This window comes from Mchenga conophoros, linkage group LG2, assembly GCF_057382185.1.
Source record: "Mchenga conophoros isolate Kocher_MC1m ecotype Shallow Benthic linkage group LG2, M_conophoros_male_GT1.1, whole genome shotgun sequence".
Lineage (NCBI taxonomy): Eukaryota > Metazoa > Chordata > Actinopteri > Cichliformes > Cichlidae > Mchenga > Mchenga conophoros.
The window spans coordinates 36,959,088-37,031,176 of NC_140527.1; the positions used below are offsets into that span (position 1 = coordinate 36,959,088).

Sequence of the window (72,089 nt, forward strand, 5' to 3'; positions counted from 1 at the left end):
AAAGTCAAAAACAAGAGCGAGTATTCTCCTGTTGAAGATCTGTATAGTAAAATATGACTTGTTACATTTAATGGAGCACAACAGTAGAAATGAACGCAGGGGCAAATCTGTGAAAACTTATCCGTGGGTTCGCTTCTCCGCTTCTGCTGGAAGAAATTAGTCTGTTACTCTTGTCTGTGGCATTCGTGGGAGTCTTTTCAAAGACCCCCATGGGTCCCCAGACCCTACATTTGGAACCGCATTCTAACGATCATCTAATACTCAGCTTCGTGTTTCGGCGTGTACGACGTAATTGCCCGTCAAGTCGTCCATCTGCAGGAGAACAGGTAGTTGGCCGCGTTTCATTGCTGTACTTTGCCCCACCCACCAGCAGCTCCAGCCCTCCTGTGTAACCCCTGATTGGCTGAGGGGATTGCGGGTCCTCAGACCGAGCGCTCGCCTCGGAGCTGAGAGTTCGCCAGTGTGCACCAGTGAAGCGAGAGGAGCGCTTGTTGGAGTCAACTAGACATCCTTCTGGCAACGAGTAGTGATTTCTTTTTTTCTGCCTCAACCAGGCTGGATATAGGCGACTGTGCTTCAGTTTGCTGCAGCTAAACATGAAATGCGTTTTGAACATACAGTAGTGCTCTGACAAGGTTTCCTCCCACAGGCTTTTGGCTACATTTTCATCGGATTTTTTTTTTCTTTTTTTCTGTGTTGCATGGACTAATAATCGGGATATGTGAAGCCTTTTCCAACTGACACAGAAGGAAATCAATTAGTAAGTAAAAGCTTGAAGACTTACGGAGGGGACGAAAGACTAAATCTGCTGGAAATAAAAAGGTAATCGGGACTTGAGTGATGTGATGAGACATTCCTGCAATTGCACCCTCTTTTTTTAAGCAAAGCTATCCGGACTTAGGCTGTTGAATAATTTTGCGACTGCTGATTCTTTATTTTATTTTATTTTTTTCATCAATTGTGCAGTTTAAAAGCCTATAGCTGTCTATCGATAAGGAAATTTGACCACTGCCTGTATTAAATTGCACAAAACAAGATGTTTATTCAAAATGCGACTTAAATATTGACTGGGATAAAGGCTGAAAATCTAACACGGACTTTTAAGCTCCTTTACTTTATCAACAAAGAAGTTTTTTTTTTTAAATTGTGGACTTACTCAAAGGAATTTTGTGTCTATGCAGTCCGAACATTTATTTCTAGTTCCAGCCCACTTGAAAATGGACGATTCATCGCACGAGTTCTGTGTAAGACCACTTTGCCGCTTGATAAGAGCAGCACGGATTTATTCGACTAAATCAGTACTGTGAGAAGATTCAGCATGTTTTCACAGATCTGTCGTCCCCAGTGTTTCGTCCGCTGCAGTAGACCAGAGGATGTTCCCTGCCTGTGGAGAGTGAAATAGGCTAAGGCACTTGTTAGAATTTTAGCTTTCACACCTAGATATAATTTTCATACATACGAGATTTTCATCACTCAGATACTTTTTGGACATTTTAATGAGATGGTTAATTTGCATAATTTTTCCAGTTGTCTCTGACATGTACCTCTGTGCGTAATTATCAAGGTCTTTGTTAGGCACAGGAAAAGTCAACAGGTACAATGCAAACGAAGGAGATGGAATTAATACAATTAACTGCTGTGTTCCTCCTTTTTTGGGTCGGGACTGAAGCTGTTATCAATTTAAAGTATGGAATAAACGAGGAAATGAGGGCCGGGTCAGTGATAGGAAACGTGACAAACGACGCACTAAAGCAAGGATTTCAGATTGCACCGCAGCCCCCGTACTTGAGGGTCATATCCAATTCACATCCTGGATATGTTGAACTGAGTCCAGCAGGAATTCTTACAGCCCAACAGAAAATAGATCGGGACGTATTTTGTCGACAAAACCCAAAGTGCATTATATCCCTAGAAGTGATGTCAAACTCTATGGAGATCTGTGTCATCAAAGTTGAAATTGAGGATTTGAACGATAACGCACCCAGATTCCCTACGAGCCACATTGACATAGAAATTTCTGAGAATGCTTCCCCTGGTACCAGGTTTCCCCTAGAGGGGGCAAGCGATCCGGACTCGGGGATCTTTGGAGTGCAATCATATTCTATCACTCCAAATGAGCTTTTCGGACTAGAAATAAAGACCAGAGGGGATGGGTCGAAAATTGCTGAGCTTGTTGTGCAAAAATCGTTAGACAGGGAAACTCAGTCCCACTATACATATGAAATCAGCGCAGAAGATGGAGGAGACCCACCAAAGATAGGTGCGGTCCAGTTAAATATTAAAGTAATTGATTCTAATGATAACAACCCCGTTTTTGACGAGCCAGTGTATACAGTTAATGTGATGGAGAATTCCCCCCGTAATTCATTAGTCATAGACTTGAATGCAACGGATCCCGACGAAGGCACTAATGGAGAGGTCTTGTACTCGTTCAACAGTTACGTCACCGAGAAAACGAGGGATGCTTTCAAAATTGACCCCAGAACCGGGGTTATCACTGTCATTGGTGATTTGGATTATGAAACGACGCAAATATATGAAATCGACGTCCAAGCCAAAGATCTAGGTCCAAACTCTATCCCAGCTCACTGCAAAGTCACCGTGAATGTGATGGATACTAACGATAACCCACCTGTCATCAGTTTACTCTCACTGAACACAGAGATGGTGGAAGTTAGTGAAAACGCGCAGCGTGGATATGTCATTGCGCTGGTGAGGGTGTCAGATAAGGATTCTGGGGCAAACGGCAAAGTGCAGTGCAGGCTGCAGGGTAATGTTCCGTTCAGACTACAAGAATATGAGAGCTTTTCCACTATACTTGTTGATGGCAGGCTGGACAGAGAGCAAAAGGACACATACAACCTGACCATCCAAGCAGAGGACAGTGGCATCCCCCCTTTACGCGCCACAAAGTCGTTGGTAGTAAAAGTCACAGATGAAAACGACAACCCTCCCCACTTTCTTAAGCCACACTATCAAGAGATGGTGATGGAAAACAACCTCCCTGGCTCATGCCTGCTAACAGTATCAGCTGAAGACCCTGATCTGGGGATGAATGGCACCGTTTCATACTCAATAGTCCCTGGTGAGATTAAGCACATGGATGTAAACACATATGTCAGCATAAACCCATCAGGCCGCATTTATTCAATGAGGTCGTTTGATCATGAATACACTAGGACTTTTGATTTCAAAGTGCTGGCCAGAGACAACGGCAATCCGTCTTTATCAAGTAACGCAACAGTGCGCATCGTCGTGTTGGATGTCAACGACAACACACCTGTTATGACAAACCCTCCGCTGGTTAATGGCACAGCGGAAGTTTCTATCCCAAGAAACGCTGCGAAGGGTTACATGGTGACCCAAATTAAAGCTGACGACTATGATGAGGGGGAGAACGGGCGGCTGACCTACACTATCTCAGAGGGAGACAGGACTTTCTTTGAAATCGACCAGGTGAACGGAGAGATACGCTCCACCAAAATGTTTGGGGAAAACGCCAAATCCACCTACGAAATCACAGTTGTGGCGAGGGATCACGGCAAGCCCTCCCTGTCCTCTTCGGCCTATATAGTGGTGTACCTCTCTCCAGACCTCAGCGCGCAGGAGTCTATAGGACCTGTCAACTTGTCTCTCATCTTCATCATCGCCTTGGGCTCTATCGCAGCTATCCTGTTTATCACCATGATTTTTGTGGCGGTCAAGTGCAAGAGGGATAACAAGGAGATCCGGACGTACAACTGCAGGTACTGACTAAAGCCCGTGCGTGCTTGTGTGTATGGATGTATAGATTTGTGTATGCAAGAGGGAGAGAGAGAGAGAGAGAGAGACATTTTGTGTGTTCGCAGTCACGCTTGAACCTGTCAGTTGTCAGTGCATTGCTTTTGTTATGCAGCATGTAAAGGCTTCTAATCTGAGGACAGCAGATTTCTTTCCACAGCTGAAATTGAGTTATATCTAAATAATCTCTACTGCATTAAATCAGAAACATTCGCTAAGGCCCACTGTTCCGTGTTAGCGGAACATGATTGATGGATTTAATTCTTTCATTGTAACCAATTGACTCATAAATATGACGGTTCAACTGTCATGTTCAATTTGCGGATGTGTTGCCGGACAATTAACGCCCCACTGGCTCAATAGCAGAACCAGACATTTATTATTTAACCTCCACCGTGGCTGATTGGCTGTTATCAGCTTTAATCTAGTGTGATTATGGATAGTCCTCAAGGATCATTCAGGCTCCCCTCTGCCTTTCTCTACAAAAAGTATAATAATGTAAATATAAATATAACATAAAAAGAAAAAGAGTTTAGATTCTATGAGAGTATGTAAGTCATATCCCACTCATTAACTATGAAGACTGCTTCATGGAAAGGAGCAGATTATTGTGTTCCTCAACTTGCATAGCGGATATTCTGTTGTGTTCATCAGTCTGAACATCAGTTCTGGCTTTGATTTCCCCGTGCCACATTACCACTAAATTTACATATAGATTGGATTTGAGAATTTAACCTGAAGCTATAATCATATTTTGCTCCAAACATTATTTTGTTGATTTAAAGTTACTTAATTTTTTTTAAGCAGTGGTGGTCATGAAAACGTGAGAACTGACTTAAGAATAATTGTTGTTGTTTTTTTCACCATTAATTACAAATGATGTACATATATGTATAAAAAATGTTCCCTTGAAATTATCACAGGCGTGTTTCAACACTCTTAATTGCAAAGATTGGACTTGGACTAGAGAGTTCTAAGAGGAAAACATAATCACAAACTATGTCTCCATCACAGTCGACCCCTTTTTTTAATTGTTAACAAGAGACACTAATATCTCCTGGAAAAATGTTATAAACGTGTTTTTATTTGAGCCTGTTTGGAAATACAGGGAAATCTATTTATTGACATCTCGACAGAAACATTTCTCACATTTTTTTTAATGTCAGTTGTGCATTTTCTTCAGAGAAAAAAACCCCAATGATAGACAACAACAAATTCAAAATTCAGAACTGCTCCCAGTACTTTGCTCTCCGAGTGTGCGACACTATCCCTGCTGGGTGCTTTAATCAGCACTGATGTGCTCTGCTTCTCAGTCGCCACCTCGAATATGAGGAGCAGTTGTCTCCAATTTATTGCTTGTCCTCTGTCAGTCTTTCTGACTCTGAAGATTTTCCCTCCCAGATTTCATTGTGGGCACAAAGTAGAAAGAAAACATGTTAAAATGATAAATGAAACAGCGATGAAGCATTTTCTACCCTTGCAGCTGCCCATTTTCTTTCCTCTGAATCAAGGAGGAGCAGAATGGGGGTTGTTTCAAGATGCAATCTGAAAGACAAAAAGGAAAAAAGGAAAAAGACAAACTACAGTGGTGCACCTTCTTAGTCAGTGTGATTTTAGGAATGATAGAGGATAAGCGCTGCCTTTCAGAGAAGAACAGAGGTCAGTGAGGCCTAGTAAAGCAGAGACATGTTTAACATCAGAAAGGATCGGATACATTCAGGTAATTCAATTTCCTTGGCAGCTATAGTTTTGTTATCAAATTATTGTGGGAAACAAACCATATCCCCCATGCCATAAGGTTAAAAATGACCCTTTCCAGTCTTTGAGGTAATGCAGGTGGTAAAAAGGATCACATATTTTCTTGAATATGTCTAGTGAGGGTTGCACTGATCACTGCAGAGTATTTAGCATCTGTTCTCCTGTGGAAAACTGCAGGGCTGTGTGAAGAATGGATATTTCCCCCAGTCTGAGAATCCTTTGATAAAACATGGCTGTGTTGCTCATTTGCTCTCGTTAAAGTCAAAATACTCAGTTCAAGTTTGCAGCAGCCACTGAGAGCAGCTAAATGAATTTGAATCTGCAGTTCTCCTGCACTCCGTGTTGCTAGTGGGCTCCCTTGATAATGAAAGAAAAAATGGAATTAGTGTGGGATGTGTGCTTTGAATGTGATTGCATATACTGCCGATGCTGCTCGGTATCAGTGTGCTCTTTTTGCTGTGCTTCTGTGGTTTTGGCATGTTTGCATATTGTCTGCCTGTTTGTGACATGTCAATTGTTGAGCATGCAAATGCAAACAAACAAGGGATAACAGCTCCACTGCAAGCTTCGAGTGGAAGGTCACTTACGTGCGCTGCTCCACCTTTGGAAAAGGGCAATTATCCCATGGTTGAACAGTGTCCTAGCTGGCATGGTGGGGAAACTTTTTGACCATATGGGCAGGGGAGGGGGAAGGCAGAACACTGCTTTATTGAGTCTGTTCAGTTTCTTCTACTTGCGCAGGGTCGCGGAGTACTCATACGGCAACCAGAAGAAGTCCAGCAAAAAGAAGAAGCTGAGCAAGAACGACATCCGCCTGGTGCCCCGAGACGTTGAAGAGACAGACAAGATGAATGTGGTGAGTTGCTCATCTCTCACCTCCTCGCTCAACTACTTCGACTACCACCAGCAGACCCTGCCGCTGGGCTGCAGGCGCTCTGAGAGCACCTTCCTCAACGTGGAGAACCAGAACTCACGCAATGCAGCTCCCAACCATGGCTATCAGCACCCGTTCACAGGGCAGGGTCACCAGCAGCAGCCAGACCTCATCATCAACGGCATGCCACTGCCAGAGGTGAGATAAAATCCACTGTGCTCTGTCCTTGATCCTTGGCTGGGCTGCTTTGGCTTTAGAATACATTTTAAATTTGAAACTGATTCCTGTGATTAAATGCAATGGTTTAGGAGAAACAAAGAAATTGTTACTTTTGTAATTTTAGCATTTAGTTTGCTTGATAATAAATAACAGGTATATGTGGGCAAAAATATCTAAAAAAAAAAAGGGTCCAGGGATATGTAGCATTCCACTGTACCAAAGAACACAGTGCCAGTGAAATGTTGGTCTATTATTGATGGAAAAGCTGAGCCACTGAAATGGCAATATGTCAGTCGATCTGAGAGGAATCCTTCAAGGCATTTTAAGGTGCTGAGGCACTGAAGCTGTCCTTTGATGAGAGTGCTTTGCCAAGCAGAAGTTGGAGGCCTAACAAAGTGGATTATTTGGCATCTCTTACTCCACTTGTTTTTTTTATTTCTATGTGCTGAGCAATTGCAAAAAAAAAACAGGAGTTTGTCCACCTGCCAGATGTATTGACCTGGCTAATCACCTCTACCTCACAGCATTTCAGGTGCTAACAGAAAGAATAATCATTGCTTAAATCAGTATGTCGTCCATTTGGCTACAGCATTACCGCATGGCTGCTCTGCACAGCCAGCCATTGAATTACCCTGACACACCATGCATGGCTCCAGCAGAGCAGTGAAGGTCTGACTTGAAAGGCTATTCAAGCTGACAGGTGTATGCCGACCAGCTGATCCTTAGTTTATAGATCTTTTTGTATGTATGAACTCATCTATTGGATTCTGTCGTCAACCTTTCTTTTTTTCTTCATGACCCACTTCTCCTCAATCCCATGGGAGAGGGGGACATTTAGATTTGTATGTGTGTGTACTTGTATCAGAGTATTTACCACACCCACTCATATTAGTGGCAAGCTCCACATATACACACACACCCTTGTAAAGGATGGTTACAGTCTCCATTTGACATTCCAGTGAGGAGAAGGTGGGGGTAGGGGGTCTTAAAACAAGGAACACAAGATGGATATTGATATATTGACTGGATGATCCTGAAAGATCCAGGCACCAATGGATTGTGAGAGGTCAATGAGACCTACTTACAGGCATGCTGATTTACTGAGCCTGTCTGAGCTGGTTCCAAGTGACTGTGTGTGAATAACACAGGTGGAAAAAATGAAAAATGTAGTTGTGTCAGTGGAGGCAGAGGTGTGGGATTCAGCAGGTACATGAAGTGACCAGTTTTCTGTGATTGTGGCAGCTGGTAGGCAGTGCTATGCAGGTCAACACAACCCTCTCTCTCTCTCTCTCTCTCTCAAAAAAAAATCTACAAGATATCCACTAACCTGGTAAAAAAACAAAAACTTGAACAGCATCCTGTCTCTTTGGCTGAAGCATCCAATAAAAGCCCGTTTGCCGCAGGATCAGGACACCCTTTATTTGTTTCACCTAATGAAAAAGGGGAGAGGGAGCAAGTAAGGAGAAAGATTGATTTTGATGATTCCATATGCAAAGCTTAGAGTTGTCTTGATAGAGCTGTGTGAGGCCAGATAAAGAGATAAGGAGTGAGCCAGGGTGAATATTGAGTCTTAGTGCCAGGTGTCTGAGCCTCGACCACGTTTTCTCATTTTCTTGGAGGCAGTTAGTTGGCCTAATAGAGGCTGGGGCTGTTTAGCATGCAGCTTCCCTCTCTCTCCTTCTTCCACTAGATGTTGACAAACATCTCTTTGACCCGACATTTGCACATTTTCTGGACCGAGAAAAGAGAGTGTGTGTGTGTGAGATTCACTAAGTAAAGAAAACAGTATCAAGAGCATGCCTTGTCCCCCAGCAGATAACCCAGCACAATGACATTGTCACTGTTTTCTTGGCTCCCCATTGTGACACTTGCAAGAGACAGAGGCTATACAGGATGTACAAATGTTACTCTTAAATTAAAAAAAGAATGTTTTGGTATAATTACAATGCCATTTATAGCACAAACAAACAGCAGTGGGATGACTGTTAATTGCTTTGTTACAATGAGAAAGCTTGGGCTTGAAACCACTTGACTCCACAAGTCCTCAACCCATATCCCATTGACTGGCTAGGACACACGAGTGGCTGCACTGTTGTGATTACTAAGGCTGCTTTGTCCCCAAAAATTGTTTTCATCCTGAGGGCAACCTCGTAATTATCCATGATTCATTTATCCTTTGTTTTTACACCACGGCACAGTGATGTCGCTGCATTTGTTTATTTTCCAAACGTGTAGTTTAAAATTATCAGCCATCAGAACCTTGTCAGATTTGGTTTGTTAATGGAGGGAAACAGGATATGGGCTTGTATCTGTTTGTAATTTATGCTTTTGATCAATAGAAAGTTCTCCTCTATTGTTAGTTCATGTGGGGCAGCGAGAATCCTGCTTATGTCAGAGCAGCTGGAGTCGAGCTTTTCCTGCGTTAGACAAAGCATGCTGGCACACACACACACACACACACACACACACACACACACACACACACACACCTACAGCAGTCTTTGCCAAGATAACAGTGACAGGTCTCCCCAAAGGCCTCATACCTGTAGTTGCATTGTGTATATTGCATTCTCCCTCGTGAGAATGTGGACCAGTATATCATCCATATACATCCCTAAACATTACTGTCCATTGTTTGGAAAAGCATCAGCTGTGAGATGTTTGTTAGACCTGCCTGTAGTAGCACTAATATGAATGCTCACAAGAGAATAGAGCTGTCTTCCATGGCTTAATTATAGTGAATCACTTGGTGGGGGAGACAATTATACAGTAAAGAAATAGCCTTTGGCTAGAATGTGTTTTTGAATTTGTAATGTGTACTAAGGCTCCTCACACCTGTGATTCCAGATAATGAGTATAGCAGGAAAATGAGTTGTCTTACTTCATCGATTAGCCTTATTCAGGTAAGAGATCTTTTTTTTTTGTAGGGAGGATTTATCAGAACAAGGTGATGTGTAAAATTGAAGAAAAAAGCGATTTGACATTGTGTTACACAGTGTAAAATGCATTCGGTCAAAAGTATGTTTTACAGGATAAATTGATTGATAACAGAAGCAGTCATCCAACAACCCAGCAATCCATATGCCCACCACACCCCTTCAAATACACTGTCCAAGTTTTAGTTATATAACAAGAAAAAAAAGTACCTTTTGTGTTTGCACTCGCAGTCAATCAAAGTATGCTAAATAAGAAAAAAAAAGAAAGAGATCTGCGTATCTGTCTTGCTGTTTTTCCCGTTAGTAACGAAGACATTTTGATATTGATGTAGGAAAGACAACAGGGAGTGGTTCCAGCGAGGATGCACATCCCTTGCTATCACTTCACATCGGGACAATATGCATGGGAGCATTCAGACGTGTCATATTGAGCATGCAAAATAGATGTCATGCTGTCAGTGCATACTACACATCTGTTGAAACTGCCAATCTCCCCCCACACATGTACTCGTGAATACACAGGCACACACAATATTTCTTATGGAGTGTCACATTTATTTGAAATATGGGCTGTGACATTATCATTTACATCATTATGACTGACTCAGAAATCTCAGAGAAGGAGGAGTGAGAAGCATATTTCATATTTTCAATAATCAAACAATGCTGTGAATTTTGCATTTAAAGTACACTTTTAGTGTCGTGTACTGCGTGGAAATGTTGCTAAAATGTTTTTATTTTAGTGTCATGTTTAGTGTTTGATCTCACAGGACAGTTCTGGTGTCACAAATTTACTGGTGTCTAGTTCTGGTCACAGATATACCTCTGCAACTCTGAATAGTTTGTCAAAGACTAATCGTGTTAGGAAAGAGAAAATGACAGTTATACAGATGTCGTGCAATAAGGGGAGGGATACATAACACCTTGATCTTGCATTTTATTTCATTTATTTATTTATTTTTTGATGCGTTGGAAGACTTGGGTGGGGTATGTTACATTCTTTAACGTCTCCTATTTTCAGACCGTTTGAAAAAGAATCGTTTCATCTACAAAAGCCTCAGAAGCTCACTGATTGAGTGGCAGTTGAACCTGTTAATTATTTAGAGAGGTTATTTGTAAGGTAGAGACTTCAGAAATCTTGTGCTTTTCAAGTGTCAGTGTTTATAAAGTGAAATAAAGCAGCATCTGTCAAAGAAAATTAAAAGTGTGATGTGATGTGCTTAGTGGCCTCTTATATCTGATTGTAATTAATTCGCCAAACTGGTCAAGCTGTAGCTGACAGAGCAGCGTTACTCAGCAAGATGGTTTTCAGTTCATGTACAACTAGTGCTAGTTTTACGCTTGGTTAGGTTTTTATAGCCTTGACCCTAACCCGCAACACCCCATCACCGCGTGTCATTCTCGATGTCGCAAAGCTACAATGAAATGACATAACAACCCCAGGCAGCCAGTCAGAAGCATCCAGCCCCGCCGGGTTGCCGCCCTATCGTCAGGATCAGAGCATCCAGCCCCGCCGGGTTGCCGCCCTATCGTCAGGATCAGAGCATCCAGCCAAAAGAGTTTAAGAGTCAAAACACACAAGTGACAGCATCTGATGTACACATGTCACTGCATGTATCCTTAACCACATGTGACTTGCAAAGATTGTACAGAGGGAGTTATGCTGCAGAAAAATGGCAAGGCCTGAAAAATCGAGTCGAGACAGAGTGGGAGGGAAAAGGGGGTGATATCTATTTATAGGATGTCAATGATTTTCTTCAACCTGTACTGCTGCAGCCTGAAACATGTTATTTTTCTGTCTAAAATACTGCATTGGGATGAGGAAGAGATTTTATTGCCCAAATCGTATTAACCGCGATACAGATAGCAATCATGTCGCTTCTTTATTGCATGTACAAGATGCTCTTCCCCCTTGAAAACACAAATATTATGATTACATTTGTGGACTCGTGAATGTGCTCCGTGGCACAGACGAACGACGGTGTTTTGAGTTTTGCACCACTCGATATCTTTCCTTTAAATCTCGACGGTCTTTTAAAATCAATCCTTTGAGGCGTGTCAGATTCGTTCAGCAGTTAAAAATCTCGAGTCAAATAACCGCGTACCGCAAGAGGCACGTGTCAGAAGATTGCACGCACACAGTTACTCTGAGCTAGAAAAGTAAAAGCATATCTACGTAATTGTTCCTCAATCTTTTGAGATGATTTTACTTAATCAGCTAAAAAAAATTAAAACCATGTCGACATAATCATTCCTCAATCTTTTGAGATAATTTTACTTAATTTGAGGAAGATACACTTTAATTTAGCTTTTTTCCCCCTAAATCCTTTAACCAAAGGGGTTTTTGTGAAACAAAAATATTTAGGTAATGGTTGTAGTCATATGCTAATTTCAGTCAGCTAAAAGAGGTATGACAGCACTGGGTTCGTACATTGATGGGTCCACCCCTAAATGAGAAATGGCAAAATGAAGAAAATGGACAAGGCGATGACGTTTATCGCTGGGGAAGGGGACCCTCATTACGCACCTTGTTAAGTCCTGCAAGCGATGCTTCGTGGACGTAATTACCCATTTAAATGAGTTTCCTCTGGTGTTGTTGTTTTTTTGTATTTTTCAAATTATGCTCTCTGACACAAATATGCCACATTTTGTTTTCTCAAGTGGAAATCCTGCAACACGAGGAGGACAACAGAGGTGTGCAAATGTACCATCACCAGTGATTTACTGAGACGTTTAAAGTGGTCATTCCAGCAGGTCACACTTTAAAAAAATTTTTTTTTAGCAAAGTTTATGTGCCAAGTCTGGCTGTTCTCGAGTGTGAAACAAAGCGGGGGTGAGGTTTTTCAGAAATAAACATGGAAATCAAGTAATACAAGTCTGAGGTAACTTTTCACACAGCTTCGGGAGCACAAGAATAATAAAAAAATATTATTAAAAAAAAAAACTTTCTCTCGTTAATTCAGATTTTGCTGCCTTTTGTGGAAATGTCTGTATTTACATTAATATAGGATAGGAAAGGTCAGCTTACATATTTAAAAAAATACAAACCCTAAGACTTGTTATGGCCAGAAGTGAAATCTATTTGCTCACAATATTATTTTCTTTGTTGCATTCAGTGTGTGTCAAGAGGAATGTGCCGATTGCCATCCCTGTGGCTTAAGAATATTAAAACAGAAGCATATTTACAATGTCTACTGGCATGCACTGGAAGAAAACATAGACACTGCTTCAATATATTTGCTCCCTCTTGCAGATAAGAATAGCAAAGGGCTTGCCATCCATATTTGGAAAAATAATTGTTTTCTTTCCAGATGTGTTATTGAACAACAAAAGCACAATGTTTTTGGGAAAGTAAACGAAGTGAGAAAAAAGTAATTACAATTCTCCTGTAATGACCGTTACGTGTGCCAAAAACTAATTTTATCCAAATGCACAGAGAAAAGGTATTAATTAAAATTCATAGATATCGGGCTTCTAATTTTCCCCTTGTCCTGTTTTAGTTGAACTGTGGGTTGTCAGACTTGTTACCACATTGTTAAAAGAGTTCCCAGGGCTTTCTCTTGAGTGCTGATGTTGTGCCTTTTGAATGACAGGGAAATGGGGGAGGGATTCTGTGAAACATAACAATAGTCGCTGTGAACAGAAACTTTTCCAAGCAGCCAGCTCTGACACCAGGGAAGAATGACCTTTCCAAGTGTCCTGTTTTTTGCCTAAAACAAAGAGGGAGCAGGAGGATCTTATGTAGCATTTCCCCCATCAGATTAAATGTCAACTTCTGCATGCATAATTGTAGAGTGGAAAGGAGCAAGACTTGAAGTGAACCAATTTGCTGGTGGATAGATGAATCCTGGGCTCACTTATTCACTGCATTGCAGATATTGTCACAGCAGTTTCAGGGACTCTAGTTTTCTTACACTTGGATCTATATTTTCAGACTGCACCTGGATTCGCGATAAGTCTTACACTTTGTGAAAAGAAAAGAAAAGAATTATCCATTTGTCGCTTGTCTGGCATTTAATACAATTTAAGGAAGGTGGATTAGACATTAGTCATTATATTACTCACACAAATGCTGCATTGTGCCATTGTTTTGTGCACACCGATGGTGAGTAGACCTTCCTGCTTCTCCCCTTTTTATTTTAGCACATTCAAACAGCACTTTTGTTTCTACACATAAACCTGAATTTGCGTTAGGGAGTCCATGTATGGGATGTTTGATGAGCACGGGGGCTGTTGGCAAGCGAGCCGCTATAGCAGCAATATCAGCCGCCTCAGAGGCATGCAGCAGTATGGCTAGAGAAGCAGCAGGGTAGCGTAATTGTGCATTGTTCATCCACACAACAGAGGCAGAGCATGTAATGAGCTGTAGCATTTTCACCCAACCGGGCTAATGGGCTATGACCGAGTGTAGGCCTCTCAAAGCCCCCCATTCCCTCATGCCCTGTGTGGCCAGTGTCTTGGGCCTCCTCTTTTCTTTTCTCCCACTCTGCCCTTCTTCTCTGCCTGATCAACGTCAGCAATTCATTCACCCCTGTTATCCCCTTCCTTTATCTCGCCTCCCTTACCCATTGTACCTCTGTCTAAGGCGATGGTAGGACCCCTAATGTGTTCAGTGTGTGGGTCCTTTTCTCATTCATGATGTCTGCAGACCTCTAAGCAGTTAGTGTGATTCAGCCTGACGCAAATCAGAATAGCTCATTGATGGAGCCCCGAATGCACTGTGATTACATTAAAAACCCAAACACTGAATACAAATAAAAGTTCAGGAGGCGAATATGCTGATGTTGTTTGTAGGGGATTTGATGTTAGAACTTGGCTAATTTTTCTATCAAAGGCTGTTTTGCATTTTGATTATCTAGTTTTCCTGAACGCAAATCAGGTGGGCCTGCTTCAATCAGGTTTGTTTTCTTGGGATTAAGGCTTTTCAGAAAGTGTCCAGGCATATTATTTACACCCATATCCATTTTCTAGAGAAGATGGGAATCCATTTCTTTGCTTGAGTGAGATTAGGTCAAGTTATGAAGGCAAAAATGCTTGGGAATAAATTAGATATCTACTCTGGGCTGAGTGTGGAAGATGAAAACAGTAACACTGATATTTATTATTGTCTTCCATGGGAGTTGGTAACAACTTTACCCCCATCTCGGGTCTCTCTTTTGGCATTATAAAACAATGTTCAGGGTTCAGCCGTCTGGCCGTGGAGCACAATAGGACAACAGTTTTGACTTTCCCCTCACGTCCATGATTTGACATACCACAGCACAGGCAGCCAAGTAGATGAATGAAAAGCACTTGGCCTCTGTCAGACTGCTCCGAGAGCAGCGCGTTCCCCAGTAACCTCCTTAGTTCAAGATTAGCTGTTCCTAGTTCAGTTTTATGGGAAGCTAGTGAACGGAGAAGCCAGCATGTCTGCACTTGTTAAATTAAAGATTGTTTATAATTTCTGTGCTTTAATGACAGACTGACTCCTCCTTGGGGGAATAAAGCAGGAAGGTCACCGTGGAGGTAAATTCAAGTGCTCTTATCAAGTTTGGGGACTATTACATCAAAGCAGACTCTGATGTATCAACACAATGCATGTACGTGCATGCACAGAGATGAACACAACATGTTCGCTCTGTAAACAGAGGGAAACATTTGTCCTCCCAGTTTGGTGAAATAGTCTCCTTAAAAGAATCAGTTTGCAAAATCTTTTGACAAAATTGACTGTTGGATCTTTGAAAATAAAGAAAAACTACTCTAATATATATTTGCTCCATGTTAAGATTTAGCCAAAGGCAGATTACGACTGTCATTTTACCACTGCTTGCATTTTTTCCTTCAGTAAATGGACCTAACAAGATATAACACATTGCTTTCTGAGGTTTGTCATTGGTGGCATACACATTTTATTACATTTGCATAGAACTAGGCTCCCTGTTTCCAGGTAGCATATCAGTTGCTTGCTTTAACTTCATCTGGGAAGCACTAGCATGAGAATGGTATCGATGATCTTGAGTCCCAGTAAAAAAAACATATGAGCATATTTCCCAACATGTTAAAATATTCCTATAAATTACTGCAGCATGAATTTGTATATCTGACAAAAATCAATCCAAAAGAATGTCAGAGGGAGGCAGACATGGGAGTAGTGTTCTGACTTTTCATTTGTTTGCAACCCAGTAATGATTATTTTAGCCTCTAAGCCTCAGATTTGGCCTTGTTTTGCTGTGGGAAGTGGCATCAATGGGGACGTAACAGCCCTGCCCTGGTTGAGAAGCTTGTCTGTAGTTAAGCTGGCCGGCAACCAGAGTCAGGTACGAGTCAAATCACAGGAGGTCAGAGACAGAAAGATAGAATAGTCACTTTAGTGGGGAATGGGTCAGGCTTTGTTGCTGTGCTACTTTTGTTAGTTTATCTGGTGGCTAAGTGAGAAAATGTTCTAATTATAGACCTTCATCATTTGCCATGTTTGTAGAGCTGGTAACAAGCCAGTTGCCAGCTTGCATGAGCAACTGCAGAAAGCTGACTTTTGGTTTAATTTGGAGGACTAGCTATAATCCAGACTAAGTCCCTTAAAGCTGAAGCCTCCCCCCCCCCCCCCCTCCTCCCACCGCTGATGGATTACGGGAGTGTCTTTAAAAGGATAAGGCCCCGCTTATCGCTGCTTTCCTCAACACTTTTTTTTTTGGACTTCAGATGTGGGGGTGGACAGTTCATCGTCACCCAGTGGGGCCAGTGTGGATGTGAGTCATAGAGATTAGGCATCTGATGAATGAGATCAATGATAATCACAATTTACAGTTTTTAAATCCCTGCTGTCACAAAGACATATGGATCCTGGTGTATGCCTCTTCTTCCACTGCATGAATTCCATTAGTGTGTGGACTCTAATTTAAAAAAATATATAAAAAACTAAAAATAATAATAATAATTAATTCGACATCCAACAACAGTTGATGAGTGCAGTTTGTATTGCAGTCAAGTACTTTTACACACACATTTATTAACTATATGACACAATGGCTTCAGTCGCTGTTGCTGAAAAATGTGGATTCAAGACTGCCTCAGAAATCATCCGAACGTATATCAGGATAAAATGATCGAGGTGACAAATAAAAGGATTGTGTGAGTTTTCCTGTAGTTTCACTATTAATTTAAAATGGTACTTGATTGCAGAAAGCTTTAATTCTCCCACCTGGTGTATAGTGTTTAATATTTGCTCCTGTAATAATATTTATTGATGGATTAGTTTTTTTTCTGCATTTATTATTAATTAAATTATTTGTTTTGATATCACTATATATCTGATTGGCATACATAGAGGAAAGCTAGGAAGTAAGGCAATGTGTGAAGGAAAAATATGAGCTCACAACTTCCTGTAGAAGCAAACACTAAGATGTTGATTTGTATGTTTTCGAAGCGTGTGTGGCTTCCCTTTGGACAGATCCTATTGTTTGCAGTCTTAATGGCAAGCTTAGCTACCTGTCTTCTACTTGAGCTTCATGCTTATCGAGCGAGTGTAGTTTTCAAATCATCTAATTTATCTAGAAAGCAAATTAGGGTAATTTTCAAAATTCTGAACTATTAGCTAAGTGCTGTGTGCAAATTAATGCAAATCACGAGCTCTTAAAAAGCTAGGTAAAGCATGCCAAAATTTAAAAACATCCCAGTTTTGTCGACAGTAATGTGAGGCACTTTGCTGTAATAAATCAACTTCAACATGCAAAACAGTGATAGTTCAGGTGACAGACAGTAGCTGCAGCAAAAGTCTTATACTACCACTTTAGGGCTGTTTTGCATCCCTCTTTGCTAAAGAAGTGTTGTTGAGACTTGTGGGAGTACGAGGAGGTGTGTGTTTTGCAACAGGGGATGGAGACCAATCTAGCACACATAAGCATATGTGTTGTTTGAGATGCTATTTTTGAGTACGAGGCTGTTACTTATCTCATCGGGGTGTGATGGTGGCGAGGTGAGGGAGCAGAGTGAATTCCTGATGGATCAAGACTGAGAACCCTGAGCTCTCAGCTTAGGAGCAATCTGGGAATTGCAGAGAGAGCCAAGCCACATGGGGGGAGCATAGAAATAGAAGAACCTTCGGTGTGAGTACTTGTTTACCTCTGTGTCAACATTTTTGACTCAGCTCATTAACCTGTGCACTTGGGTAGATCAGAACATCTCTCGCCGTCTCCCTCTCTTCCACAATTAATAGTGATAACTAAGGGTAAGCATAAACACATTAAACTCAAACTAATGAACAGATGCAACAACAGTGCGATGGGGCGGCTATCACACCTCTAAGGCAGCGAATCGATTTCCGCTGATACCAGTTAACAGATACACCCTGTAGCACTTTCCTCGAATCTAATCATGGATCCATTTAAACTGTGTTAGCTGGAAGTCTACTTGCCATTAAAATGGGGTTTCAATTTTTATTATTTTGAGAGCATTGGTTAAAAACGGAGCAAATGCAGAGGTAAAGTAACAGCTATACGTTTTCGATCTCTGAAAGACAGAATAGGAGCTCCGCCTTCCTCCTCCCATTACACAAGCAGCCAGCATCCTCTCTAAATTGTTTTGCATGACCTTTGCTACAGTAGCTCTAATTATTACCATCACACAGGCCCTGTAAGGCACACAGCTAATTATACTGGATTTATCTGAAGGGGCATTGGTGCCATTCTTCATAGGCATGTCTTGGCTAGCGTCAGCGCGGGTGATCTAAACCCAGAATAAGGTTAATTTGGGTAATACAGTAATAGTAATTAGAGTCACGATAATTACAAGCATAGTTGTAATAACAATGAAGACCAGCCTATCAGTTATAGGGATACATATGGAATAACTTATGTAATTGAGAAGAACAGCACTGCCAAAAAAAAAGGGTAATGGTGAGAAGTGCTGTGCAATATGCATAATGACATTATTACAGAGCCAGATTGTTGCTGTTTCCCTCCCATTGCTCAGAATTGATGTTTGACAGTAGAAGTTGAAAGATATATTTTCAAAGGCATTGTGGGATTATTCGTTAATGTAGGTACCAGGACCTCTAGTCATTGCATCTCATAAAGAGTTGTTACTAGAGGAAGCAATATTTTTCAAAGCTCTAACATGAATGAAGAGGGGCAGTTGGAGCCGTCTTTTGGCTGGCGGGCAACTCTTGTAATGAGCCTAAGAGGGTTCCAATTATTCCACTTGCGATCAAAAAGGAGAAGGAGATTACTTCTCTTGCTTCTTTTTTCTTTGACATTTTACACAGTAACATCTTTTGATAGGGGCTGGGGGAGAGAGGAAAAACGAGTGCCTGATAGTCTTGAACAGGCTCCAGCAGTACAGTCCTTTCTGTCTCACACAGACAAGGCGATATACTTTCTTTCTTTCTTTTGACGGTGTTTGTAATAAAATTTCTTCTCCCAGTGCATGGTACATTAGCTTTTTCTCTGACTACATCACCTGCGCAAGACTGAGAGGAAGCTTTTGCATGACCGCAGGCTTTGGCTACAGCAGACTTGATAGCTGATCGGTGCCATATTTTTCCACAGAGCTAGTGTAAATTGTAAGGAGGAATCTTGGGTACTCACTCACTTACTGGATTTGTTTTCCTCTTCTACTTTGCATTGTAAGTCATGTTGCACTGAATACAAAAGGGAGTTAAATTATTTGATTGTGCACAGATTTTCCCCCTCAGCCTTTCCCAGATTACAAGTAAAAGCACATTAGATGCCTGGGGGTAACTAAAAGGATTTCTCCACTATAGGACATCAAACTATATCAGCCTTGGAGAAATAAACGATGAAAAAACAAAAGACAAATAATATTATGTACCACTGCACTGAGACAAAGAGAACTCCTCCAATCTGCATCAGCACAGATAAACATCCACCCCTAAGATATGTTCTTGGTAGATAACAGCTTAGTGTTTGCAACACACACAAACACAAGCACAGAACTGCACAGAGCGGAGCTTTGATAAGCAACGAAAATTACTACATGTTGTTCATGGTGGCAGAACAAAAGGATTAAAGGCCTTCATTTCAAGAAATTGAGCTATGGAAAGGTTGATGCAAGGTTTAAGATGCATGTCAGTTTGAGAGATTTGACTTGATAATATAGTCATAATTTGAGGGAAACAAGTCATTTGCTCAGGTGTATTTATTTGTGCATGTGTGTGTAATCGTGTGTACGCGTGTGTGTGTGTGTGTGTGTGTGTGTACGTCTGAGAATACAGTGCGTCCCGTTCCCCTGTTGATGCACTGCGGGGGTAGGAGGCAGAGATCCACCGTCTGTTGCTGTTTTCCATGACCCCTTATGTCCCCTCGCAGTTAAAAACGATGTTTGCCCCCAAAGACGGCCCTAATACAAATTAAATTAAATGAAGTCACTGTGGCTAATCCCTGTGTGTTTCAGCTGCTGAAATACCCCCCATCCTAACTCTACCCCTCCCTTACAAATGAGTGGGTCAAGGCTGCTACATCTGGACTCCTATCCACTGGCCCTGCTCTCAAGCTGCTGCGCTCCCAGTCCCCGGTGGAGCAGACATCAGGCCCCGCTCAGACTTTCTGCCCCACTGCGACTCTGTGTGCGTGTGAGTGTGTGTGTTTCTGCATGAAAAACAAAGTGTTTTAATGTAAATCCGTGTCGTGCAATTCTCTTTCTGACTCACATAGTATTTATTCCCCTTTGCCTGCTTTCCCTGTGCGCCTGTGTGTTTCTTCAAAAAAAGGTTTATTTTAGTTACTAGCTTATGCGTTTCACACGCGCTCCTTGTTTACTCCTTTTTAAACTTTTTTCATAAATTTATATTCAAATATAAAAGACAAAGAATTCACATTTAGACATTGTACTGAACATTAGTGGTGAAATGGAAAACAAGCACTGGTGTCGTCACAAAGCATTAGTTGTTGTTTTTGTTCCGTCTCCGTCCTGATGGCAGTCTGTCACAGTCCTGTTAACAAGCTGGATTTACAGATGCAGCGGAGATGTGCGTGCGGCTAATACTCTGCTGTCAATCCCAGCACCGATAGCTGTCTAGAAGGATTCATCCCAAATATTATCACCAGATGTGAGTCACACTGGAGCACCAGCAAATAGGATCAAAATGCTAACTAGGCCTCCGTGGCCGAATCGCTGATAGGAGTGGCCCATCTCTGACAAAAGCTAAAAGATCCGTTAAATAAAAGCCCCTTTTTGCTCTACATACTTTGGCATCAAGCCCAATCAGTAACCCCTGATCTGAGCGCCAGCTCTGATGTGCGAGACAAAGTGCATCAAGTGAGTTTTAGCAGCTGGTCTACACAGATAATGTGTTTGGGGGCTTGTGGGTTAAGAGGGCGGGAACGTTTTTCATGAGCTTGAGGCTAGAGTACCTGTTTGTACGTGTGTTTGTGCATATGTGTACGTGTAGCAACAGTATGCGCATTTGTGTGTGCAGTTCTCAGCACCTGCACACATGCCCTTTGAAAAGCTCCATCACCCCTCCATCCAGCCAACATGCAGTGTAAACATGGTTTGTTTGAGCGAGTGGCCTGGGGTTGTTGGATTAATGAGCACTGATGAAGTTCCACTTGTATCCTAGGTGCTGCCTCCCTATTTGCTGGAGTGGCTGTGATGTGGTAGTGTGTCTGGAGGCGGTGACTCATTCCCTTTACCCAGTGTCAGATTAAGGCATGTCAATAAACAGACCCACTCAATCCATCTCCGAGTGACTGCATCCGCTCACAGAGCCTCCCAGTCTGTAATGAGCTGCTGCAAATCTCCATCCAACTAAAATGTCTGCAAAGATGCCTTGTCACAGTGAGCAAGACAAAAAAAAGAGAGAGCGAGAACACGAACAAGAGAGGCTACAGCAGCACCGATGTGACTGGCAGCCGCCTTTATGCCGCTAAGTGAGATTGTACAAGAGTTCAAGTTGATCCGCTCGCCACGCACATTGATAGACTTCTGTCGTCATGTGCATCAAGTTATTCAAAAATGAATTCCAAGTTTACTGATTTTGAAAGTGACTGAAAGTTATGCTGTTTATTCAGTCACTGCTCTCACGTAAGCATTTAAGCAGAATGTGTTTACATAATCTGCAGTGTTTCTGAGTGTTTATTTTTAAGGCCCAGCCCAGGGGAGGTGGGGAGAACCTTTGGGGATATCTTGTGCTCTAATTCAGCCGCCTCCCCTCCACCCAAACTAACTCAACACTGGCTAATGTAGGCCACAACTGAGCAGTGAAATTGCTATCTAGTAATTCTCTCAGAGAAACTAAATGACTGCTTAAAACATGTGTTTGTAATGCTTATTCCTAGAGGGCCGGAAACCATAAAGTCTACCTGGATTAGATGTTCTCATTGATGTTCGCGGAGTCTATTCAGAAAATCACCACCTACCTTTCTCATGCGGCGCCATACACACATTAACGGATTTTGGGATGAGAGGAGTGAGAAAACTTTTCAGTCTGACATCCAAATTAAAGAAAATCCCTCAAGACTTGCCTAAAGGGGAAGTTCCTGCCATTTGAGTTTGATTGGGCTCCACAGGCTTTAAGAAAAGTAAGCCGATTTCTTTGAGGAAACAGCATTGATAGTCGAGGCTTTTTCTTTCCTCCCCCTTATTTACTATGTAAAACCATGGATCCTAATGTCATGGAGAAGCACAGGTTTTCTTTGTGACATGCACGTAGCTTGAACAGCCCTGAACGCTGAACAGGTGTTGAATGAAACCTTATCCACTTTTATGTGGCTGGTTGAGGCAGTAGACACCTATTCGCTCTAATTGGAAGCTATAATTCCATCGGAAAGCCTTAAAAGCAGCAGACAAAAGCAAAACAAAAGCACCCCCCCAGGAAACCAAACAGCCACCAACAGTTTGAAACATGTTGGGCCCAAGCAGTGATTCCCTGTAAGACAACAGCTCTGACTTAAGCCTCTTTAGCGTCAGCCGACTCCGCTGGAATGCAGACATCTGCAAATGGGGGCTATTATTTAAAATCTTTTCATCATGCTGAAAGGGAGGGAAATATCTTTGACGTTGAGCAGCTCATGAATAATGAATGCTGTTTCTATCAATGTATGTATAATTAATCACATCTCTACTAACTGGACTTGTGTGGAGCCTGTAGTCCTGAGTGACATGGAGACTGGTCTGGGCTATTGTCTCTGTTTCAGAATAGAAGACGGCCACGCGGTCTGCAGTTTTCTTTAGATGTTATATACACAGGTGGAGGAAGCAATAGAATTGGACTCTGGCCGTTTTCCCCGTCCTTTACGCGGACGGGTTGACGGGGATTGTGTTGTTTTGAATGGGCAAATATTTGCTCAATTTCACACGGGAAGACGAGGAAACACAGGCAGGAAGGGCTGTCGTAGTTACGTATCTGTGTCATTGTTTTTCAGAAAAGCTGTTAGTTAGTTTGCTGTGACAATAATGAACACTTAACAAATGTGTTGATGGATACAAGTGACCTCGCAACAGCATTTATTTCACCCTTTTTTTTCCAGTTACAGAGAGTGTAGACATGCACGAACTACAGCTGGGCGAGAGGAAGTCTTAAAAACCTTTCTCCACAGAATCACTCAGTTTCGTGACATGATTGATTTTCAAATGGGCTTCTGGGTTTGGGGTGAATTGATGGCTGATGAAGTGAAATGATGCAGACAATGTGGCAGGTTATTTGTCACACGTGCTCCCCTCTATCACAATTGATTGTGTATAATTTGAGTTTACAGGAGAGTCAGTTAATATTAAATAGTAACAACTCTCTGTATTCATCACAGCAGACCCCTTTAAGCAGGCAGAAATAGAAAACGTAATCTCATCCAGGACCACGGCTGTGCCTCAGGCACTCTTTCACCCTTTTTACCGCTGATCCTCCCTCAGGGGCCGGGGCCTCTCTAAAGGAAGAGGGAAATCTATAATCTAGCAGATGGCAGAGGGTCTATGGGAAATTTTATAATCAGGAAGAAAGTGGTGATGGTGGTCACTGGGTTAGAGGGCAAAGGTTTGGAAGCTAGTGAGGGTTATTGCATCTCAGGAGCCGAAAAACTTTCCTTTTTTTTCTTACACGGTAAACAATATAAGAAGCAGACTGAGTCTGAGCTGCTTAGAGACGTTCCTGGGTGCAGACCTAAAGACGAGGACAGCGGGCGCCAGCACAGACCTGCAAGTCAGGGATTGCTGGAGCAGTGCTTTTGTAGGGAAGTGCAGATAGAGGGTGTGTATGTGCGAGAGGATGAAAGCTCATATTCGCAGTGTACATTTAGAAAAGAGTATTAAGAAATAAAAAAGGAATATGAAACTGTCGGTGTCAATATGAAATATATGGGGTTTTATAAATAAACTTAAAAAACCCCAAATTTATATATGTGTTAACAGTCACTTTCATAAACTTTTATTCTTTTCTTTAATTTCCTCGCTTTCTTACTTTTTTCAACTCTTTTAGTTGAACCTAGAGGGATAATGAACCCATTCTTTCTTCCCTAATTGCAGCTGGTTTTTCCTTTAACCTGCCCGGATTGCTTCCCTCTCATCCCTTGCTTTAGCAATGGGATATCAATAACAGGGAACATTATGTTTAACATTTCCTTGTGAGGCCAAAGGGAGTCCTTGATAAACAAAGACTGAGGCACAACCACAGACTGCTCAAACACAAAGTGGAGGTCTGCTCAAATGCAAAATTTAATCTGACAGTTGTAATAGATTCTCTCTGGTCTGTTTTTCTTTATCTTTAAACTGTGCATTTCAGTGTGGCAGTAAGAGCATTTTGTGTCCACATGGAGTACGGCTGGATGTTTTTTGTCAGCTAAATTGATGACATTTTAGAGTTGCATCCATGACAGATGCGAATCGCTCATATCTGTAACCATGTTGTCTTACTTTTAGATGCGTAGCCTTTTTAAAGCCCCCGTCACCCAAATGTCTTCAAGGACATGTGTCATTCTTGCTGTATTTCAGAAAAAGGTTGATTGCTCTGGTATTAAAGTGAAACTTAATCTTTTGCATTTTTAATTTTTAACACACACACATATATATATGATATGTATATATATATGATATATATCATGTTTCATTCCACTTGTTTTCTTTAGATTGTAATGGAAAACCAATTTAAGTATAAAGCAAATAGCTGTTAGCAGCATCTTTTTTAAATAGCATGTCATTAGTGCATGATGTTTTTTCCTTGTTTAAATGTTACTCTGTGCCATATCAGCCTCAATAATACATACAGTAGGGCAGCTGTGTGACATTTTTTTTCTCTCTTTTTCTCTCCTATCTGTGTGACATCTGCTGAACTTGTCGGGTGTTTACTGGTGTAACAACTGGTGTCTTCACTCCCCCACTCCTCCTCTTCTCTCTGGTGCTTCCCATGCCCCCACACAATGAATACACTTGCATCCAGACTGCAGAACCAATTGTCACGCTGGGAGGAAGGCAAATCAAATCTTACGGCAGCAACTAGGCGAGGAGATTGCTTTTCCTCTCAGCTGCAGAGAAGCAAGTCCACCGTCCCTGTGCTTCGGGTTTTGCTGGAGAGAAAGAAGCAAGGGGTGAAAAGGGGAAAGCTATTGGGCTGCAGCAACTGGACAGCAAGTCTCCCAGAGGTCAAGTCTCACCCATTTCCTCCCATCTCTACTCTCTTTTCACTCCGCTCCCCACTCATGCTGACACTACCTATCAGTCACCCGGCGACACCAGGGACTACATTCCTGCCTCCAGCCCTCCAGATGAAACGGAACAATAATTATGGGGATAGAGTGGCTCTGGCCGCCAAACTGGGGCCGCTCAAATCACAACAACACATTGTCCAACCTGATTAAGTAGCCATTTGTGGCATCCTCGCTGTAGTTAAGCAGTCCTCATCCTCTTGCCTGAAACCTGACCTCCCAGCAAGATATATTGACATGTCCTCCAATTTGAGGTTGGTTAGAAATGTGGGGGAAGACATTACATTTCTTTACAGGAAGTTCAAGCTATTATTCCTCAGAATAGGCACTACCGACTGACTCATCAGTGGACAAGAATAAGCCTTCACATGATAGGCGTTCGCCTAATTCCACTAACAATTTGATAAGTGGAGAAAATAAACCACATTCTTGGTTAATGGGGAGCTGTAAAGTGGATGAAGAGCTGATGTGGAAGAGATGGTGATGCAACACTATCGACTAGAAAATTATGAGGAATCTCTTTGCGTTGTACACTCTTGAAAGAGCTTGATGTAAAATCATTATCTGATATTTGCATTATCAAAAATACAGTTCATTTTCAGTACAGGGACAGCGCGAGAGCAGCGGCATACACTCCTCTCTAAGGCATGCTCACATAGAACATGTTAACCACACCAATTACAGGCGGCAGCCAGGGTGACATTTACAAGAAAATTTTCTATCTTGTCGTTTAAATTAAGTTTTCTCCTTGTTACTCACGCCTTGCATTTTCATTTCTGTTTTCCTGGATGCACAGCCGCTATAGCAGATGAAGCAGTTTAATGCGTGTACACTGCGATCAAAATGCAGCGTAGGTAATAATGTAACGCAGTAGCAGATCAAGTATCTGCACTGGAATCGTTACAGCAATGCGCAGAGACAATCTGATAGAGCACTACGCAGATATCCGTGAAAAATAGCATACTTTAAAATCTTTAATTATTGATTTATTTGGTTTACAGGTTACCTTTGATATAAAAAAGACTCAAGCTGATCAGGAACAAAAGGAGTCAGGGGTAATACAAAGGAACAAACACTGCGTGCTTCAAATTATGGGATAATAATAAAATGTTAATTAAATTCCTTTTTTTAATGAATTATCTTCCCCATTTTAATGAGTTAAAGTTTAATTAGGGGTAAATGGTAAAAGGGAAAAGGAATGATGTTAACCTTCAGTGCATAAATATATTGCATCATAATTTAACAAACCCCAATCAGAAGCCCACGTTGCACTGTTGCTTATTATCATGCATTTTTCCTGCAAAAAAAAATAATGAGGCATAAAGGAGGTGAGAAGGCAAGCAGGAGCTCTTGTGCTTATTTAAGACAGACGTAGTGCACGTCAGACTATTTAAAGATAAACAGGCTTGTGCTATAGAAACGTTTTTATCCACTGTAGGGACACGACGTGTGTCAGACTCTGACAAATAACGACGGCACACTTTGTTATTAAAGCCAGGTGAGAATGGCATCAATCTGAACAAATTAACATTAACTGCAAATAGGTCACAGGAGCCGTTCGCCAGGGGTAAACGCTGTGATCTTCCAGCATCGCTTTTATTTATTTATTTTTATTTATTTATTGGGAGAAAAAAAAAATCCAAGAAAACTGGGACTGATGTTTGACATTTCCTCTGCCCCTCCCAACCTCACCGCACAGACTCATCTGCATTGGGGTTTCACTTCCACTCAGACGTTGAAAAAGTTCAAAATGTTCAACCCCATTAACATCTAATAAGGAGAGTGTTCGCACAGTTGCACACTGAGTTTTAATCCAAATCTGTCTGGTCACCACGTATGACAGCTGCAGGGCCACTGCTACCTCAACAGCAGGCTTCTGTCAAATGTGCAGCTCACTTGATAATAAGCAACTCCGCTCCGGTGCCAGCATTAACCTTTCTTACCATCAGGGTGACTTTTTTCAACGGGGCTTTGATATCGGTACACTGTAGACTTTCCTCGGAAGCCAGCCATGGACTCAGCTGTTATCAGGATACAGTATCTGCACAATGGAATTTTAAGTGAAGGGCCTCGCTTTCTTTTAGGAGAAAATACCTGCATCTTATCAAACCTTGTCAAAAGGGTCACGTCCCGGCTTTTTGCAGGACTGAGCGTGTCCTTTGAGAGGATTTGATATCCTATGGCCTTCTGGCATCTTACCTTGTGTAAGTAGACGCTTGGCAGATGCAGGGAGGGTCTACTTGCTTAGTTTACACTAGTTTCTCTGCCCGTGTGCTCTTCTCGTCAGACATTATCCTTGCTAAATAAATGTTGGGAAGAAAAAAAATGAATGTAAGATCTCTTTGAACTGCATTCTCTAATGTGGGTCAGAGATCTATCGCATGCATATTCTGAAAGCCTTTTCATCTGCAATTGCAAAGTTAAGATTCCCCTGGTACATTCTTAATTTCATCTACTTCTCTCGCAGTTATTTATTTAATATATCCACATTAATGTCTTCTCAAACATGGTAAAAGTGAAGAGTTCAGAGGGAAACTTTTCTTCTCCCTCTGTCTGCATGATAGTCTGTCCTCCCTTATGACTCCATTTTAAAGACAGTGGGCTGACCGGCAGTGGAGGGAGGGAGCAAGGGATCGAGAGCAGGGAGGGTGAACAGGAGAAGAGAGGCTGCGCTCACTGCAGCACTCTCCTCAGCTCTCAACTCCCAGTCAGCCCCTCTGTGTGTGTGCTTTGAAAGAGAATAGGATTCAGCCCTTTGAAAGCCGAGGCTGCTCACCAGGGCCTTTGTGTAAAATAACATCTCTACTGAAAGCCAATTACTGGTAACATTATTTTGGTTGCTTCCATTATTAAAAGTACCTCTCTCTGTTGCCCCCATCATCCCTCCACCACAACCCCCACCCCACCTGCTCCGCCATCACTCTCTTACAGACGGAGAATTATTCCATTGACTCCAGTTACGTGAACAGCAGAGCCCACCTCATTAAAAGGTATGTCTTGATTAGGAATTGTTACCAGCACCTCATTACCATTGTTATCTGTAATTGTTTTATCTAATGAGTGCACAGCTACTGTTGCAGTAGTTTTCATGTGTTCCTGCATGTTCTTCATTCTGTATAATTGCAAGGGGAGGATAAGATTTTAGGATAAATAGTATTACTCTAAAATAATGCGTTTAGTAGACACTTGTTGGGATGAGGCACAAAGTCATACTTTCGGATTATTAAATTACACAGGGCAGCAGAATCTGCAAGTAATGATTTTCATATTTGCAGATAAGTGTGATACACTTATGCACTTTGCTTCATTAATTACACATAAACTTGAATTTTATCAGGTAAACGGAAAAAAGAAACAACTACCTAATCGTCATATTATGTTTAAAATATTTTTTTTTAAAGAAAACAGTCACGAATGGACCATAATTGCCTCCTTTTTTCCCGTTTGTCAGGGAAAGAAGGATAAATGTTTTCATTGTGCATTGTTATTCAGCTCACCCAAACCAAGATCTTGGCTAGGGTTTGAGGAATTCAGGACTGGAGACTGGGATGGGTTTCACAATTCCCTCAAGCCAAAGAGGGTTTTGTAAGCAGTCTCACTTTGTAAACTATAGTTCTCCCTTCTTACCTGCAGCTATAGAACATTCCAGGCTTCCTTTTGTTTGAGGCCATCCCAGCCTTTTGAAAACCCATTATGGCAATTTCTCCCCAAAAGAATCCCTGCATTAATGTAAACAAAGAGCATTCAAGTGTGGGCCTCTGCAGCATACTACAAAGAAATCCCCTCAGGAGCCAGGGAGCCTCTGGTCTGGGACAGGTGCAATTACAGTGATAACATCAGAGAGCCAGCATTACCTCCACTGCAGTCCTCTCTCCCACACTGGAGAATGTGAGGCTCGCACTATGGAATGCAGCTACCTTGCACTGTCCTTTGCTTCCTTTACACTTTTTGTGCACACTTGTTTACTTTCATTTTCTCCTCAGTCTGTCTTCTTCCTCCCCTCTAACCTCTAACACCCTCGTCTGTCTTTACATAAACTCATTCATGTTTTTTCCCCTCTGTCTCTCTCTCGTGCATGAACACGTGTTCATATATTCACCCCTATTTAGTGTTGTTTGTAAAGCAGAATTTGTTCCAGTGGGATGGAAATCAAGTGAAGGGAAATCACGCTGTTACTGTGCAGCTGTTGATTGTGCCCCCACCCTCTTTATTGACTGTGAGCCCCAAACAAGGCAGATGCTCAGTTTGTATGCTTCCAGCACTTTCTACATCCATCTTCCTTCCAGGAATTCCTGATTACTGCAGTATTTGTTTGATTGTAGTGAGTGAGTGCCTCCTGTTTGTTCAATGCGATGTCCTTGAAGTCAGTGCATCCATCCAAAATGTCCCTGGCTGAAACATCCTGTGGCTGGTTTGCTATCTATGAAGTTGAAAAATGTCCACTTAATCCAAGAAGGCTGTCAGGAGATTTAAACGCCCTTCTTATTACATGGAAGTGCAAACAGAAGCTGGAAAGAGGTTTTGTTCTTTGAAAAGGTGTGGTGCTTAACTTAGACTTAGAGCCAGTGTAAATTAGTATTCATCCACTTTAAATTGATGGAAATGCACCAGGTTAAAGAAAGCAACAAAAAGCACAAAAAGGGACACGAAGCGAAAGATAGACAAGTCGTCACAAACCATCACATTAGAGATGGATGAAAAAGAGCATGTTTTTAGGTGAGGTGACAGTTAATCAACATTTCCCTTTCCTCCCTCCTGGCCCCCATGTAGCACATCGACATTCAAGGACCTGGAGGGGAACAGTCTGAAGGACAGCGGCCATGAGGAGAGCGACCAGACCGACAGCGAACATGATGTCCAGAGGGGACACTATGTTGACACGGCTGTCAATGACGTGCTGAACATGACTGTTCCTCCTAATGTTTGCCAGCTGCCAGACCAAGGTAAGAAAATCTGTGTCTGTTTGTGTTTATGTGTGTGCGCACTGTGTGTGTTTAGAGGATCGCTACATCGTTTGGGATGTGTTTCAAGTTTCAAGATAAGACCAATGTGTATTTTTGTGTGCCACTGAGACTGTTTTTATGCTACCGGAGCATCTTTTAAGATGCATTTACCCATTGGAAGTCCCAAATGTGCAAGTATATGAATAACATCACAGGTTTTTTTTTGTCTTTGATGTTAGTACAGCTAATATGAGGGATCTGTGACGGCGAAGGCTACCCTTTGATACAGGCTTAGCCAACGTTATTGACTGATAGTAGCCATGTCTGCTGTTGAGGATGAGCTGACTTCAGATGTGCTTGAATGGCAGCAATTAGGCTCATAAAGGTAGAAGGTGGAAATCTACATATCTCCATGTGCCCTCATCCATTATTCAATTGGATCATTTAGCAGGGAATTAATGTTGATGTTTCATTTCTGACTCCCCATTTAAAAAGACATCCGCTTGGTTGGCAGAAGTCAGTGTAAGGGTCATGTTCATTCTTAACTACTGCCAGTCAGACTGAAGTAGAGAGTGGGTCAGTTAGAGGGAGATAGAGGGGAAAAAAGCAGGATATAGCTGTCTGGGAGTCCAGGATGTTACTATATGCACCTGAGGGTATTTAAGTCCTAAAGGAAGCACTACACGCACAGGTGCAATGGCAGCGCAAGAGTCAGTGTGTGAAACGCTGCAGATATTTTAGGATAGCCCCATTAGGAATTTCATTCATAGTGAGGAGGAAAGCGTGGACGTTTGAGGACACTCTTATGGATATCCTTTGCATCGGAACTTTACGTTTGCCCCAATTTGGAAACTGATGCCAAATTTAGGTTTTCCTTCCTCATTTAACGTTGACATATTTTTAGTTCCTTTTTTTTCTAACACTGTCCTACTAAGGCTGTGTACTTTCTCACTACTCTACTTTCTTCTTTCGTAGCTTCATATAGTGAAAAAATTTTAATGAGCAAGAGATAACGAAAAGGAATACGACTTTATAAAAAAAAAAAAAGCGCAAAGAAATGAAGATTATGTGATTTTTTTAATAAATTATTTATCTATTCTGTCTATTTTTGTCAGTGGACTGTGAAGTGTGTGGGTGTGGTTGAAAAGGCGGCAATGGATATCTGTAGGCTCTTTCCTGTCGGTTCCTGGCATATCTAACTAACGAGTTTCACTGTTGATATTGTTCGACTGGGTAATAATAACATTAGTCAGCCCACATTTTACGTTGTTCAAGAATGGAGTCGTGCATGTGGATATGCCTTCCTGGCTGGTAGTTCACACCTTGTAATGACTTAGCCGAGAAATACATAGGGTCAGGAAGTATGACGACCAGAGAATCAGCTTGTGCTGGGTGTTACCCTGGTGGCATCAGACGATAATGAACAGTGAAAAGCGAATCTGCTGACTAGTGGTTGTCAGCTGTAATTACTTCAGAACCTGCAAAAAATTCCTGGGTCTCTAAAAAATGCTTCTAGTAGTGGGATCTCATTATTGGAGACAATTAGAAGTAATGTACATGAAGAATATTACGAGTGGGGAGAGCTCTCTGAGGCAGATCTTTTTTCATTAACACCACCAATGATTGTATCTGTTTCAGCCAAATGGATGCATGCCTCCTGAATTTGTAATGCAGCACCACATAGCCGGTAAACAGAACAACAGGCTATTTCACAGTGTCTGTCCTTTCCTTTGACCAGAACAAATAGATGATAATGAGGTTGCTGTTTGGAATTACAATTTGATGGTTTGGTTTTTCTTTATTTTATTATTAATTTAATCGCTTTTAGCTCCAGACTCACGTTTGGTCTCTGATTTTTCTTTAGCGACAACAAAATACCTCAGTGGAATCTATTTTCCCATTGCTTTTGGTAGTCATTCTGCAGCAGTGGTCACACCACAAAGTAATGAGAGGGCGGTTATAACTATTAAATAAATTGGGCAAAGATCGCATGCGGAAATGTAATGACATTCCAAATGAAATCATCTTTCTATTGCAATCTCAACGGTCTAATTACACGGGTAAAGGGCATGGTAGGATGACATTATGGGCTGGTTCGCCATGATGCATGGTCCTGTCTCCTGGCGTATCAGGATTTGACAATATCCTCTTCTTTTTTGTTGTTGTTGTTTCTCAGGAGAAGGCCAGCTTTTTCGTTTTCACGCTTTTTTTCTCCCCTTCTGCTTAAAGTGTCTTGAGTACAAAGGCAGAAAGGTTTCTACAATATAGAAGTAGTTGAGCTCAAAAATGGACACTATCTGCCAGTTCTGGTGAGTGAGTGGAGGGAATTTTCAGAAAACAAATAGGCATGTTCACTAAACACCCCGCTGTTTAGATGTCTTCTGGGAGTAACTGTGTTGTATAGTGCACCTCTCCTGCCAGCAAAAGCACAAAACATGTTGAGAGACTACAATTGCCAAAGGACAACAACACGCACAAGCTGAGGAAAGAAGAAGCTTGTTTTTTGTGTGTTTTTTATTGTTCTGTTTTCTTGTGTTGATAAGCGCTGAGAACAAAAGGAAGCTGAAACGGGAAGGGAGGTAGGGTTAAACTCTCGGGCTTTTACAGTGCAAATGTTTACTATTCCCAGTGTCATGTAAAGATGTTGTTTGCCCAGGAGACAATCTGTTACGGTTACACAACGGCCCTGCATCCATGTCATCTTGTTGACTTTCATGCGGGAATCCATTCGCGTGATGAGATTCAGCTGCTAACTAGCCCGGCACCATATCAACGCGGGCATTTTCCCCACCTAAAGCAATTTAGGAGTTTCATATTTGGCTTTTGTCCATCTGTTGTATGCCTTTTTTGTCAGTAATGCCTTTTCAACAACATTATTCATTGTTCCTGCACGAGCAAATACCAAGGTAACTTTGAGCAAAGTGCTTGTGAAGAGACTTTCGACTTAAATCTGAGTGAATTTGCTGAATCGCTGCCAAGAATCTAAAAAGACGTGTGTATGTACTCTTTTTGAAAACCTGACCTTAACTATCCTCGCCCAGTGGATTAGATTAAGGAAGTATCTGAAGAACAAATTACATTAAATCTCTTAAAATCTATAAAGGAAGAGATATCTTTAACATGTAATGGCCCCCCTCGTATCTGCCAACAGAATAGAAATGAATGATATCGCTGCAACTATAAATTGAGAAGAGCAGCTATATAAAATGAATTCTTCGTTATCTTTATAGGCATGTCTGTGAAGTTGGGGGGATTTGGTTGAAATGTGCGACATGCTAGCTTTAGCTCTGTAGAACTATTAGTGTCAAGGGAGAAGCAAAGGAGACGACTCTAAAGGAGCTGTGACAAAGGGGGCTTAATCTATTTTTTTGACATCCTTTGATTGTCATAGCTCACATTTTAATTCACATGGATATGGATGAGCCGTGGATTTCAAGGATTAAGATTCATGTAACGCTAAATCGCTCGAGTTATCTCTGCGGGGGGGAATGGTGGGGGCACGATGTCATTTTACAGTGTCCGATCTGTGGCTTTAGATTTTTGTGATCTCACTTTTGGAATTGTATCCAGGTCAACGTGTAAGTGTTCTTCAAATAAAATCACTTTCTCTTGGCTTATTAAACTCAAAGGGATCTAAGACTGCTCAATTAGCCAGAGCAGGGAACAGGCCTCTTTTATTTCTGACATATTCCTTGGCCTCCACCTCCAGAGAATATCTCTCATCTATCTGTTAGCTCCCTGTGGGGGTGTGCCTGAAGCTGGAACCCAGGAATGGAAGCCCCCTCCGTGGGCTGCAAAATTCTCCGTATTCCCTTCTTCCATCAGCAGATCCACAGGGTTTCACTGTTCCTAATTGATTTTCTTTCGCTTTTTCTCTCTCCCTCCATATGTCTCTCCATCTTTATTTTCTCTTCTGTTTCCATCTACTGACTGCAAACATCTCCAGCCCACATCTCCCAACTTTGTGCCAGTCAAGCAGTTCCCTTTCCCTGTTGAATTAAAGAAAGAGTAAAGGCATCTCACATGTTCCTGCTGCAAACTTGCCCTAAATTCACCACGGGAACATTTCTAGTTTGCAGTTCTCTGATCTACTAACGAAAATGCTGACAGGTGTCAGAATCAGGAAGGCAACAGGAACAGGGCTGTGCTGACAACACGAGAAGGGGAGAGCGAGCCAGAGTCTGTGTGTGAGGGAGACAGAGATTGAGAGATGAGCTGAGAGTCTAGTAAGCAGTCTTAGCGAGAGAAAATAAAAAGAGGAAAAGAAGAAACAATCTCTGTGACAGGTGGGAATGATTTTTTTCCCTTTCTCTCACTCAGAGGTAACGTGCTAGAGGGTTTGACTGATTCTCAAACAACATTTGATTGAATTAAGCATCAAAATCCTTGTTGTAATTCAGGCTGTCAATGACACGTGTTGCGTTATGATACTTTACGATCAGATTAACATATAAACTCTATGCTGGGACCATCCATTTTGATTTTGATTTGTCTAATCTAATGTGGAACCAGTGGAGGTAAAATGGCTGACAGTGACAAAGAGCTCAGAGCATTACAAGCATTAAGGAAGATAGAGTACAAACACACTGCATGCTCAAGCACACCAGAGAGTGCTTGCAAGCAGGTGTAGTGAACTCTGTAATGAACAACCTGGATGTAGATTTTTGCCTCCGAGCTGCGGAGAATTAAAGAAAAAAGATGTAATTTCATGCTGTGTCCGTCTGGGCTTAAATTTCTTTCTATTTTTTTTTTATCTTGTTTACGTCGCTGAATAAAATTCGGTGACTGTGAAGTCTTGGCTCTGTCACATTGAAATTACACCTAATAATGTAAAACAGCTGCCTAATTTTTGCGTGTTGTTAAAAAAAGGTCTGAGGATTTTCTTTCTGTGTCACACTGTGAAGAAGAGTCTAAATCTGTACTGAAAACACTGCTCTTATTTGTCCTCTAATTTAAAAGAAATCCCGAGGCCTAAACCACTCCAACAATTTATATACAAACAGCAAAGACACCCAAAGAGGAATTTAAGAAAACGTGGTGCTTTTTGTTAAATTTCTGCGAGCAACATTACCTCTAGCTGCTCTTTCTCAGCTACTGCAGACACACACAAAAAGGGCATGCAAAGGATCTTAATTTCCACCATCAACTGCAAACATATAGTAATGTTATAATTCTATAATGGCATCCCCTGAACCTACACTCTGCCAAAGCTCTCCTGAATATACCCAGTGTATTTAATCAGCTCAAGAGGGGACTGCTTATCTCTTTGCACTTGTCATGGATAGCGTATTGAACATATCAGAGAGAGAAATGGGAATAGTTCATTATTTTCTAGGGCTCACAATGAGCCTGATGTATCTCATTGCAGGCCCTCCACTGACAGCTCATTTTCTAGACAATCCTGGCATTCAGTTCACAACGCGGCAGGGCAAGAGAGAGAGGGGGGAGAGAGAGGGAGGAAACACAGAGGCAGAGAGAAAATAGGGCTCCGGATCTCCATTGCTTATTCATGATGCTGTGGCATGCTAGGTGTGTTAATAATCTCCGCAGAAACCAAGTTTGTTGAACACCTAGCAAAGCTGGGCCCCAATCGACAGCAGATGGGAAAACAGGGGGATCAGGATGATCCCAGACAGAGGGAGGGAGATTAAGAACAGGTAATGTGCAGAAGTTGATGGGGGCCGAGTGTGTAATAAAGAGAGAGGAGAGAGTACCTGAATTTTAAACCTGTTCGAGAGTGTGTGCACAGCGTGTTGAGTGTGTGTGAGGCTGCAAGTGTGTGTCTTTAAAGGTTAATCAGGGAAAGAATGGGAACGAGAGAGAGGGAGAGGAGGGAGAAAGATAAAGAGATGGCACAAGAGTGAAATACTAGAAGTTTGGGGGAAATAGAGTGAATTGCAAGATGCCGAGCTGTGGTGTGCGTGTCTCCAGTCTACCTGCTTTTTTGTGGCTCTGACTGATTCTGGTCCTCGTTTGAGGAACCGAGGCAGCAGCCATTTTTACAGCCGCGATATTGTCCTTATAATTCTCTGAGATCACCACATGCCATAACCTCTCCTGCACCGCAAGCCATTTTAAACACGGTGTTAAAACAGGGGCTGTATGACTAAACAACTGCAGCCTCATTTGTGCTAAAATGAAATTGTAAAAAATCAATTGCCAATTGATCGATTTGATGTTATTAAGTACGATGAATCATTTTGTAATTATATAACTAGAATTAAAACATTTTACACCTTCGATCTTTCTGGAGGGTGACATCAGCACGCCGCTCATTACTTCACTTTTTGTTGTTTCTACGATGTAATAATGATATTAAAAATTAAGATAACACCCTTTTTTTCATTTATCTTTTTCAGTATCTTCAGAATTGAATTGAATCCTTCCTGGATTTAAAAAACATCCATTTGTGGTGCTCTTTGTAAGGGGCACATGAGCTAAAATAAAAAAACCCTCTAAGGCCTTGAGAATAAAGGCATTTAATTTTTACATAAAAACAGAGGGCTTTGGAGCTTTTTTGATGTTTTAGCTTATTGTTGTATCTTTATTTTGACACGTTTTTGTGATTTTCTCCCGAGGGGTTACGAGATCACTATCTCACCTTATTTTCACGTAAAGTCGACTCAGCAAAACAAAGAGCCCTATTTGCACGTTTCACCCACAACCCCCGCCACAGTATAATGCAGCAAATGCAAAATGTAATTTCTCCTTGAAATGCACTCATTTACATCTCCTTTAAATGTACTCAGTTTCCAATTTCCATGGTTGCTGCGTGTTTTTGTTACCTGCAAAGTAAAAGTTATTGTCACTTCTTCACAAGGGCGACGGTGACATTTCAACAACTGACCGCGGACAAAGCTCTCGAGATGTTATGGAAATTTGTCAGGAAAATAAGCGATTTTATTTAGAGCAGCAAAATCTGTAGAGAGTAGAGCTGTTAATATCAATATTTAACAAAGAGGCCTTTTTTTTAAAAAATTCCAAAAGATTGTTGTGGTACACATAAAGACATTACGACAAAGTGCCCCCCAGGGATTTCATGACTAAACTTCCCCTAGTAAAGTAAAGTAAAAGTTTATTTCTACAGCACCTTTCAAGACAAAGATCACAAAGAGCATCACAAAGAAATACCAAGGCATTTGTCACAAGTCACATTTTTGATTAACCAAGTCTTAATCATGGCGCTGTCATGTCATAAAATAGAAGTGGACCTCCGTTTATACCACTCATAGTATTACAGAGTATGTTTTATACTTAAGGGACTTTAAGCATTTATAGTCTTTTGTTGTGATCACTGATGTTTTTTTCATTTACTTAAATGTAAGGACCTGTTGCACCGTGCTGTCCCACCTGCAACGATAAATTAATGGGACTAGCATACCATGTTTTAACACTTGATGCCCAGCACTGCGGTAAATATCCTTATTGTGAAATTTAGTGGAAATAAGGGCGGGGGATTACTGTGTTAACCCTACTGGCTGCTGGTCAGCTGAAAGGTTTATGTTGGGGGGGGATGCATTCCCAGCTGATTAGCCATTGTTGTGTGTTGTGTCGGGAATGCAGTTTGTTTGAGTAAGTTCGCCACCAGAAGCATTCTACACTTTGTTTAGAAAACAGCTGATACTATAATTCTGCAGCAGAGCCTGATCCTCTGTTGACAACATGAGGTCCTATCATGAGCCCACAAAAGTCCTTTGAAAGCATGACTTACCACAGCTTTGCTGCTGAAATTGTACGACTCCAGTCTGATACTTTGTTGAGTAAACAGCCTGATGAGGACATACTATACACATAGACAAACTCAAAGGAGCCTTGATGTGTGGCTGGAAGTGGGCAGGATAGTCACAGAGTGACTGCCAAAGCAAGGCTTGTATTACAGGGATCCCAGGATATCAGACACCAGGCGGCCTGTGCTCCCTCCAGGCAGGGCAGAGTCTGGCAGCTGGCCCACAGCCCAGATAGCTATAATCAGCTCCATTACCTGTAGCACTGACTTCCATTTAGGAGCCCTCATAGTGGAACTATGGCTTCACTGCGGGGATTAAGGATGCTGAGAAATTTAGGAAAAGTACAAACAGCATGCAGTTGCACATGCTATATCTACACCTGCTGCTGCAAACACGTATATTGTACACACAGGAACACATTCATAACTGCGCGCCACACAAACGTGTAGTGAATGGAGGGAGATTTCCTGGGCTTTAAGTGTCTTGGCACGAGGCCTTTCTTTTATCTTCTCCCCGTGTGAAAGGAAAGATTAAGAATATATTCTGCTCTGTTTAAGGGGAAAATCAGCTGTCTTTTGACAAGTACATTGTAGCCTGCAGTTTTCTGTCCAGAATACAAAGAGACATTTATCACTGCAGCTGGGGTAAGGGAGGAAGAGAGAGAGGGGGGGGTCTCCTGTGCTGCAGCGATGTGCATTTCTTTTTTTAACCCCTATTACTTCCTTTCTGTGGGAAAAAAACACAGCACTCCCATCCTCCTTAATCCATTTGAGATTTCATCTGTTTTATTTTTCCTTTCATTTCACTGTCTACCCCCGATGCCTTTGTCTTCTCCATCCTGATTTTTATCTTAGTTCTCATCACCTTCTTTCTCCTGACAACATTATAGCTCAGATGGAATATGTAGCGGTAATATGTAAAGTTATGTCGTCCTTCTCCGTCGTGGCAACAAAAAGGTTACTACCTCAGGCAGAGTGCCATAATATTTCCATAGTTTGCTCTCCTCATGTATATTCAGCGAGAATGATTTATTCTGTAACATTTTACTTTTAGAAATGCAGGATTTCTCTTCTCGAGACTTTGCATATACTGTAAAACGACACGGAAGCTTGTGCGCACTGGATTTGTACTCTAAAAGTAGTTAAGCAGAGGTTAAAGGGAAGTCATAGAAAACCAGCACTATCATTACTATCTTTCATTTACCAATTAGTGTCAGTGTTCCCCTCTCTGTCCCCGAGATGACCTTGCAGAGATGAGCTCAGTGTGTTGTAATTGAACATTTTGAGTCAGCCTCAACAGTGGTAGGTACTGTGCGGCTGCTAGTAGCCCAGAATATAAACTATTGATGAAAGAGGGAGATCAGAGTAATGGAGAGGGGGAAGCTGCTGAGATATGTGTGGATGCAGATAGCATCCCCCAGCCCGTTCTTGGCCACCAGGTTCCACAATGCCTTGCAGGCATTTTGTCTTTCGACACGTCTTCATAATCCTCTGTGCTCTGTTTATTTCTGACTTAGTGAATTAATGCGCACCTTAGTAATTTTAGTCGTTCAGATTAAAAAAGCATATATTACTGCTTATCTTAAAGGGGTCTTCTGCGCTGAGTGAGGATCAGATTTTAGAGCACATAACCTGAACATCACATTGAATTTAATCTGAGCTACTCTGGCATGCACACCCTGGATTCACTCTGCTTGGACTTAGTTCACTGGTGAGAAAGGTCAAGAACTGAACTGACTCAGAGCGGTGTTTCTCCGTTGTGGTGTATCTGGCGGTGGTGGATAATCAAATTAAGTAAATTTATCAGCATTAAAAAAAGAATATTCACAAAGGCCCTCTATTTTTGTATTATGCCGCTAATAAGATATTTGCTTAAGGCTACCACATATCTTTCTGGGCATTAACCTAATTATCATTTCACATTAGTATATTATGTAAAATCAGGTTAGCGCGAAACATGTAAATACTGGAGTAACTGTTAACATTAATCTGCTTAGTTTCAGACATAGGGTTTATAATATAAAGAAAAATGCTTGTGATAAATTCCAGGAGGTTTTTTTATGTTGTTCCTTTTATGTATAATTGAACGAGAGAGAGAATTCGCTGCATCTTGGCAGCCAAATTTGAGTTTTTATACCACTCTGTACCCCACCTCTTTAAAGGGGAGGATAAAAGATAATGAGAGAGGTCGGTTGTTACGTTTAATGGCGGACAGGAATGTCCCAGAATGGCTTTTTTTAATGATGTGCCTCTTCTCGTGCAGTCCTCGTTAAGGATGAGTTCCAAATGCACGGAGAGGACAGCGAGGGGACCGCGGCCGTATCCTGCACGACCCCCCGAGATGCAGCGGGGGGTCTCAGGCTCCTTTGTGTGTTCTCCAGCTCATCTTAGAAATCCAGTGCTCGTCTGTATTCAGCTCACATCAGCATCAGAAAATAAATAAAGCAAGCAATCAGGCCATGACCTCTTATACCCACAGTGCTTAGAGACCCCCCACTAATACCACCCTTCCTCCCCCTCCTCCCCCTCTGTTCCACTTTACATAGGTTTAACTACCTTGGATTTGCAACTGAATGTCAAGCTTGTGTTTGGCTTTACCACAGGGCAAGTTGTTCCTCAGCTGTCTCTAGAGAAAAGGAACTCAAAGATGGAGAGGAGCAGGGGAATTGGATCTTTGACACCTGTCACTTCCACTCTGCTGCACCTTGCTCTCTTGCCACACATAAGGACTTTTCATGTCACAGCTCAGCATGTTATCACGAGTGGGCACAGGGGCTGAGAAATCCAATTACTAGCACTGTGTCAGGCCCCTGCTATCATCCTTATGTATGCTATAGTCATGTTCCTTAAATCAGAAAAGATGTGCTTATTAGCTCTTTCTCTTTTCTTCAGGCCAGTCTTCCACCTCCATTTCGATCTGTGTCTTAGATACAAGCTGTAGCCTCACCAGTGTCACTCCTCTATACAGTGTAGCACTGGGTGGGTGGCTAATGCTACAGACATTGGTTCTGACTGTCTTATATTAAGTGGTATCATGGTGCAAAGCTCACTGCGGTGGATAATGGAGAACCTGGGAGAGGATCAGAATGCCTCCCAGATGCCAAACAGATTGGCCTTTGTGACAGAGAAATGGAAGAGCATTAGAAAGTGTTGGAAGGCCTCCTTCGTGCGTTTCTTCTACCCAGTAGGTGGAAATCTAATGCATCTCAACACAGTGGAGACCTTGCTGTGTTTGTCTGATTTCTTTTATTTGCTGCTAAGTGATGTTGACTATTCAGGTGGAGAAAACTGTGTAATTATTTTTTTCATTTGTTTTTTTTCCCAAGCCGTGACCCGCTTTTCTCCGTGGTGACCCACCTCCTCTTACTGTGTTAATAACCTGCCCATAACACATACTGTCCTATTTTGCAAAATGTGTTTCTTTTCTTTCTTCCTTTTTTTTTTTAAAGGAAGGAAAAATTTGAAAACACAAGAACACGAGAGAGCAGGAGTCATGCTGGTACTTCTATGACAAGATAAAATGGAATATAAAACAGTCCTGGCTAGCATAATGTGGCTTCACATTCAGTCAAGTTCACTTTATATTAATTATGTAAGGCCAGTCTTTTGAGGCAAAGCAGAAGCTCACAGAGGGAGAGGAAATCCAAGATATTGGTTTTCTGCCCGGTGTGCCATCCCCAGTTGTTTGGATACAAGTGGGCATTTCAGATGGCTAAAAGAAATAACACTTAAGAGGTGAAAAAGTAATCTTTTCTCACTGTGAGAAATGTTTGCACCAAGAATAAGAATAATAAATAAATAAAAATAGAGTTAGAATCCTTGATATTTGTGAATAAAGCAATGAATTGGACTTCCTATTCACTAAAAGCCCCATAGCACACAAAGCAATATTTTCTGTGTTGCAGTGTGCTATTACCTTGACATTAGCGCTTTATCTTTTCTCTTATGTGGAACCATTACTTTTTTATTAGACTTATATTTTGGTTTCCTTGAAGAATATTTAATTGTCAGCCATAGATCGCAGTGATATCTGTTTTTACCTTACAGATTGGACAAAATATAACAATAGTCCATAGTGCTTCTATCCTTAAGCCGACTCTCCGGCTCTTTTTCTCTCCATCCCCACTCACCACGTACAGTAGCTTTCATCTATGCTCCAACCCCATTCATTGATGTAATTTAAGAGTGTGCCCCTTTGCTTCTCCCAGACTCAAGGGTTTAGGAGCAAATTAGCTCGCTAGCTCGGTCAAGCTTAAACACAGAAATGCTGCATTTGTTCCAGTGTATTTAAAGATGTCCTCTGCAGATGCATTGTAGGGGAAACGAGCCAAGCAGACAGAGGCAGGCAGGCAGGCGGTCTGGCTGGCTGGCATTGTGGAGTGGGCAGTTTGCAACAGGGACGCCGGCAGCCTGCTGTGCTGAGTTTGAGGGGCGTATTATATTGTTGTTGGGGGCATTCAGCGCCTGAGTACAGGTTAATTTGAAGCTCGTCATTAGAAGGGCAATTTAGCTGCTCAGACTTTACAAGGCCAAAATTCACCGTGCGATTTTTGCAAAGTGCATCACGTCATGGTAAAACACTCTATTTAAATGCATACACTTGCCGATGCAGTCGCTTTACAAAGAGATCTTTAAATCACTCATTGGGATTGTGTTGCTTCTTGTTTGTAGGTTAAAAAAAACCAAACGCAAATATTGTAATTCTGAAACATGCTACCTGCTTTTTGAAAGTCGGGATCCAAGAGAACTGAGAATAGTACACACTAACAATTCTTACAATTTGTCTTGATAATAGAAAAATATGGTAATAATAAAGCAAAGCTTTTTAAATGCTTTACAGTGCTTTTCCAATTAGGAAAACTGCAGTTTTGTTGCTGGCACCTTTGAAAGATTCCTTCATGCATGAGCTCCCCCCTGCCACCAAATGCTTTTTCAATTGGAAATACATCAAATTATGTGAATGAGATGAGCCCAAGTTTAAGATTAATTTCGACTTTAATTGCATATTATATATTTTAAAATAATCATCCATTTAAAACACTTCCAATCCAGAGATGAAATTTATCTGATGAAATTCATCACCAAATCATATCCCTGATTAGTTTTTCTGTTTTTTTTCCTCGGGAAAGTTATATGTCCACAAAATTATCCAATTTAGTTCAGTAAAGTTATTAAGCTGATTTCTTTTTTCCTATGACAGTGTTGCGGTTGGCATCATTATCTCGCAGAAGAAGAACCACGTGTACAGTACAGATTTTTTTATCGTCTATTCACTGTACAGAATTAGGGAAATATATAATTAAAATCCAATCTGCTTTCAGTAACCTTTCAGTATCTGAAATGCAACTGGAATTTTAAAGTCCAAGTGCTGTATTTATTTATTTATTTATTTATTTATTTATATAGTTCTTTAACAATAATGCCAATTAGCCCTAAGGATGGTGGTTTGATTACAACAGCAAAACCTGAACAGAATAATTGTGGGATATGGATATCATAATGATATGAATTTTAGTGTCCACTTAGTGTCATCACATGTTGTATGAATTGGCACTGTGGCTGAAGCGTGGGGTACTTTTCTGCCAGACACGATCCTGGCCTTATTTTTATGGAATTCTGTGAACATGTAAGTGTATTGTTCTGGTGATGGAGCCTGTGTTAAGAACCTTTTTACTGCCTCTTTAACACAGTACAGCTGTGTACAACTGGGCTTAGCTCTTTATGCGCTTCTGTCTGGGTTAAATCTAGTCCAGAGTGCCTGTGGAGAGAGTTAAATGGTCACTGGCTGATGTACTATATGAAAACCAGGGCATAAATTCTGATGTCTGTTCAAACAAGACCTGAACACTGTAAATCATGCCCCTTCAAATGTTCTTTATGTCATGACCCGAGCCGAGGGTAATACTTTTAGAGCCTTTAAAACTGTTCCTGAGACACTGCAACCTCTAGGAGCCAGCTATGGTAGGAGTAGGCCACAATAAGGTGAGACAATTCTCTCAGCAAGACAGCATGTGTTGCCAGGGCATGGAAACCAGCCCACCCACGTATGTCATAATGACAACCAGTTCACATCGTTTCCACTACATCAAGCAGTCCATTGGCTAGTGGTCCTGCTTTTGAACAAAACACTGCTCTGCGATGACATAGTGATTTATAAAACAGCATAGCGATCACTTTTTTCATCCCGCTGCTGTTACACAGCTGTTAAACAGATGCCGTTTGTACCAATTTAGAGGCAAGTGCATTGTTTGTCAACACCACTTTGGAAATTCATTCTTTATACCCAGACCCATTATAGAAAGCTCTAGCGTTGCTGGATGGGCCAGCAGCAAGGGAAGCGAGCATACGGTGGAAGTAAAAATTTGCAGAATTTGGCACGTACTGTTGCTAGCATTTAGAACAATTATTGACAAGCATTTCCAAAGAACAGAAAGCGTAAGACTGGCTCAAAATGAAGTTAACTTGCCATCTTACATCAGGTTTTCGGAAAGACATAAGTAGGCCTGGTAGTAGTGACAAGCTGTCAGACACTCAGTGCAGCGCGGGGTGTATTAGGCAGTGAATGTGTTCTTGATAAATTGACTGCTACTAATGCTCAGAAATAGAACGACGGCCCTATGAACCCCCGGCTTTAACAGTCATAAGACAGTACTAACAAGGCCACACAGTGTGTCTAATTTTCTTGACAATTAATATTTGACCGGCAGAACTGAAGGAATTCTGAACAGATAGGCAGAAATTAGAGAAGGTTTTTGGGTGAAGGATTCATTTAATTACATCAACGTATATGAGACAGTAGAACTGATTAGATGAAAGAGCAAGACAAAAGGAGGGGACGCATAAAGGATGGCCTTGTGCAGGGAGCTGTGAGGGATGAATTAGACGTTTCGGGGGGTGGGGGGGATAGCTTGATGTGACTGAACCAGATGCTGTAGGGAGAAGGAGAGGACTCGATGCTGTGCAGAGAATGATGGCTTACGTGGCGCAGTAAGGGTGCCCCTCTACTGTTTGTAAAAACAAGACCATCACACTCCATCTTGCTGCTCCCGCAGGAGCCAAGCCTCAAGGCTGATTTATGGCCCACAGACTGAATTGGCTGGCTGGGATGACAGCAGTGCTTGGACTCTCCCTTGTGAGTAGTGTAGGAGGCTGCTTGGCCAAGCCTCAGCCTCAGCTGGCCGTAGAACTGTCCTTTGCTGTAGTTAGGACAGACTAGATGTTAAGCTCTATTTGTTGTGTTAGGATCGGAGAGGACCAAACCTGTTAGTTCTTGAGCATATTTTGAACTCTAACCAACCACAGACAGGCACCGTCTTTTCTGTTCGTGCAGTATTTTTTCTCTCCCTTGTGACGCTTTCATCAGCTTTTGCATTACAGGCTCCATCAAGACTCTGTAGTAACAATTTAGATTTAATCATGCTTTGCCATGTGACTGCCAGGATGGAAAATTAATATGGAGTAGCAATTAGAAAACAGCCCTCTCATTGTTAAAGATACTGTGGCATACCAAGATGAGACCAGAAAAGTGGACATTTTAGCTGCAAATGAAAAGCTTTAAATGAAAACACACACACACACACGACAAGAAATTTTGACTCCTTAGGCCTTCGATCGTGTTTATAACTTATGAGTCGATTTTTGGATTTTACACCTGTACTCCCAACCAATGAAAAGGGGCACGTAGCATAATGGCAGTGTTGTTGTGTGCTGTTTGATCTTTTCAGACTATTTGGTAGCGTTGTTACTGAATATTTAATGGGGATTAATATCAAAGACAATAAGGTAACAACAGAAAAACAAGCAAAAGAAATCAAAGGGAACTGGTAAAGTCTGTGGAGGCCATAAGTAAAGCATAGCGAGGTTTAAATTAGTCTACATTATTTCCTTTCATAACAGTTCCATCACAGGAAGCTGTGATGCTGTCTGGATGTCTGTTGAGTAGCATCTGTTTTCATAAGACCATCAGTTGAAATGCATTGTTTCTTCTGCATCAAAAATGTCACATATAGAGGAAGTACAAACAAAAGTAGTTTAAGCCACAAGTGGCACTCTTAGTAAGATGATTTATCATACCGTACTGCTGTTCCTGCACTGCTGTTCATAATTCTTTTTAGGGTTTATCATCCTGTAAAACCAAACTGACTGCATCGTGTCATACTGCAGTTCCCAGTTGTCTTGTGGTAGTCAAACTAAGACATACAGAATTATGATTTTGTCACCTGAATCTGGTTCATATCTACTCAACCCTGTCTCTGCCCCTCCAAACTGGTATTCTCTGTTTTGCCGCTGCTTACGCTGATTTTACAGGATTACATCATCATTTTCTACCTTCAGGCTGTGTGCGCTACTTTTGGAGGGATAAGCGTTTGCGTTTTCCGAGTCAGGCAAACAGGACGCAGAATAGCTGGCGAAAGCTCAGGGAATTATACGGGGAGGCGTCTCGCTCAGTGAACGCATCCCTTCCCTTTTGTGTCAGTGGATTTTAGTCTTTTTGCTGATTCTTCTTTTCTTGCTACATTAGCAACAAACAAATAGCACCTGCAGCTGCATAACATGAAGGGATCATTATACGCAGTGCACAAGGGTAAACTGAGCAACGAGCTTGTCAGGATGTGGGATTCCCTCGCTGAAACTGAAGATCTGTCTGCTGTAAGCTGAAGTTCAGACACCTTCATCTGATTGAGTCAAATAGACAGGACAGAATCGGCTGCCGGCAGGTAACAGATGCAAGATGAGATGGAAGGAAGCATGGGTTTTTCACCCTGTGTTGATGCAAATTGGTGCTATAACTACAAACAGAAAAAACATGGAGTCCTATCAGGAGACTTTAGCTTTTGCACATGTTTTATTTTTTTAATTTCATATTTTCAATCCTATATATAAAGTCCTTTCTACTACCTTGGAGTCAACATTAGAGTGCAGCATGTTTGATATAATAGTAGTGTTGTGATCTTGATACATGATTAGAGTTGTACTTTATTACCATTATATTGCACAATATTTTAAATGAACAAATCAGACACACACACACACAAAATCTGCAGCCCAGCCTGTACCTCCTGGTGGAGCTCCCTTCGTAATTAATTTTGTGGATCGGAAATGCTCCCAATGACATCCTTCTCTGTTCCGTACTCTAAATCTGTTCCTGGAGCTGATTGGCAAGCTTATTTTCCTGATAACTTTGAATACACATGCACAGCAGGAGGGCCTTTACTGTCTTCTATTCTGTACTTGTTGACTTCTAAATCTAAGCAGTGCTGTAAAAGCCTTTAATTCATCTCCTGCCTTACACAAGCTTGTTTTTCTCTTATCTTTTAATGGGAGGAGATTACGTTTTGTTAAAGGTCGATGGCCTGTCACTTTTTTCATTTAAATTTTGTCTCCTCCAGTTTTTGGGGCCTTTTAGAGCAACATCTGCGTTTTATGAAGCTGCAAGGAAAGGCAGGATGTGTGAGTGTTAATAGCACTTGGCTTTCATAACAATGTCATTTACAACCCAGTTGCTCGCTCATAGACCCCTAAAGGAAAGGAGAGAAATGGCATTCACTGCATTTGCACGCACGGCGCAGTAGAGAGCATACAACTTGTGTATGTTTCTTTGTGCCTCAAGGCTTTTCACGCCTTAGAAAGTGCTTTAGGCTATAGAAATAAGCCAAAGTGTTTAGAGGAAATTGAATTCATTACCGAGATGCTTGTAAATTTTTAATCAGTGCAGCAAAAGATCTACTTTGTCAAACATGCCAAACAAGAATTTTGGTGAGATTTCAGATTGCTAAATATAGAGCTCAACTTTTGAATGAATGTAAAACAAAAGTTTTCAATAAGAGCACTAAATGCTCATGTGAACAATTATCTTTACATTGCCTCTTCGAGTTTAAATATTTATATATTTAAAAAAATGCGTTTTAAAGTGCCGTTACAGGTAAAGCAGTTACGCGGGGTTAAAAAGGCTTTGAAATTGTGCTTTTTTATGTTTATTTATTTTTCTATTCATCATCCTCTATTATGTTCTTGGTACCTGGAAAAAATTACTTTCTGTTGTGATTGCATTATTACATCCTGATTGGAAATGTTTAAACAAAACCCCCAACTCAATGCCTTTTGTCTCCCTGATTGCTGCCATTGCAGTTTCGTGGACCAATCAGCATTCATTGTCATTTCCATAGATGCAGGACTATAACTAGTGGGAAATATTCAGTTTTCACACATTATTGCTTCTTGGCCTCATCAAATGAGCTTAAATGTATGGTAATTAAATAAAGCAGCCTCGTTATGCCTGTTACGTATAATTTGGATAGTATTGGGTGATAATAATTCAAAAATGCATTTTACATATTATTAAATTGTGTGTACTTAAATTGTTACTGTGAAGTATAGTTCAGATGCTTCAAAGACAACGGGATTTCTTCATCCACATTCATTTGAGAGAGAATGTCATGTCAGTGCATGTCAGCCTGTGCACAATTAGACAGACATGATGAGAGAAATCCTCTTCTGTCATATGGACATTGGTAACTCATGGCTTGCGATTTCGGTGCCCATAGGCGATGATTCCTTCACAATTTTAAGACAGCTCGTGATATCCCTAACATACTCATTCAGTTATTCCATGACATGGTAACCGGTCATATCTGTCAGTCTCATCAGATTATACTTTATGAGAGACAACTCTGGCATATCTGCTCCTGAAAAGCCTGTCTCCAGTCTTTAAATATCGATCCCCGGGGCCTTAGCAGAGGTGCCTCTCATGAGTACAGAAAAGAAGAGAGAAAAACAGATCATTAGTGATTTTAATTAGGTGATCTGTCAAGCTGCGATTGCCAGATGTAAGTGTATGCATTTGGGTCGATCGCAATCCCTCTCACGATCCCTTCTTGTCACCTTGGGCCTCTGAAAAGTAGGATGGCTCTTGCTTAGAGTAAAACAAGCAGTAGGGGAGAAAAGAAATATGTCACTGTGCATGTGTGTGGCAGGTTTCTTCCTAAGAAGCAGGTGGGGGGTTCGGTTTCATATCGAGGTTTAGGAAAAATGAGTTTTGTTTGAAATTTTCCAAAAAATATCAACGTTCTGCTGCTAAAGCTAGAAATGTGACACCGTGAACATTTTCTAAATGAAATTGACAGAGGACAAACAAAATTATGTGTACATGAGATTTCTGAGTACTGCTCTTTGGACTGTTAAAGAACAAACAAGAATTAAAGCATTTGCGTTTGAGAGACTTCGGCTCCTTTTGTTGTTATAATGATGCAGAAATGTTCTTAAATGTTTTTCCCTCAACACAACAAAATGCAGAAGACGCAGTTATACAGACTCAGACAAATCTTTTTTTCACTTCAGCGTTAAACATCATTACATATTTATAACCCGGCGCCAGATGACAGAAACAAAGAGGGAGAGAGATATGAACCGTGCAGCGGCACCGCAACTCGTCTGGTGTCTTTGTGAGATATCTGATTGCAATGTTTAAACCTGCCTTTCATCTAATGTTGCTACAGAAAACTCAATTATACAACAGCTGCAAATGGACTTTTGATTTAACAATTCATAATTTAATTGGCATATTAGACGTGCCCCTAACATCCAGCCCTAGTTATCATGGAGTAGTGTTAAAGGGAGTGCAATATTGCGCTCATGTAGATTGCAAAAAAATCATTTAGTAATGCTTAACTGAGTTTTCATGTGTTTTTCAAGTCAATTCTGACATACTTAAATCGTGAGGGGATTATCAGAATAAAGACGAAAATCAATTAACTTTAAGAACAAATATAACAATTAGGTTGTCTCTTTATTTCCCCACAGATCCCAGCGAGGGCTTTCACTGCCAGGATGAGTGTCGGATCCTAGGCCACTCTGACCGCTGCTGGATGCCTCGCGTTACAGTCCCAGCACGCGCCAAGTCACCCGAGCACGCTCGCAACGTCATCGCTTTGTCTATCGAGGCGACCACGGTGGACGTGCCACACTATGAGGATGGCACAACAAAGAGGACTTTTGCCACCTTTGGCAAGGATGGGTCTGAAGATGTGGAACGAGGAGACATAAAGGGAAAGCGGACTCAGGAGTCTCAGGTGTGTAGCCCCAAGGCCAATGGAGGGGCTGTTCGTGAAGCTGGCAATGGGCGGGAGGCGGCCAGTCCCATCACTTCCCCTGTGCACCTGAAGAGCCCAATGTGCAAGCCGTCATCTGCCTACAACACGCTTAAATGCCGTGACGCAGAGCGAATCGCCAACCACAGCCTGCTGCGGCAGCCGGAGGGGAAGGACAGTGAGCCGGCTGTAAGGGAGATCAACACGCTTCTCCACGACGGCCGAGACAAGGAATCCCCCAGCAGCAAGCGCCTGAAGGACATTGTGCTTTAGCAAGCTTCTCTGTGACACACACCAACATGTATACACACATCCAGTGTAAACTCACATATATATACCCCGCAATAGCTGTGTATACACAGAAGAAAATCTGGCTGTGGCAGTAGAGAGACACACCCATTTGCAGTATACAAAATTGAAAAACCAGCCTGGGCTGAAGATAAACTGACGTATGCTGCAGCTAGTTGTGTGCTCAGGCCCAGGTAGTGGATGTGGCTTCGTTGTAGTCGCAGTACTTTTTCCTTGTTTGCTTTTTGTTCAGATTTCTTTCTATCAGCCTGCGATGAGTGGACAGGCAGGTTACTGCCAACTGCATGGACACGGCCAGTGGAGCTCTCCAGCCCTCGACCCAAAGCAGGACTTTACATGTTTGGACACCTGAGGTGCCAGTTCATACGTACAGTTATGCCTTTTGAACTACTTTTGTATCACGAACTGATATTTGCCTTCTTTGGTTTTGCAGTCTGTTTTAGCTGCCAAAATCGCTCTTTGTTCCTTTGTATAGAGTTCTGTCACTGTAATAAACAAAAACAAATACACACAGGATTCATCCAAAAATATCATCAATTTACTCCTTCAGAAGTTTGCAGTGCATTCAGGAGAAGGAAGGTGAGGCCTCCCGGTCTCATGTCTTCCTGTCCCTGACAAATAAGAGAAACTTTCTCTGCATGTCCCTGAGGACATCCTCGTGTCATCAGACTGTGAGGTCCTTACAGTATTTATATTTTATCACGGATGGAGCTGATTGAACTCTCGTTGTCTGCCAAGCCGCTCTGACTGCAGGAGGTGGGGACAGACAGATACTTGTGATCAAATTGCGTTGTATGAAACAAAAAAAAGACTTTCTGCTTTTGAAATCTCCTGTGCCCAACCTTGATTGTAGCCAGTGGAGCACAAATTAGAACTTTGTGCTTTGGTCTTGTACTTTTTTTGACTTTTGACTATGGGGCTAGGATAGAAGGGATCGTCACTCATGTCTTGCTATGTGAAACTCTGTATAGGGTTTACTATTATCATTTTTAATAACCTGTTGTTATGTGACAATCCCTTTAATGTTTTGTTTCAAGAGAAAAAAAATGAATAAACATTGGTGTTCAACTGAAGCTACAGTAGCGTTTGTTACACAAACACAAAAATAAAAAAAAACATATATGCCAAAATATATTTTATAAATAATTTAAAATGTATAATGAGAATATTTAATGCTGTGTAGTTATTTTATCAGTAAGTTATACTTGAAATTAACTTGCTTTTCGTTCATTTGTCTTTTGCTTTTATATTGAACCGGATTTGTTTTGGGGTTTTTTTTTTGTTGTTTATGTTCAAAACTTGGATTTTTTTTTTTTGTTTACTGTGTGATCCCTGGCAACTGTTGACTTGCAGTCTACCTTGTTGTAAAGAGTTTCTTATTGGTCAGTTCTTGTGCCATCCAGTTTCTGTGTGGGCTACCAGAAAATGTAAAAAGACAAAAAAAATTACATAAAACAACAACGACAAAAAAAAAAAGCGATTTCAGCACCAACATTAGTGTGTCAGTTCAATGAGCTTAGAGTGAGATAGCAAAAGAAACCAAAAAAGATGCAAACACAACCTTAATGATTGCAGGATGTTGCTTCATCTCAGTATCAAAGGAGGAAGAACAGCTTCCAGTGTTCTCCAGGCTGCAACGAGGTTCCACCTATTTTATCTGTGTAATAGGTTGGCTTTCCTATATGGCCCAATCACGTGGGGAAAAAAAGACTTTTCCAACTTCAGATGAGGGCATTGTGATGTGCAGATTAGCTTTACTCAGCACTGCTGTCACCCTGTACCATCTGTGTTCTCCTGATCTCAAAGCTAAGGTTGAGACCACAGTGGCATAAGCAGGGCTCTCCCTTACTATGAGCACCACACAACAGACTGGGTGGAATCATGCGAGAGGGAACTAAGGTCTTGGAAGAACCGTGTTGCACATCAGCAATGTGGTTTTATGTTGCTTTGCAGTAAACTATGTACAATGTGGAAAAATATGAATGAAAATGGACAAATTGCATACAACAAACTAGATCTCTGTAGCTGAATGTTTTGCTGGTCTCACCCATGGCTTCTGGCAACATGAAAATCGGAATAATCACTGAATGTATACAGCAGCTTATAATTAAACTATTAAATGTTCTCTGCTTTGTTTTCTTGTTTTTACTCGACACCGGTGAAATTTCGGGTTGAACTGAAATTTGAATCCACTGCTTCTTAACAACCATTGTGTCTTTGTGTACTGAAAGAAGTTCTCAGCTGAACTTTATCCATCACAGTGCTATAAGTATAGTACTGTGCAAAAGGATTGAGCCACTTCCCCTTTTTTATTTTGCTGAGCTTTCTCATTACTTCTTTAGGTCGTCTTTGGAAATAGTTTTTTCTTTTGTTTCCTTCTGTGTCAAGATTACACCATACCGCTTCAATAATGTTGAGGTCTAGGCTCTGAGGCCAGGCCGTGACTGATAGTGTTCCATTGTGTGTTTTTCTATCCAGGTATACATTCACTGCACTGGCAGCAGTGTGTTCAGTATCATTGTCATGCTGAAAAATGAAGCCACTGTCAATCAGAAACTTTCCAGGTGGTATTGCATGGTGGATCCAAATTTGACAGTACTTCTTTATGTTCAGAATTCCATCAATTTTGACAAGATCCCCAATACCATGACAGAGCTTCCACTGTACGTGTACCGCGCCCTGTTCTCCTGTTTCCCTTTCTTAAGAACGGCTTCTTGACAGCCGCGCTTCCACTGAGACCATTTCCGAGACCATCTGGCCCTTCTCGACTGAAGAGCCAGATGCATTTCTCAGGGCCTGTGTCACTCTCTCAGATACTGCTGTAGATACTTTTTAGCCCTGCTACTTCTTCTTTTGTCATCCACTTGCCCTGTTTCCCCAGTTGGTTTAAGGACACACTGGACATGCCAACATGTGCCAAGTTTTCAGCTAATAGCTTTTTGTAAAACTGTGATATTTTTGGCATTTTTCATAGATTCAGCTGAAGAAATGAGAAGAAATTCTGTTTTTGCAGTAGTTTTTGATAGAAACAAATGACCTAAAGAATCTATTTAAAATAGGTTCTTTGCTAGTTAGTCTGAAATGTGTGGACATACCACTGGTCGTCTTTTCTATTTAGGTTTCTTTTTTATGCTTGAATGATTCATATGTCAAACTGGTCAGTGTCCACAGAAAAACAAAATTCTTTTGGAAAGCCTGGAAAACTATTGCCCAAGATGATTTCAAAGGAAGTCTGTGTCCTTGGAATCAAAATACAAACAAATGAGTGGTGGCGCAACACTTTTCTCACATTCAGACTGAAACAAAAAACGGAGACATGTGAAGATATTTCTCAGCCAGGAATTGTTGTAATTTCAGTTCATCCTTGACGCTGATGTTCAACATGCAGCAATATATCAGTAATAAGTAAGCCGGTGTAGGAGGTGAGTGGAGAATGCAACAGGCTCTTTATTATGAGACAATTCAGTCTTTCCACAATACATTAACATTTTGTATTACAAAGTGAATTTCAGCACGCTGTTCTTGAAAACAGCACGATAACACATCAGCACATGTCCTTTCTGCTTGATATGTGATATCTGTTTGATATTAAGAGTTTTTGCTGAGGCTGGCTTAAAGCCTTCATTAATATTCCATGCATTCACTGTTGTTCTTTCCCATTATTTCCAAAGCAGACCTTTGGGAATCTTTCAGAAAGTGAGGCTAGTGTGTGTGTGTGTGTGTGTGTGTGTGTGCTAGTGTCTCTTTCAGACAGAGCGCCTTCATCTGCAACAGTGGGTCAAACATGCCACTTTTAGGAGATTTAACACTGTAAATGTCTCTCAAAAAAACTACAACGTAGACACTGATCAGGAGCACGAAGGCTGTCATCGAGACTCACATTCCACTGGTGGGTAATGTGCTTTCACAGCCAACAGTATGATGTCACTGAAACACTAGATCCCACTTGAAACATTGATTTATTAGTCGACTTTGAGTGGAAGGTTGTAAAAGCTATGAAATAAGTTGAAAAGCAAGACAAAGCTGGATTCTTTCTCAGCAAGTCTGAAACACTTTATATGAAATTTTCACTCAATAAAGGCTCCACTCTTCACCTCCCTCGCAGACAGCAGGTCTTTCTCACGAGTAAGGCGGTATGGATTGATAAAGGGAAGCAGAGATTAGATACATAGCAGGACACTTTTTGCCACTGTAGCGACTGAACGAAGCAAACAAGCAAGAGGAAACACACATGCCACACAGCTGCCCTCTATGATAAGAAAAGAGGTTGGCTTCATTTCTATAATTAATTTGCCATTCCCTCTATACCCCCTGGTGGAGCCAACATGAAAGCTGGTCTGAAAGCACACTTGCTAACACATCCATTAGTCTATAAGGAGGATCTTGTTTCTTCCAGCTAAAGTCTCTCCTCATGGGCAAAACCACTATTCTAGCCCTGCCTCACTCATATGAATTACTCATGCCCTTTCAGCAGTGTTTAGACCCTTGGGTCCCCATAACAAACTTGCCTGAACCAAAGGTACAGTCCTGCCTCCAACTGAAGGGCAAAGTATGCATTTTAAAATCCATATTAGAGAACCCATGCAGTCTCATTAGCATTAACCTGAAAAACAGACTCGGTGCCACAATACTGCAGTAATCCTTTTTTATTTTCTAACAAATACATGTAGCACGTTTGTCTCCTGCATCAATCCATTATCCCACTCAGTCAAACCTTATTTGCAATGCAGGAAATTCCCAAACTAGTGTTTTTCCATGCATATTTAATTACTCTTGATTCATGGTGGTCATGGAGAATATTCTCCATTAGGGTAAGATTTATATAAAAGGTTACTAGGACACACATCCTATTAACATCCTATTAATGTTTCAATTATCATTTAGCAAAATGGTGAGAGGGGGAATCTGAGATCAATTAAAATGATTTATTTTGAACACAGGCATCCGTTGAAAAAGAGCAGAAGGAGTGCCTGCAGCCTCACATTCCTTCAATACAAAATAGTTTGTCGCCGGTTCTTTTGAGTGAGACACACCCCTGACCAACCCCCATTCAGGCTCACTGATAGCTCACGCTCTAGTGACCTCATTCTATCAAAAGGGCTCGCAGCTGCTCTTGCCTCATTACGACCATCTATTCCATTCACTAACCTCTGGTGGAGGTTCACCATTGAAGTAGGTGACAGCCGACAACATGTTTGAGGTAACGTGCTAAATCTCATATTGAAACCTGTTGCAATCTTTAAACACCAGAAAATTGATGAAAAAAATATATATATATAGAAAGAAAACATTAATCAAATGTGATGTTTAATGCCTTAAAATGTAAACACTGGTGCCATTTGTTTGTTAGTTCAGTAACTTCATCCACAAATATTGTGTCTGCATATTAGAAAATCCACTCATTTTTGTCCACTGCAGTGTGCCAAGAGATTTCTAAATCAGGCATGTAACTAAAATTCACATCACAAGGTTAACATCTTTTCTCTAATGTTTCTACCACTGAAAAGCAGGTGAGCTGGTTAAGACTTTTTAGTCACAAGATAGAAAAAAAGCTTTTTCACCTTAATTTATGTAAAACTATTAATGGATAATAAGGAAAGTGCTACTTTTTTTTATTAGTATTTAGGCATTTTCTCAATTGGGTATTTTTATATCCTCTCTAGGCCATTTGCCAAACAGATGATGGTTTGTTTCCCAGGTCCACACCTGAGCAAATTCATATCAGCACAGAGCCGAGTTCATCTAGCCTCATATGTGTCATCACACCAAGTCTGCACAACTTCCAACCTAGGCCTGGATGTAGATAAGAGGTCCTTGATGGATTCTGGCTTGCACTGCACTGTGGATCTAAAGTTCAGCCTTTGCCACCGTTAAGGATTGCTGCAGTCACAGTCATTTGAAAGTGGCAAGCTCCAAGAATGGGATATCAGCTCAGAGGCTATAGTGTGAGGCCAGAAAGTTTTTAGAAATTATAAGTAGTCTCAGAGACGTATTTTTCTAGTCAGAAGGTACTGCTATCTGCACAAAAAGAACAACCTCTTGCTATAGCTTCATATTGTATAGGTGAGGTTAGCCTTTGTCGTAATGAGAAGCCGGCTGGTCATGGTATCAATAAGAAGACTGATTACCCTCTCCATCTCCCCACCACAACCACATCTAACAGGGTTGGCCAGTGGCCATTTCCTTTTGTGGTAGTCACAACAAAACTCTGATCACCACTGAAATGAGCGGCTCAAACAATAGTCTACAGTCAGAGAGCGCTACTGAGCCCTCACTGACATGGGAAGCAGTGTCTGCCACATTCCCCCAGCAAGCTTTAATTGGAAGTGATGCTAGACAGATCATATCATAACCATTAGTGATGGCCTGATAAGACTGACCAAGGAGCTGCTCTATAAAGCTTCTTTGTCCCAAAAAAAAGGGTCCAATGAGCCCCTGGACCCGACAGCATGCCATCTCCAGCAGCAATCACAGCCTGACCTTAGTCACCTCTCTCAGCCCTTAATGCCCAGGATGTCGGCTCTAGGGCTGTGGAACTGGGGCAGTTGACCTCCCCCTCTCTAGAGGGTAAAATCCCTGATAGCAGGGACTAGAAATTAAAGACTGTGGCCTTTGAAAGCCTCTATTATTGTCAGAGGGAGCACAGCAATGAATCTCGCCAGCCTCTCCATGGACATGCATTATCAGAGGGGTGATTGTTTGACCTAAACTCTCTGCTTGGCAATGATTTATTTTACCCTGGCACAGGTACATTCTCTGACCTCTCTGTCCTCTTGGAGTGACAGAAAATGTCAGGTTTTTTGAATATTGGCTCATAAGCGGTATAAACACCGTACGCATTTTAAAAGAAGAACTGAGAATCCATTTCTTTAGTCCATCTCAATCTGTTTTCTGTCTCTGTGGAATGATGCTTTTTACAGGAATATACTGGGAACTAAAAAGACTGGATCAATTGTTCCGGTGCTGTAATTCAGAAAGATGGATTGCAGTCCAGCGTGAGACCAAAATGTGCTGTGAAAAGCTAAAACCAAAGGAGCATGTCACTTCAAATGTCAGCTCCCCTGGTTAAAACTATTCTCTTGTCTGCTTGCTTGCAGACAAGAGATTAGTTTTCAAATATATGCAATATCTTCAAAAACCTCTGCAGGAGTGAAAAGGTCTTTGTTATTTTACGTGCTGTGTTTGTGTTTCTTGTGATCTTTTGACAACAAACTACACAAAATATAAAATGAGTGTTTTCAGCACTTTCTTTTTATCTTGTTGTGACTCATATTGCAATGCTGTTCGAATTGTTTTATTGATAATTTACTAAATAGCTGATGGCATATTGATTTTATACTTTTTTTTCCCTGAGCAAATGCGCAACACAGCATATTAGACAAACAATGCATGGTTTTATCACTGGGGGAAACAGTGCATCCATTGTGTGCACATAAATCTTTGCGTCGGGCATGCCTGAAAAACTCTGTATTCTTTATCAGTCACCAAGCTAAAGGGGAATGACTATGAGAACGCACATTAGGTTTTGCAGTATACCCAACACTTTGAGTTGGAGCTCTTCTGACACCTTTGGGTTGGTTACAAAATGCAAACTAAAGTGTCAGGTGATGAGAAAGAGAGCTGAAAAGATCTTGAACATTCATTCAGTGTCATTTCTCTGTGTTTGTCCTTCTGCCTTTTCTTTTGTGTCGGTACAAGGAAAGAATTATTTTCTGAAAACCAGCCCAGTGGGAATTTCTTGACCATTTAGCTGACAGTTATTTCTTGAGCACAAGGCAAGAACGAACAACTCCGCTTTTTCGAAGCGGAGCTGTTCGTTCATTTCTGTCTTTGACACTGTGAGTTTTTAATTGTGATTTACTCATTAGAGAGATTTCTTTTTATCAGCCAGGAGATAAACATGTTGTATATGCACATGTTGTGTACTAGACCCGTGCATCTTTGGGGATTAAATAAAGCTCTTAAAATTGGCCATTATCAAAATACATCAGTGCCCCAAGTTGAATAACTTTGGTCAAAGAAGTTTAATTTTGGAAGGTCTAGAAATTAACATAACATATATTTCAAGGCCTCCTCGGCGGTAAAATGAAAATCACTCTAAATGAATGGACACTGCATGGAATGCACTCTTATTTCTTTCATAACAAAACACTGGAGCTGCTTAATGGGGAATAAAATCTTTCAAGGATAAAATGGTAAATGGCCTGTATTTATATAGCGCTTTACTAGTCCCTAAGGACCCCAAGGCGCTTTACATATCCAGTCATCCACCCATTCACACACACATTCACACACTGGTGATGGCAGCTACATTGTAGCCACAGCCACCCTGGGGCGCACTGACAGAGGCGAGGCTGCTGGACACTGGCGCCACCGGGCCCTCTGACCACCACCAGTAGGCAACGGGTGAAGTGTCTTGCCCAAGGACACAACGACCAAGACTGTCCAAGCCGGGGCTCGAACCGGCAACCTTCCGATTACAAGGCGAACTCCTAACTCTTGAGCCACGATCGCCCCACAAAGACAAATATTATATTTTATAATGCAGAACCTTTATTGTTTGTTGCTGTTGTTTCCTCTACTATAACCTTGTTTATCTCTTTTGTGAGCTACTATTCCTTTTGTACCAATTATATGCTTTTGAGAATTATAACAATTTTTGAATGGACGGATAGAAATGAAATTTCTCAGAATCAATCTGTACTTATTAACAATGTCCCACTCCTTTTTCAGGCAAGTTTTGTTTTTTGTTTTGTGTATTTTATGTTCAATATAGGTATTTGTTCTGCCTGAAAATGAATAAATAAATGAATGAATGAATGAATGAATGTAACAAAAACCTTTTCAAACCTCAGTACCATTGGCTGAAATGCAGTCTCAAACCATGTCGCTATTGTGCTTTACAGATGGGTGTAAGCACTCACTGTTGGACTACTCTCCTGACCTTCTCTGTACATATTGATGACGATTTGAACCAAAAATCTGGATACATCACTCTGTCAGACCTCGTGCCACATATTTTCAGTCCAGTTTATTTGTAATTTGCTGCTGTTGATAGCTTATTTAAAAGCAGCTACTTACTCTTTTCTCCTCCACTTGTCCAGTTTCCTCACATTTTTAAGGACACGCAGTACACCATGATGAGAAATGCCAAGTTTCTGGCTAATAAATAAATAAAGCGACATATTAAACAGCACTAAAGATAAATGCCTGGTAGCTGAAATTTAAGAACCACTGTTTTGCATTATATACCACCTGAATAATTCTGCTTTAACACACATTGTGACTTTTTTTTTCTTTCTGAGTTCCACTAAAGGATGAAAATATATCAAGTCTGATACACGAGTGACTCATTCTTTTTATTGCAAATATAGAATGTTGGACTTCTGGCTGATAATGCCGATAATGGTCTTTCTCACAACAACTAAAAGATTAAAGGAAATTATTAACAAATAAAAAACATGCACATGAATTACTATTACTATGCAAATGTTATGCATACAACATATATGCATAACATTTGCACAGGGCTTCTGCAAATAAATGCCATTAGGTAGTCAAAAAATGGCTGAATGGATCTCACCATTTTGAAGAGAAGAATGAGAGATTACTCCGAGAGCTGAAATTGGAACGGTGTGTAGAGTGCATGCTACTTATTGTTCTCTGTTTTACTTAAATCTCTCAACAAAAGTAAATGGATAGCTCGCAGCTTCAACGACAGACACGTGCAGCTTCCAGGCAGCTGCTGGAAGAAACTGGACCTTTTTTTTTTTGCCTATTGTACATTTGTCTGATGCAGAATTGTCCTCAACATTAAAGAAGAAGAAGAATATAGGCTGGAATGAAATATTAAACTTGAAAAAGTGTGCTCTGATCTGGCCATTGTGGCTGTATCATCACAAATACATCTTCACAGATTTCTTGTGGGTGGTTTATGTAATTTGCTACTCGACACCAAGATAGTCAGCACAGCAGAGTGTATATCTCATGCTGTGATTGTATTGTATTGGTACAATTCTCTGGTAGCGCATACAATAACTGGAGCTTTATCAACACCTGTGATCCCTCTTTGGGTTTAATATTCTTGTAAGACTCGTTCATGTCCAGTATTATACTTGTTATATATTTGTTGTCAAACACCATGCTTAATGGCAGCATCATTTAAGTGTATGAGCTTCAGTTTTCACAGTTCAGTGTTCATTACACACTTTCCATTTTGGAAAATGCTATTCAACCTCATCTCACCAATGCAGCTCAATGCAATGCTTTTAGAAGTCACAGAAAACCCCAGGGAGTATGTGTCTTTGTTTAATGTGACCCCATGAAGAATAAGTAGCCTGTGTGAGTTTTTACCCCCAAAATGCTTCAACAATAGAAGGCCTGGGTGATAACACTGCAGGAGTGTGAGGGCAGTAAAGGCTTCCAGGGATTCAGTTTGACAAAGTGTGAGTATTAGAAATTCCACTCCTTAATATCTGGATCCTTTAGCCTCTCTCTCTAACTCACTTGGGAACTTGTTCTCAGACTCAACAGGATGGATTCTAATAAACCTGGACCCCAATTTCCAACGCAAACTAGCATTTTCATGGAACAATGTGCCACCATTATAAGAACTTCTAGTCTAAGAACTCCTTAAGGGATTAAGGGAAGTCTATATCACAGCTTAAGTGGTGCAGTTCATCAAGACCTTTGATCAGCAAAGTATATAAGAGAGCAGTGGAAGTGGGAATTAGGATATAGCTAATGTTTATTGAAACACAACCAAAGGTTAGGCCATTGTTCTTATACAAGGGTCTACATTCACTAACACAGACATTTTGAAGGAAATGGCCTATTGAATGTTTTTCAGTGCATTTAGAGACAGTAACTGTGGCAGGATTATAAGAAAGTCTTGCTCTTTCTGTCTCCTGACAACAAGTAAACCACCTTGTAGAGCAGCAATCAATCAAAATGCTCTCACAGAAACAAATGAATAATGAAATCTGCTGCATCACAAATGGCAATCACTATTGTTTTACCTGCATAACAATGACTGGCTGAACAAATAAATTAAACAAGAGATAAAAGGTCAAACATAATTTAAGGCAATGCTTTCTTTTATTATTCTCACACATTATTCCTCTCAACCAGCTTTAATAGGACACTTTATTTCTTACACAGTGGATATTGGTAAGCAATGGAATGCATAACGCTGCCATAGAAATATGATTGTTGTCATGATTATAAATCAGAGACCAGTGTCTTTGTGCTGCAGTGATTTACATCAATACTGGGATAACAAAAAATCAGCTTTTTCCTATTTACAAAGAGCATGGTGGAAATAATAATTTAATTCAAACAAGCAGGTAATTGGCTATATTACAAACGCAATTTAACACAAGACAATTCAATGCTTTAGATCTTATTTATCTTTTTGTTTACCACTCTGGTCTTGCAAAATGGAAAAACAGGGTTCTTAAGAAAAATACTCGGGACTGGTTTAAAAAATACTTATCGGTAAAAAAAATGTATTAAAAAAAAGAATGAAGATTACAGACATTTTTTAATCTAACATTAAAATTTGCTTTGTGAGCAAATAAATGATATGAAAGTGGTTGACCAGGGTTGAAAATGCTATGTAAGAAAAACCAAAGTCATTATATTTTATAAAATCACATAAAATATATAAATGTAAAATCACATCTTGGTCCTGTTCCAGCAAAATAAAGTAAAGACTTTCCTCGGAAACAAAGAATGTTACTGGGTTTATGCAGGCATTCATTAAAACTGGTATTTGGCATGATTAATGATACTTGCAATTTGCAAGGAAAAGTGCAGGCTCTGTTGAGGTCTGAACAGAGAAATGTGTCTGCAGTGGGTAAAGGGGTGGGTGGTCCTTGCTCCTCTCTGTGAAACCCCACTTTCTCTGTGATGTTGTGCTGTGCTGCAATTCCTCTTAGGGATCAACGCTCTGCAACACAACGACTTGATTTCTTTCGACAAGTAGTCTCTTAATTTTTTTCTCTTTTTTTGGTGGGCCTGATCATTATTTCCTCATTTTGCATTCGTTTCATCAGAGATAATTTATCTCTGCCTGCTTTAATGAAGTGATAATTCCATGATAATTAACGTAATCCTGCACCAAAGCAAATTTGCCTAATGACTGTTGTTTTGATAGTCAGAGTTGCTGCATGGGAGAATGTCCACACTGGGATGAATCAAGGCTCTGTGCCAGGCAGAGGAAACGGGAGAAAGCCGAGCTGGCAGCCAAAGGACGGAGAAAAGTACAAGAGAATTTTACTTTATGACCTTAACTTAGCTGTGGGCTAAAGGACCCCAGCCCGTTTTATTCAGGAGTACAAACAATATGGTGCTAATAGGTGTGATCATTGAAAGAAAGCCTATTTAGAAAGTCCTCTTATACCTGACTAAAAATATAATGATGTGAGAATGATGGGCCAAGTGAGGAAAGGCTTGAGCTGAGGTATTGTCTCTGACATTTCATTTGATCAGGGGTACCAACTTTGACATTTCCTGTGTTTGATATTTGTTAGACCCACATCCCAGAAAATTTAACCTTTTCAAATCTTGGAATAAATGGCTTAAATACTCCTTCTCCAGTCTAAACACACACACACACACACACACACACACACACACACACACACACATGAATTATGTTAATTAAGCTCACAATGTAGTTAGTAGCAGTGCATTATGCTTGGGTTTCTTTTTAAAATATATTTTGACATAAATACATCGCTGAGAGACAGCTAGGACACATACAACAAACAGAGGTTCACCCACATGGCCATACTCTGTCTCTAAATATACCTTGAATATATGTGGCTCTTGAACCCAGCTCTTCACAGCACTTTACATAAGTGAACAAGAATGGAGTTTGAGTGCATAACGCATACACATTTACACTTGTTAGGGATCCAGAATTGTAAATTCAAAACTGCAATTCATGGACATTACATGGTGTATATTGATTTGATTTGATTTGATTTAATCTATGTAATTACACACACTAAAATGTTTGGACACTGCCAAATTAACTAAAAAATAATTGAAAAACTGGAATATTATCATTATTATTACCATCAACAACTGCAAAGCAAAGGCATGAAGACTGGCCTGGATTAATAGCTTTAAAGGGAACGCAGAGTTGGAACATCCAGTTGGCTAGATCTATCCACTGGCTCACCCTAAATGTGGGGAAGACTGGCAGCCAACAAATCACCACCGTGTTTGTGTGTTTTACATGATTAAGCATATGGAAGGAGCATTAAATCAGCCTTACCTCACTTGACAAACTGGCATCTGCAAGACCCACTTCCTATCTCCATGCACATACTGACAGGGAGTGTTTCCATTAAAAAATTAATTAATTATCTGACATAAAAACATGACAATTACCACCGAGAGCAATAAATTAAACTTCTTTTAGCCAGTCTCAAGATTTAGAGTGCTGTGTTGACCAGCAGCTTTTATTGCTAAGTAATGATAGACTTGGTAGTTAGCATTAGCAAATGGATATAGCTTTTACCATTAAACAAACCACATAAATTACTTTATAATTGGTTTAAATGTAATCATATTGTATGCATTCACTTGTGCTGCAAATACTGAGATAAGTTTGAAAACTTATATCAATTACTCTTTGTGATTTGGATCCCAAAGTGGCAATTTGCTTCTCTTTGTTTAAAGGAGAGCATTAAAACGTTAAAGAAGCTAACTCCTGGGAGTCTGCTGGAAAGCTAATTGGGGTTAAATATAAAATATGTAGGAAAAAAACAGAACCAGGTACACTGTAATACTAACAGATATTCCTTTTGAATTTTCTTGACTGCTGAAATGCTTATATTGCGTGTACACAGGTAGCTAATATTCATATGTTGAATAGCGCTGTCCAGCCACTGCTAACGTGTAAACATCCTGTTTTTCCAAAATTACTTTTAGAGAAACTGTACAACTCTTATTTTGCTAAAATCATAATGATGATGGAAAAGTAAGAAAACATAAACAGTATATGAACTGTATTTTCGTCGAGTTAAGATTCAAACTCGGCACAGCTGGGCTTCAACACAGCTCTATATTTGAACAAGGAGACCAGTGCAATTGCTTCTCTTACCAAAAATAAGAAATAAAATGCTGAATGCAATGTTAACTCAGAAAGGCTAGAGAGTGAAAAAAATGAATAAAATAATTAATACTGCAATCAATAATATACTCTTTAACAAATATAATTAGCTTTTTTTTTTTCAAGATAATTTCACAAAACATTACTGCGGAGTAGCAAAGTGCTGTTACTGATGCAAATGGTGTGTGAAAAGAACTACGAGGAAACTATAATTGAGAACTGATCTGGCACAGAAAGAAAACCTATTACTGCAGTTCATCTCATTTACTGAGGAAGCATAATGGAAGGTCTTCCAGACTCCAAAGTCCAGCTGTGGGTAGCTGTTCTGTAGACAATGTTGCAGAAACAGGGTGGTCGCTCATTAAAAACCTCCCATTTGCTGAAAGAACAATGAAAATAGGCCCAAAAGGCATCTGCAGTGCTGAGGACCTGCACACCCTTTCACAGCAGTGTCAGTGTTTGTGTGCGGGTATATCAATTAGGGAGGCTTGTTGGGTTCCTCTCTTCAAAGCACCTAAATAATTTAACCATCAGGGGTGAGATCCTATAAACCAGTTTGACACCAGGTCTACACTGGCAGTTTTTATAGAGCTCCAAACTATTTAGAAAAGCTAAAGAGAATAAAGGTTAAGAAAGTTTGACACTACATGATGCAGCCTTCCACATTTGAAAGCTTGGAAGCAGTGTCGACCATATAACTACAAGTATCTGCTACTCACTGCTAAGGTGGAAGAAGCACAAATAGGCTCTACTGATGCTTTAACTGCTTCCATCAAACTAGATTAGGAAGGTGAGCTGGAAGACGGACCCCTGATGGTTAATTGAAGTTTTATTAATGCTACTGAAATTCAACTGGAAAAGCAGCCAATATGACCGCAGGGCTGGCAGGGAGCCTTCCACATTGCAGTGTTTTAAACCAATTACAGGTATTTTCCAATGTCTTTATCCTTATACATTTGGCAAAGAAACCTATTTTATTTGACCTTGGATGTCCCTCTGTGGTTGTCTGCTGTGAGGATACTGAGTAGCTCCCTGGTGAGAATTCTATGTATTCTATAATTAATAATTCATCAGATCATTGCTAACAGATAGCAGTCTACTGAGAGACTGACACATTAGTAGGTTGGGACAGTCTCTTCACTCTGCCTCAATGAGGTGTTTATAGTTGATTATGTAACAATACTATGTATATTCAGACTTTTTCTATTCTACTGCTGTCAGAATGATTCACAACTGAGATAAAAGACGATCCTCTCTTTTCAGATTAACTTTTTAATAATATTCGAATGCTTTTCACATAACAAATTTTATTCATCAGTAGATTTGAAGAATACATTGGTAATTTTGAGACTTCCTTAACTGATTAGTCAAAGGGACCTTTTACCCAAAACCAAAGGATTCCATTTTCTGAGTTCTACATTTGCATTTTCAAATTCTGATCTGTTGAATTCAAAACAGTTAGGACATAAAACTTATATCAAGAAAACAAGGAAACAACTACTGTGTTTTATAGGTGTCATTTGTATAAATCTAATCAGCTATGTGATTGGCCATGCAAAAGTCTTAAGCTACATCTCATTCTTTACATTTTGCAGGAAAATTGGTGGAAAGATGAACTGAAACATGAAACAGCACAAAGGACAAAGTTTATACAGTACAGTTTTTATTAGTGAGCTCAAAAGTCACTAGTTCCTCAATATACAGCCTTAACCTGAACCTGAAAATCCTTAGGTAAGCTTTCTTTGAATTTTTTAAGTAGTCTTTAGGAATAATAATAATAATAATGGGGAGGCCAATGTATGACTGAGTATTCCACTGTATGCTTTTCTATCCAGGTATGCTTTTACTGCACTGGTAGCAGGTATAGTATCCCATTTTAAGTATTGGTTGACACTTTTCTTTTCTTAAGCATATGACTTTTAGATAAACCTAACATTTTTTTTTTTTGTCCTACTGCTTCTAGGGATGGGTACCCGGTTCTGACATAAACGGTAGTAACCAGACTGAAAAGCAGCGCACATTTCGGTGCTTTATTTTGGTGCTTTTTTTCCTGAGATGTCATACACTTTGGATTCTAGCCAATCATTTTACGTTTCCGAGGATAGTAGGCGGACCCAGGTACGTATGTTCTTTTAGAGCAGAGCTACAGATTAAAAATGCCCAAGGCGAAGCGGTCAAAGTCTGGCTGTACTTCACAGTAAAAGATGCAAACTCAGCAGCAACAAGTGCTTTAAGCTGATACTGTGATACTGTCAAAGGAGGTAACACCTCGAATCTGATGAAACACCTGGCGACGCATAGCGGGGGTTTTAAGCCGAGAAATGCGCCGTATTTGATAGCTTGCTGCGAGACCGAGCACATCTACTGCGGGTGTGGTGCCTGTTATCGGACCCGGAGTTAGCAACATCCCCCAAAAACCCGAAGAGGAGAGTCCTGGCCCCTAGCCCTGCCAGTGTAGCAGAAATGATGAGGATGATGATGGCAGCAGCAGCCGTTCTTCTCTGCGTGAGTAGCTAATTTACGTTGAGTAGGCTACCCACGTGATTACATTAATGCATGTAAGGTGAACTAGCAAACATCATCATAGCTACATGCGGCTGTCTTCTTGTTTGATGGCAGATGCTCCCTGCACCCTGGCCAAAAAGGCTAAAATGACCAAAGAAAAAGTGGAAAACAGCTAAACATGAGAGGTTTTTGGACAAAGTTTGTGTTTTTTCCATTGATTAAGCACTGCTTCCAGCCAAGAGTGATACCATATATGCCCCATAGCTGCAGAAAAGGCTAACATTGTTATCTTTTTACAAAAACTAGCTGAACATGAGAGATTTTTGGACAAGTTTGTGTTCTCCATTCTTTAAGCACCGGTTCAAACACCGTTTTAGCACCAGCACTGTTTCAAAAGTACCGGTTTGGTACTAGTATCGGATAAAACTTAAACGATACCCATCCCTAAATGCTTCTTTGTCCTGCATTTGTCTAGTTTTCTGTATTTGTTTGTTAAACACACACTGATCACAATGCCAAGTTGCTTGATACCTCTTTAGCAATAACTTTGTTGCTGCAACAAAATACTATCTTATGCCTGAGAAACTATATTTTCTCTGGCATCGTTCATAGATTGAGCAAAATGAATGGGAACAAATCCTGTGTTTTTGTCACAGACTGCTAGTAACAAAGTGCCTGAAGATACAATTTTAAATTATTTGCTAAGTTGTCAGTTATGTAATGACACAACACAGGTTCATCTCTGAGTTGGGTGCCTTTATTCTTGAATAATTCAAAGATGATTGTTAAAAAAAAAAAAAAAAAGTACAAGAAAGTCTGGCTCCTTGGAAACAAAGTATAAATAAATGAGGGGTGGATTAAGACTTTTGCACAGTGCTTTATGTATACAGAGCCAAGCTTGTTAAGGAACAAAAGGAGTCTTCCCAGAATGAAAGAATAGGATCTATGCCCCTGCAAACATGTGCACATAATTTTGAAAGCTTTTTATTACAGATTCTACAATTTCTGATCAGATGTGTGTGCTCACAAGTTTGTCAGCTGCAGAAAGTGTGTATAATGCTGCTGTCTGTGGGTGTTTACTAATATCTGTGGATTAATTGACACGTCTGCTTGCTGGTGTTACTGGTGTCAAGTAAATTGAGAACAGGCAGTGGTAGCTGTCATAAATGTTAGGGTGGTGGTTCCACACGCTATTTGCAGCCTTTTCGGTTCAAGGTTTTGCTTCTCCTGCTGCCCATGTTTTGTCAGTTTAGAGTTTGTTCACTTTACTTTATTCTGCACCATGAATACAAGTAAATATTACAAATATTTGTTTTTAGATAATGGGAGTCCACTAATAATAGGAACATAAAACTATTTCTAGTGTCATTCATTTTAGATTTTGTGTTATTAATTATTTTCCATTTGTACCAGACGTGTCCTGTGCATTTATTAGTTGATTCCCTTTCCAGAAGAAAATAAGGGTTGGTTGTTGATCGAGCACGCAGTCCTGCAGGATCGGACCCTCTTGAATAGACCCCATTAAGTACACCTAGAAATCAGTAGTAACTGCCTTTTAGACTGACGACCCCTTCTACTAGTGAAGCTTCCAGTCTGTATAACATTAATATTCATTTTCTTGGTTTTAACGAAGCAGGCAACAAGCATGGGGTGCCTCGGGAGCACTGCGTTTAGCATTAATGGAGATACAGTCAAACAACCAAACACAGAGGGAGGAAGTTGGCTGTCTCCTTCCCCTGGGCTCCATATTAATGAGACAATGCCACACTGCAGCCAATTACAGCCACTCCCAGACAGATGCCTTTGGTCTTAGACAACCTCCCACTGTAGATTCAACCCCCACCCCGAGTCGCCATTCCTTTTCATGAGCATACATATGTCATTTCTCTCTGACAAAAATCCATTCAGGAAATGCATTCCACAACCTCTCAAGCTCATCAGGTTGGATGGTGCTCAGATCTGTACAGAGATGTTAGTTTGGGTTCAAGTTTAGGCTCTGGCTGGGTCAATTAAAAGCATTCACTGGGTGGTCCTGAAGCTATTCCTTTGTTATCTTGGCAATGTGCTCAGGGTTGTTGTTCTGTTGGAAGGTGAACCTTCACCCATTCTGAGGTCCAGAGCAGTTTGTAGCAGGTTATCATCAGGGATGTCTTTGTACATTGCTGTAATTCCTGCAGCTGAAAAACATCCTCACAGCATGATGCTGCCACCACTACGCTTCACTGCAGGGATGGTATTGACCATTTTGGAATAAGGCTATAGAGATTGACAAACCACGTGTCTTTCACGCATTGCATGCTGGGTACTCGTGGCAAAACAATCCAAGCAATGCATCAAACGCAAACATTTGCAGAACCGCAAAACGTTCATTCTCCGGTTCCAGTACCTTCTTGCTTTTTCTTTGCCCCCCAAAAAAGGTATGTACAAAACGAAGGAGAACAATGCCGGTCCGTACAAAGACAGACTTGACGAAAAGTCAAAGAAAAGATATGAGGAAAAAAATCACAGAATGAAAAGCTGTGAATACTTTCCTTATGCACTGTATATATAGTTCCAAAATATGTATATATCGCACAGGATTATCTGTGCCTTTAAAGTGAGTTTCCCACGACATTTGCACAAATGCACCCATTGCACTTACTGGTTTTTGAATTGTGCCCTCTCTGCTTAGACTGCTGCCCCCGCGACCTATCCATAGAGAGATGGACTGCTGAAACACTCTACTGCCAGTGTGATTTGTTCCTTGCACATTGTAATTTCTGAAGATTCTTTCTATTTTTTTCTGTTTTACATTGTGCTGAAATTCATCTTGGGCTTGATAAAAGTTCTAAACCACAACGTATTTTGAACACTGTAAGAAAATCCTAGTATTTTGACATTGTCTTATAATATGGAAATTAAAAAGGACTGAATCTGTCACAATCTGGCAGCCAAGAAGTGTGTGCAGACAAAAGACTGGCCCATTTCTAGAACGGATGCAGACAGATACCAATAGGGGCCTGGGGACCTGAAAATCGTTGGGCTTGGCTGGTATTCAGGGTGAATCAAGGCCAGTAGTGCAATGCATGGGCCTCATACAACTCAGGGGAGGGAGTGGCATGACTGGAATTAATTTTCTGTGATTGAGGCAATTGCCAAGGTTACTGCAGAGAATCAAACAGCTGAATGTCATAGGAAGTGTTGTTTTTAGAGTTACATCCTTAGTCACAGCTCATACAAAGAAGATGGTAATTACAGCTTCACGTTATATCTCCTGGAAAAAAATACTTAAGTTACATCATGTAGTGTTAACTTATGTAACACTTATGGTGTTACAGCACAAGAGACTTATATTAAACCAATCCAAATGATTCCTTGTGTGAACAATTATAAGATGCACACAAGGTGCACATAACAAACTGAGTGACAATAATTTATTTAAATTATTATTAATTTATTTATATGGCAAGGTAGCCATAGGTAATTGCACTGTAAGTATAAACGAAGCTAAAGAACTGAGACCGACTGAAAAGAGAAAATTTTGAACATGCTGAAAATATATAAATGAACAAATAACAAACAAATAAAAATAACAGATAAGTCCAAAGTTTTTGCTTGAGATTTCTCCAGATGGCAGAATGCCATTCAGTGGCGTATAATAAGGGCAGCCATCCTGGAAGACAACACTCAGACCAAAGGTGACTGGTGAAACAAACAAAACGCACACACACACACACACACACACACACACACACACACACACACACACACACACACACAGTGGAAGTTGAGAGAGTTTCTCAGTGCATTAATGATTTTATGCACCAAAGCCAAATTATGACATTAACCAGTTCAAATACTGTATGCAGAAGCTGAAAAATACTAGTAAGAGCCACCTGACAGCGGTCATTGTGAACCACAAAATCCAGCTGCTTTTTATACATATACAAGCTTATATATTAATTGAACTGTGCTTCTAAGATCTGTTGCAATTATCATTTAGAAACATGAATAAAGTGGCGATGTCCAGTTATGAGAAGAATGCTTGTGTTTTATATGAAAGGTAGAACATCAGTATCATTCTATTTCAATTTTAAAATAGAATGAATATAAAATCAATATTACATTTGTAAAGTGAAACTAAAAAGTGGGTCTTTTTGTCTAAAGGAGATGTAATTATTTTTTTACCCTTCACCTCATTCACCTTTATTCACTGAGCAGTATCTTGTGCCCTCTAGAGAATTAATGGCATTTCTTGTGGAATTGCATTAACAAGAAGTTAACTCTTTTCCTTGATCTCGGTGGAAATGTCATAGGGTCAAGGAAAAACTTTAAGGAGGATTCATAAGCAGTAAGAAAATGCAAGCGCTAGGAGAATCCAACTGCACTTCTGCTAAGCTATATGTCTGTGAAGGTTCTCAGTTACCCAGGTCATTGTAGACTAAGGAGCTTGGAAAGAAAAGCATCTGGACTTCTTTAACGTTCCTTGAAGATGTTTCACCGCTCATCCATTCAGTGACCTGCATCTAAAGGTCAAAGGTCACTCTTTTGAGGATGCCAATGTTCACAATTTGGACAGAGAGGACAGACTGTTTGAAAGAGGAGTGAAAGAAGCCATCTATGTCCACTGTGAGCGACCATCTTCGAACAGAGGTGGTGGCTTACAACACCAACTGTCTGCCATCTATAATCCAGTTTTGAGATCCCTTCACAGATGCCGTTAACACCCACTCACACCCTGGGCCTTTGGCCTCAGTAAATCACATGATAGGGTGGGGCTAGGTTTCACAATGGGTTAACCCGAAACCTTGGCTGATTGTGCCCCAGGGATGATCTGATATCGTTGTGTTGGTGTTGTTCCTGGAACAACATAGTAAATGTTGTTCCAGGAACAACATTGCAAGTGACCAATCACATTGTTGTGACGTTATTCTTTGGCGCGCCAAGCCATTCGTGCATTTATGAAATTCCAATGTTGCAAGGACAATATCAATTCTGCTTAGCGTTTATTAAAGGGTTAGGGTCAGGGTCCATTGATCGGCAGACAGAGGCGGTTTCTCGCAGCTTAAGTACAGTTTTTTGTTTTACGGCGGTTTTTCCCAAAGTTGCAAAAGTATGACGTCACAACATTCTGATTGGTCACTTGCAATGTTGATCCTGGAACAACATTTACTATGTTGATGTGGGAACAACACCAACACGACAATATGAGATCGTGCGTGA

General features: G+C 40.8%; 1 protein-coding gene across 8 annotated transcripts; it reads left to right on the forward strand.

Moving 5' to 3' along the window:
• Positions 1–421: 421 nt before the first annotated feature.
• On the forward strand, positions 422–52,381 carry pcdh19 (protocadherin 19). Of its 8 annotated transcripts, none has more exons than XM_085244679.1 (5): positions 422–3,746; positions 6,262–6,610; positions 28,125–28,183; positions 29,964–30,136; positions 49,662–52,381. In XM_085244679.1, exons 1-5 carry the CDS (start codon positions 1,600–1,602, stop codon positions 50,219–50,221), a joined length of 3,288 nt encoding a protein of 1,095 aa, XP_085100805.1. In that variant the 5' UTR covers positions 422–1,599; the 3' UTR covers positions 50,222–52,381. The 8 variants fall into 8 exon arrangements, with proteins under 8 accessions (XP_085100805.1, XP_085100798.1, XP_085100838.1 ...); XM_085244672.1 differs by having other exon boundaries at positions 28,125–28,182; positions 29,951–30,136; XM_085244712.1 differs by having other exon boundaries at positions 6,262–6,394.
• The last annotated feature ends 19,708 nt before the right edge of the window (positions 52,382–72,089 follow it).

Coding starts and splice junctions, on each gene's coding strand:
- pcdh19 (XM_085244672.1), top strand. CDS start 1,600: ATGCAAACGAAGGAGATGGAATTAATACAATTAACTGCTGTGTTCCTC. Junction 3,747..6,261: donor ATCCGGACGTACAACTGCAG/GTACTGACTAAA, acceptor GAGTCTGTTCAG/TTTCTTCTACTTGCGCAGGG. Junction 28,183..29,950: donor CAGAGCCCACCTCATTAAAA/GGTATGTCTTGA, acceptor TTCCTCCCTCCT/GGCCCCCATGTAGCACATCG.